Consider the following 68,848-nt stretch of genomic DNA (forward strand, 5'->3'; position numbering starts at 1 on the left):
AAAATATAAAGGAAATTCAACAAAAATTCACTTTTCTAGAATTATGAAAGAGCAATGGACCAACCTCTTTCAGAAAGCAGGGGGAATAATTGCTACCCCTAACATATGTCAATATCAAGTTGATGGAATTTGTAATTTTCATGAAAAATGGATTTTTGCAGAATTTTCTTTATATTTTCTTGGTATTGTTGTCCACTCATACGTCATAACCTCTAGTAGTCTCCTCGTCCAGCGGTTCCAACACCAAAACTTTAAAAATTCATAACTTTTGCATCGATTGTCCGATTTTCTTCAAACTTTCACTGATGTGTTCTACTAATGTTGCTGCTTTCACTCAATCCACATTGCTCTTGGGGTTTATCTTCCCTTTAATTCATCAACATTATGTTTCATGATAGAAACAGCACATTATATCATCTGGCTTTGCCTGTTAATGTTCATCATCAATTAATTATATCCACATTCCACAGATGTTGACAAACACAATACAGGTGTCAATAGAAGTGCACGACATGTCTCACAAAGGTACGTTCAACCAGTGTGGTGTCACCACTGAGATTTGGTGCATATTCCCAAAGAGAGTTGTCTTCCGCACACATCAGACGTACTACTATCCTTGGATGGTCCCAGTTTTCCTCTCAGAGGGATTGCCTGGTGATGACAACAAGCATTTCACCTCATTTCTTCCGCTTTCCCGTTTTCCTCCAGGGCTTTTTACCACCATCGTCATCGCCGTCGCTGTCCTGACTACCGAACTCCGTCCTGCTCCTGCGGCTGGCCTGTTTCCACTCAGCCTGCAGTTGTTCCAACATCTCCTCAGAAATCAGACCTTGCTTGACCAGCTCCTTACTCAGACGACCAGACAATCCACCCAGCTTTCTTGAGAGGTCCTCTGTGCTTGACCTTCGACCTCCCAATGAGCCTGATGATGCCCTCTTTGGTCGGCCCGTGCCATCCTCAGAGGAATCCTGAGAGCCTAACTCACCGTCACTGCCACTGCCTCCTGTCATTCCACTGGACTGTTGGTCCTCAGGCCTAGAAATAGTCACATCTGTTGTGGTGAAAAAGTTACAAAAGTTACAAAATCACATCACTGCCTTGCAAAATATGGCATTCACTGTTATAAAGCTGTGATTTGAACAGATAACAAAAACTCTGTTATCACTGTCAACACTTTTCCCCCTTCATTCAATCTCATTACAATGACAGTTACGTCTCTCTCAGACACATAGGCCCGAATTCACGAAGGTGGTACAATCGAAACCATGGTTTAAATCATGAACAACTTGTATGGAGTGCCAAGTGTCGCATGGCCTATTTCATTACGAAATCAGTAATTTTGTCGACGTAATATCAACATTTCATAATGAAATGAACACTTCGTTGACGAAATCAACACAATGACTGATTTCGTAACAAAATAGGCCATGCGACACTTGGCGCCCCATACAAAACTATGGTCTTTGGCCATGGTTTAAACCATGGTTTCAATTGTACCACCTTTGTGAATTTGGGCCAAAGTGTGCAGTCTCGGCAGGCAGTAACTATCTGTGTGTCAAAAGACTCAACAGGGCACAAGTAGAAGCACTTCAGGAGCTTTCCTGTGCCCAACTTTGTGTATAAATAGGAGTATTTGTCCAGACCTGAGATACAAAGGCAGCACCAGAGGCTGATGATGTTCTTCAAAATGTTCAGTGAAGAAGTAGATGTCCCATCCCACCCATGGCATTTACTGAATATAAACTATACAGAAGCAGATGCAATCATGACAAGCAGTTCTGCTTCTTTCAATGCTAATCAACATCTGCCATGCTCAGAAATTAACCTTTCAACTGGTGCATCTCTTAAACCTGGGGTGCATTTCATTAAGTCATCGCATAAGAGTCTTCATATAAATCTCAGACTGGCCAAAGTCGCTCATATGTAGCCATCAGAGACTTTCCAATCTGTTTCATGAAGTCTCTCAAATGTGTGTCTTACGAGCAAAAAGTCTTTGATAAGACTTTCATGAAACAGACCCATGCCCTCTAGTAAATCTGCTATACAAACCCATCTACTCCTGCTTGTGTTGTAACTGCTGGTCAGAGTCCCTAGTGGACCTTCAGGAAGGTATCAACACAAGGTTACCCAAGGTTTTCTGTCTCACCTCCTCTCTTGCCATGTCTCTTCCTCTCCTGAATGTCTGGGTCAGGGAGGGAGGTCATCCCGTTGGATCTCGTCTCGCTGGCCCGGATCAGCCTCGTGATGTTGACCACACCCATCTGGATGATGTCATCCAGCTCGCCTTGGATGTCTTGGATGAGGGCAATGTCTGGAAACATGTCCATGAAGCGGTAGCTGTGGTGAAGATGGCAATGAAGGATTTGTGGTCACTCTAGGTATATTGGTCACTAAATGGCCCTATAAATTCTTCCAAAGTCTCTCTGCTCAACAAGCATTCATTCTTTTTTTTTTATATCACAGCCCAAATTCTACTGTATGTCCTTTCTCCCTTATCTTCCCTTGCTTATCATGCATTACTCTGTTAAGGACATTTGGGTTCCAATATTTGTTCTTGATGTCACTTCTTAATATCATTATGGTCATCATCATTGTTATCCACCATATTTTTCATCACCTTTATTAACATCATTCTTCTCATCTTTATAATCAAAATAATCTTTATCATTACCATCATCATGATCATTGTTATCATCTCCTTTATTGTCATCACTATCACTTTTGTTACCATTATCATCACAATCACTGTCATCATCGTCATGACTACCTTAATCACCAATATGGTCACCATCATAACCATCATCAATATCATTGTTATCACCATAATTATCATCATCATCATCACCACCACCATTACCACCACCAACAACCACTACCACCACTACCATTACCAACATCACCACCACCACCACTACCACTATAAACACCAACACTATCACCACCATCAGGCACCATAATCAACATCAAAGCTACCACTATCACAATCATTGTTATCATCCTCTCTATTGTAATCATCATAACTTTTGTTACCATTATCATCATCACCGTCACCATCATCATTGTAATGACTACATGTACCTTAATCACCCATATGGTCAACATCATAACCATCATCAATATCATTGTTATCACCATAATTATCATCATCATCACCAGGCACCAAAATCAACCTCACAGTTACGACTACTACCACCACCACCACCACCATACCCATATCACCACCATTACCACCACTATCACCACCACCACTATGATGATTACCTCAGCCAAAGGTAGAGATCCATCACATCGTGTACCGCCTCTAGGTGCATCAAGTCCCGGATGTTCTTTGGCACCCTGAGAGGCCAGCCGATGGAGCGACAGAACCAGTCAAAGGTGATGGGGATGTTGCGGCTGTACTGCCTGGCAAACTGTGGAAAGTGAAAGTTAAGTCACATGAGTCTAAAGTAAACATTTTCCTGAGTCTATTGCAGAATTACCCTGGGGCAGTACCTTTTTGTTGTTGTCGTTGTGTGTGGGGATGCGATATATAATAACAAGAGTACATACAAATGTAACTCCCTTGGATGGAATACTGCAAGCTGTTTCTCAGGCATTCAGCAAAAGCCAAACACAGCTACACGCACTGGTGCAATGTAAACCAAGTGTCATCCATGATTGCATCATACACTCTTTTTATGGTTTCAAACTCAATTACATAATTTCAATTGTGCAACAGCAAACCCACAAAACATACCAGGACTTCAAAAAGAATCTGCTCGGTACATACTATTCATATTATAAAAATGATGCCACCTCAGATTCTAGGCCATTTGAAGAATTATTTTTTTGCTGCTACAGAAGGTCATATCGTGATGAAAATTGCATCTCTTGCATATCTCTTATAGTGCTATCATTCATTGCAGGAGATGCAACACACCAACTCCTGTGTCTTACCTCTGCTTGTGGGAATGAAATCATCTTGCTCTGGGACATATTCAATTTCAATTGCCTTGTATAAAATAAGTGTGAGGCAAAGTCCTATTTTTTTCTTATTTTATGCTATATTTTCATCTGGACAAGGACTGCAGCCATTGATATCAAAAATAAGTTATAGATTGCATGATTTTATCATATAATTGATTTCATGTATATTTCATATCTGCAAGTTTGGAAAAATAGTATACACCACTGAATACCCCGACATGTCAAACATACATTACTCCCCAAAACTATTCTTTACCAATACCTTTAAGACAGAATACCTATCTCTAATCCCAGAATTTCAACCATTTTTTTTTTCCTGAAAAAAAAACAAAACACCAAAACAAACTTTCTTGCATGAAAAAACAATCAACCGACCAAACAAAAAATAAGATCTTTCCTGAATATGAAATATATAAAAAATGAAATATTTCAAGATCAAATTAACAGGAGTACATGTTCAGCTACACACAGTGCTTTTTGGGATAGATTATCAATTTCAGACAATAATCAAAAGAGAATGAATTGGGGTATGAACATTACTAGTGCTTTCTCTGCAGAGGAAATCCACTTTCACACCATGTAAACCTACTATTGAGACACCATTACCTTGAGGAACATGGTACAGATGAAGGGTAGTTTGCGGTTGATGGGAGCGCAGCAGAAGACGTAGCGGGCACGAAGGTGGAGGGGAACATGCTGGATCATATCAGCTAGGAACTTGAAATCATCCACGTTGCACACAAAGTAGTTCTTCTCCACTTGGGACAAGGTGATGAAAATATCCTGGATTGTGCAGAACAAGAAGTCATCAACCAAACTTTTATCATTCATGGAAATAGGCCAGTAGCTTGTATACGAGCTGGGATTTTTAAATTCTGCCTAAAATAATGAATAGTTAAAACTATTGTTAATCTCACGATAAACATAAACTGTATATCATGATGATAACAATCATAAACTGAAATCTACCAGTGTCGGGGAAGCTGATATCAAACCTAATTCCATACTAGAAAAGCACTTGGAGAGTGCAGACCTCTGCCAAGCAGTTAATTTCCACCCATACGCACATGCTGAAAATCGCCCAATTTCCCAGTATAGAAGTCTTTTGTTTATGCCATCAGCTTCCAGCTATGCTGTGCCTCTCCAAGCAGAGCATGCGCTTTAGAGCTCGCATGCAAATATGCACAGCCTGAACTCCCAAGTTCATTGACTGTATCTATTCACTCAATTACTTATACTGCTCTCCAAAAAGAAAAAAAGCAAAAGATGTCTACAAAAACTCTACAAATTATAAGAAATTTTTTCACTCTCATAAAATCTCAAAAAATACAGGGATTTCCCTAAGTAAATGTTCACACTTCATTGCATTTTTCACTGTAGTGAAGGATGCAACATGAAGTGTTATTCTTCAATGTCTTAGTAACTCACAATTCAATGTGATATATTAACTCACAATCAAATTGGAGAGCGTGGCATCTGGCAAGTGGTAGGCAAAGAGTTCAATCTGCTCTGCTGTGGGATGGAGTCCGCCAGCTTCTATTGTCTCCACGGGGTGTGCCAAGATCTCCTTCAGGAGAGGCAGGTCAGTGGCATGAAAAGTTGTCGCTTCGCCCTCCTCGAACTGAGTGCCATATCTTCCCGCCCTTCCAGCAATCTGCAAGGCCTGTGGATTTGGCATCAGGATTTAGATACAAGTTACAGAATAGAAAATATGTTCCTGCTGATGCAGAAATTTCACATCATGAGGAATTTTACAGACCAAAGAAACCCTTCTAGAATGAGTTTGTTTGTTTGTTGTTGCTATTTTCTCACAAAACATGACACATAACATGCCCTCAATTAGTTATTTTTTGAAGATAAAGATACTGTTAATCTTCCACGCATGATCTGTGTTTGTGCCTGTGTGTATTGTATGTTTTCCCTATGCAAATTCCAAGTTAGGTATGTTTCAGGTACAGTGTATTTGTTTTTACAGTTCTTTGTTTTTAAGCTATTGCATAAAAACAACATTTCTGTTACAAAAATATATTGTAGAAAATGCAACTGTAATGATTGGTTTTATGATTGTTTTGTTACTGAATTATTTGACAGAAATCAGAGTAAGATTTCAGAAGAAAAGAAAAGGATCAATATTTGTTGTATTATGGTTTGTTTAATATGGCTGCTAAGAAAGCAATGAATGCTTCTAAGCATGCAACCATTTGACTGATAGCTCCAAGTCTTCTCTGGAAGGGTTAAGCAATGAGGATGAAATGTCTTGCCTACGGACACAACTGTTCCAGCCAGAGAACTCAATCCAATGAACCACAACAAGTATTACTTAAAGATGTGTCACTGGTGACAAGAAACTTTGCTGTATTGCCCATTGGTATGCATGCATCATCTTCTAATGATTAATTAAATAGTACACTACTAATAAGTACAACTTGATAAACCAAAATTAAGCAAGAGCATTTTCATCAGGAATGATGCTCACAAGTTCATGTATCCTAATCCGCCCTCTAGGTTTTCAAGTTTTACAAAGCTAACTATTTATCTCTTACAGTTTAATCAAACCTAATTTGCATAGATGACTTACCTGTGAAGTTGTAAGTCTGTCCATTTCTTTTTCCCCTTTCTCATTAATCGTCGGACGGATAAGGGTGTTGAAAATCACCCTTTTGATGCTCCTACATCATGAAACAATGCAATCAAGGAAATAAATGACTGTCAATCTGCAAAAAGTTTCAGGCTGTATAACTGCTTTTTCATTTAACCTTTGCTTCAAAACAATATGTGTTGGGGTTTTTTTTTTCAGTATAATTACATGGTTCTCACACATCACCACCTTATCATACAGATAAAGAATAGACTTTTTTTTTTCATGTTTAACTATGTCCAATAAAATGTGATTCCTTGTAAGACAAATAGCCACTTGAGAAAAGTCTCACATTTGCCAAAATAAATCAAGATCTTGAACTTGAAGGTTTATTTCATTTTTTCATCTTTTTTATTTTTTTTTTTTTTACAAGGCAGCTATATTGAATATGAACATGGATGGAATTGTTCCCCTCTGGAAGGAAGAAGAAACAGGAACAGACGGAGACAAATAAGACTACTTCAGAATACACAAATGTCAACATTTATTGTGATTTTAAGAAGCAGTTAGCAAATCCGTCTGGTAACACTCACAGATTCAGCCCCATGCCAATGGCATCTGTAGCAATCAGAATCTTACAGGGATCCTCAGGGTCATTGAACTTTGCTGCCTGGCTGAGTTTGGCCCCTATTAAAAGAGAGAGAATAAATGACAAGGTATCCCATTATGCTTCACAACAATTAAAGATACCATCTGTCTTCTGGCATAAGTAGTTACGCTATTGGACCAGTGTTACTCATTCAAAGAAATTTAGGTCAACAAAAGTAGACATGATACCTAAACCACGGAGTTATCTGATAACTCCTTGCCTGAACTCACAATTCAGGATGAATTTAAAATCCATTGTAATGCATGTACACTACAGCCATATTTATATTCACTGGTAATACCTTAGGCTATTATTTACATAAATCTTGGAAATTTTATCAAAATCAAGTTAATGATGGCTACTAAATCCTCCAAGTGCCATTAAGTAAAAAGATTTTTTGCTGATAGATAGTATTACATCAGAAGGTGAACTTGGGAGTGCAGATATTCCCCATTTTCACATTGGGTCACACACTCCTATCAACTGTCCCTGAGCTGTGTGGAGAATTGCCGTTTGAGTAGTGCCATTCCATTAAACACCAGAATGTGCACGTGATGAATACAGCCAGGCGCTATCAATACAGAGCCCAGGGTCACTCTCCACTCTAAATTTTGTCCCCGGACTCTACTTGCTTCACGGGAACACCGGGAGAAGTCCTGGTGAGCATCCACACCCACACTGGTTTTCAAGGGGAAAGTCCTGCGTGGGACCCAGTGTGAATGAGTGGCAAGTAATATATTCCTATCCCGAGCATGCACTACCAGTATACTGAAATACAGTTGAACCTCTATTATCCGGCCTCCCTTTATCCGGACGCAATCTCGCCGTGATTTTTTTAAATAATTACGGGAAGAAAGGGGGATTCCCAACTCCTTGAGAACTCCTACCCAAACACACATGAATTACATATTACTTCCAATATGATTAACATACATTGCATCAAATTTCCTTCCAAATTGCTTACCTTCAGACATTTCAACATCCCGAAACATCCCCAAATGTAACAATGAAAAGGTTGCAGTATATACATTACTACATGTGGTACTACAATGGGCTACATCAGTACATGTGTATGTAAATGTACATGTATAAAGCATTGAGTCTCCCGTATCCGGCCAAATCCCTTATCCGGATGAGCCCCGGTCCCGACTTGTCCGGATACGAGAGGTTCAACTGTACTGTGATCACCCAAGCATGCACTATACTGAAATACTCTGAAAATCCAAGCATGTACTACAATGAAATACAGTGACCACCCACCTGGGGGCAGAGAGCCGTAGATGACAGCGCACTCTTTTCCCATTGCCTCAAGCTGTCTGCTGATGGAGTAGAGGTCATTCTTGCTGAAGGCCACGATACAGTCTCCTGGTCTTACATTCTCCAGATTACCTGGTGACACCAGGAACAACGAAACCAATCAATGACACATCATCATTATTGAATCTGTGGCATGATTAGCATCATAGGCTCGAATTCACAAAGGTGGTTTAAACTTAGACCATGGTACCAAATTTATACCATGGTCTAAAATTAGCATGAAATAGGCATACCTTTGACATGCATGTATCAATGCGTGCTTGCTACTAGACGTCTGTTGGCGTACGCAATCTGTCAATCGTATTTACGCAGAAGAAATTGTACCATCTTCATGAATTCGGGTCATAAAGTTCATACACTCATGGCGACATAGTCTACTGGTTAGTACACTATGCTTTCAGCAGGGAGGTCTTGGTTCAAGCCCTGCTTTCCACATCTGTGTCCTTAAGCGTTACACATAACTAACATGCTCCTCTACACCAAGGTGTATGAATGGGAACCCATTAGGAAGCAGAATGCTAATGTGGCTGGATTTAGCACCTGTGCATTTTAAAAGTGGCAGCCTAGCTGTCCAACTCCACATGGTAAGGAGTGAATACAGTGTAAACTCAAGTTTGATTCCAGTGACTAGGATAATTTATTATGCCGTGGAGGTATTTGAAAGCACTTCAATCACTTTGACCACACCACAATGTAAATGCCCTATGCAAAAATGCTGATATTTGCAGAACATTTGTCTTTGCGGATTTTGCTCTAATTTTGGTCTAGTGCAAATTATACCTTTATAATATCTTCATCATTTTCTAATCACATTTTGACCATGTGTGTGTATGCTAGCAGCTTCCCGTGCAGGCAAGGCACATTCAAACGGATTGTTTGTGTAATGCATAATTGTCTAGAGTCAAGTCTGATACACATACATCTGTATGTATATTGTGTAGTAAAGTGTACATCAATTTCCATGCCTGGGAATGTTATATCAAATTCTGTAATTTTTGTGAAATGGTAGAAAAGATATGAGTAAGCAATGCAAAATTAATAACCCAAAATGTTTTTGAGCCACTTAGTGCAAAAATCTAATTTCCCACAAATAAAAAATGTTCACAGTATCATTGTCAGCTAAGAGCTGACAACTCACTGATGCCCTAGACAGTGTTTATAGTATAGACTACCTGGTATATATCTTTGTAAAGGTTCGTAACTCAGATGACTGTGATAACTGGATAAGATCAGAACATTAAAACACAAGATCCTGACTTTTAAATCCTGCTTGGCTCTAGTACCCTTAAACAAATTCTATCCACATTTTCCCTCTTGATTTGGTTGGCAGACTTGGTGACAGGCAAAGCTGGGGTAATCAACATTCCAGAGTTTTCTGAAAGAGTAGCGTCACTTCAGAGAGGTTAGTGTAGTTAACTAAAGCTTTCTGTTATCACAAATTGAAGGGATAGTATGGTATTGGCTGAGGTGTAGATTTAGCCTTTAACTCTTTGCAAGCCAGGTACTTAGAAATCACATCATGAAATGTTAAAGAGCCTACAATTCTAAGAGGAATTCACAGTTCATTTGATGAAAATCCGTTTTGAAATGGCAGAGATATCCAAAAACAAAGTAAAACAAAATGATCCTAATAAAAGGTGGGTCCAAACCGTATAGGATTTTTTTGTTTTGGATATCTCAGCCATTTCAAAGCCAATTTTCATCAATCAAACTTTGAATACTTCTTAGAACTATATACTCTTTCATATTTCATAAAAAGTTTATCATTATCTCAAAAAATTATCATAAAAAAATGGTGGAAACCTGCAGCCCCATCTCAGCCAAAAGCCTAACATCCCTTTAAGATCTCCTTACCCAGCGGTTCATCCAAAATCTTCAGCGGAGTGAGTCTCTTGTAGTGCCTCACTTCCAGCTCCTCCCCTGTCGAGACAGTCAGCTGTTGAATGAGGTCGATCGCCGCTGGCTCCCCGCACAGGTGAATCTCCTTTGCGTTGACCCCTGGTGTTGGCATTCCATACACAGCAAACAAAATGACTTATCATATATTGTCATTATTTAACTTAATGCACATACTCGTCTCTTATCAGACCTAATAATCGTACCAAACATTTTATCCATGGATATGACTGACATCAAAACATCTGATGTGATATCACAGAAAAAGTATCATAAGTTACCATAGCAATGGCAGATGGAAAAATAGACAGGTCAGAGTATAATCTGAAATTCTCCACAACCATGCACATACAGAAAAAAAGGTAACAGATACTGTTTCAAACTTCCACAGAGAAGAAGGCTTTTATATCAAGTAATGGACATTTCATGTTTACTCATTATTCAACCAAACAAAGAGTTCACAGCTTTTCCGGTGATTCTATCACTGAGGGGATACATGAGGCTCTCTAAAAGGTGAGAAATGTGCCTCAAGTTTAGTGGGGGAAATTGTTACACATTACAGACGCATAGGATTAACATTGTAAAGTAAAAAGCTCTCAAATATTGTATTTTTTTTTTTTCAAATGAGATGACAGGATTTACCAAGCAGTGCTCTAGTCCATGCCCAGCCACGAGTAGGGTCTCTCAACATTTGAATCTCATCCACCACTGCAACCTCATCTGCATTGGAGGAAAATATCACAGGTAGTCATTCTAGAATGGTTGGTTCTGAGTAGGTAGGGTGATTGAAATAACAAACAAAGGACCACACTTTCATGGTGACAAATATTAAACATTTCTAGTTTGCAGAATCATATCAAATCATACATAATAGACTAACAGTGTGACTGAAAAAAATGATTAAGTGTCTTAATCATCCAATTAGGAATAAATGGATGATTCAATGCTCCACAGAATAAATGAAGGAGTCAAGCCATTAAGTCCAAGGAAAATCTGCTGCACATGTCATCTATTTTGCATTATTTTGGCACCTCTGAGTTTCACTGCAGATCTTACAATGGAGAAAGATCACACTTAACAGGTTAAATTCATTGAAATTGTTTTAGGTTTTTTTTTTTTTTTTTTTTCATTACTAATTAGATGGAGAAACAGAGACCTGAATTTTCAAAATTGTGTTGCTAAATTTCAGAATAAGTTGTTAAGTTAGCAATACAGAGGTTCGTAAAAGATTTTGCAGCCAAGAAAAATGCATCAATATACGAACGACAAAGGGCACATGTGAGGAGTGGTTTACTCTTCTTTATGAAACAGTAAAAAAAAATTAATATACAGCACCAGACTGAAATTATGTGGTCTTCAGGATTTTATGGTTTAAGGTATGACACAGCAATAGACGATGGTATCTCGGCTCACATGGTTGGGAGACACTCGTCATCTCTACAGTGCAGGCGACGTGAGAAGATGGGATACAGTCAGGATGGGCAAACTTCCTCTCCTCCCCCGTCACTAGGTCACACATAATACCCTGAAAAATAATGACCAAAGGTCACACATAACACCCCTGAAAATAAGAACCACAGGTCACACATAATACCCTGAAAAATAATTATCACAGGTCACACATAATACCCTGAAAAATGATGACCAAAGGTCACACATAATACCCTGAAAATAATGACCACATAATACCCTGCAAATAATGACCAGAAAGACTGAACAGTACATAGGTTCTTATTTCAACAGAAACAAAACTCTAATACTGATATACTTCGGAATGCAGACTTGTGCTTTTTATTAAATTGTGGCTCAAAAATGGATATCGCAAGGCTGACATCACCAATTTCCATTGACTTCCCTATTGAACTAACGATTGACTCAAAGTTTTTCTGGCATTGCACTTCTCTGATGTCACAATGAATTAACATCTGCCAAGGCTGCACACCGGCACTGGTACAACGTTCCCTGACCAGTAAAAATTGTTATTGGACCAGTAACTTTTTCAGGAATGGACAGGTAAAACATGGAAAAACTGGGTATCTACTGGTCTGACAGACAGGTCGGACCAGTAGAAAAAATGGGTTTGTATGCAGGCCTGAATTTGCCATGCGCACAACAATTACAAGTGCACTTACATGGGTGCATTTTGTCACTCAGTTCTGTAAACAATTTCAACCGATCGGTTTTGTGTACGTACGTGTACATGACTGACTGTGAATGTGCTACTCAGTCACCTTTCACGGAAATGGTTGCCGTTTCTGTGATAAATTCAATGATCTGTGTGGACCACATCCAACAAATAGTGTACGGTCTTTACTCATGTAATGGAACAAGATTTTGCACTCGGTGAAAGACGAGGTGCACTATTCAACATGGCTTCCCCTCATTGAATAGAGCGTCTCTATCTTTCACCTTGTGCAAATCTTGTAACACTGCACTCGTGACCATTCATTATTTGTTTACTAACAAATGATAAATTATGATGATGAATATTATTTTGTTCTTGTTAATTGAAAGGCAGTAGCATATGAGATGTTTGTAACTGTTGAGGCAGCCAAATGAACTATGAAACAATGCAACCCAAAGTTACAAGTAGCATGGCCTTTCTATGTCTTGAAACTAAATGTTGGCATGCAAAGATGAATTCAAAAGGCTAGTGTACAATGATAACAGGAACCAAAGGCAAAAATAAAAACCCCAGGGCCAGTGTTTGAAGTAAAAATTTACACAAAAAACGAAACAAGTTTGTAACACTGTAATTGGATTGGTAGAAACCACAGTTATGCATGATTTTCACGCTTCTTTTCACACACATTTTTTTTTCTACGCACCAGCACCTGGTTACCCAGTACTGTTTAAAGAAAAAGAGACAACTGATGCATGGTCAAAACATATTCTGAGGCCAAATGTACTTTTTTTGTGTATGAAATGGGAAATTGCTTTTATCAAGTAGGCTAAATTAAATTTATGAAAACGATACCCACATTATTAATTTAAAATCATAACTTCTTATTTTGGATGATGACAAATATGCTAAACATACAATGTACTGGTTAGTAGTTTGGCATACATCTAGATATATTTCTGGTAGCTCTTTGTCTACCACTACCTAGCATCGATAACAATTGCCTCATTTCTATGACAAATTTGCTCTCAGTCAATCAGATGCAAGGATTTCAGTAGCTTATAACAGCCATTGTAACTTGTCATTGATAACAACTTAAATGAAACAGAGCCATGGTTGAAAACTCACCCTCTCATTAGTCTTTTTGTGCACCTCATTGGCTAGGAGTTTCAGGGGTCCACAGTAGACACCCGACTTGGCAGTACTGAACCTCTCCAGGGCGTGGTACGTCTTCCCACTGTTGGTTGGCCCAGCATGGAATACAATCTTCCTCCGAATGGCCCTGGCTTCCGGATACCTAGGGTGGAGGGTGGCACAGAAGATGGAATCACTTCTAATTTTGAAATTTTATTATGTTGTAGAAAGTGAATTTCATAGCAGATCATAGTTCATAGAGACAAAATACTAACAGTCATTATCAGACATGAGTTCATACATTTAACGTACAGGTATATCATCAAGTGACAACAGGTCTGTATTTTTCTCATCCTCAACATATAATCAGAAACAGGTTGCAAAAATGAATAATAACCTTGATTCTATTCATGGACTCACCATAGGCTCCCTTGTTTTCTTTTTAAAATCTACATTAGCATAAACATCACCATCTGAATCATCATATCATGAGATTCATGATCAATATCATCGCTTCAGCAAAATATCTGAGAGAATACAATGTCATCATTTGTAAACAAACACAAAATATTTATCTTATTGTTTATTTATTTGTTTTTGAATATAAGAATCCAGATCACCTTTGATCTGTATGTCTGTCAGAAATTGAAGGGAACAATAATTGTGCCACTGTTAGTTAAAACTTGTCCTCTTTACCAATGAGCTGGGTCAGACAGGTCACTAATCTTCTTCAGGTCTTCCATGCAGTCCAGGGCGGGGAAGATCTGGCGAGCATGGCGCATGAAGTAAGGGAAGATGTCGTCAATGTGCCCCGCCCCTACAAGGATGTCGCTAAGGATGATATGCAAATCAGGTTCCAGGGCCTCAGCGTCCATCACATACTTCTGAAAGCTCACGAAACTCTGGTGGAACAAATTATCTGAAAGACAAAATTATGTATACATGTACTCTCCACTTTATAGATCTCAAAATTTCAAGTAATTTGAAAGAAGAGAAACTGACTTTGTTCTTTCAGAGTAATTTGCCTGGACAGTAAAATTGGGAGGGGAAGAATTGTGATTGTATGATTATTATCAATTTGATAAAACATAGAATCACTCAAGACATTGTGTCTTACAATGACCCAAAGTCTAGCCATTTTCTTTATGCAAATTTCACCTCACATTTACTGAAATCATTGGAAACCAAGTCCAAAAATTATGTAAATGCCATCAGGATGCTGTAGAATGACCAAAGTCTTTTGTGAATATGTTGTGCACTCACAGGACCAGCAAACTGAGTTTCTAACCTCATGAGAATGAGTTCCAAGAAAAGTCAGGCAGGCATCAAGATGGGAAATGTGTGTTACAGGTTAAAAGGTGCACTTTCTGATATACTACAGATGTACAATGTACATTGGCAAATCAACAAATTGTGCATGCATAATGCACTGTGCCTCATAGAATAATGTAACAGTTCTTTGAAGTACATTGTAGGTCCAGTCATGGATAGTGGAGTACCGTGTCAGCTTGTGTGTGTCAGAGCCGAGGCAAAGCTACATACATTTTCTACAACCTTATATACCGGTACACTGTAAATCATCATGTGTGTTTTAAGTGCAAGATTGAGTGATCATGGCTTTGATGAAAAAAAAAAAAAAAAATGGCATCAGATAGGGAGATAACTAACTTTATCATGTTATAGGCAGCAGAGTTCAGTATTAAGAATGGGATGATCTCACCACGTGTGTAGTCTTACCATCTAGACCCTGCTCAGCAGCCAGCTTCTGGATGGGCAGCCTCTTCGAGAACTTGTTCAGAATCTTCAGCAGTTCATCTAGTGGAGTTGATTTTCACGAAATAATGCAGACCTTGATATCAGTTTAGGTATCAACGACATACTGGAACAAGGATACTTTGCATCTGTGCCAGTATACTATAGTGCACAAACTTAAAGAATATAAATGCAATTCTACATGTTTCGTAGGTTTTTGTGCATCATCAATCTATAAATCTACATGTACATGCATTTAATATGATTTTTAAAAAGGACAGATTGATGTCAACCATCCAGACATTGTTTAAATTCAAGTAATGTGTTCAAACAAATAGTGTTTAGATGTGGGATCCATTAAAACCATATTTTTCTGTCAATTCTTAAATCAGAAGGAAATAATAGGCCTACAAAATGTAAAATTGAATGGTTTGCTGGCTACAAGAGAAGCAAATGCAGGCCTACCAACTACCAGGACAGTCTGCTCAGGAGTCATGGTGTGAAATTTCAGTTTCAAATGCGCTTATCTTTCTTAAGATAATAATGATGATAATTTTAACTGATGAGAAGTAATATGTGAAACATCACATACCATGTCAACTTACTTTGCATTTGTTTATATGGTCACTCAGATAAATATTTCGTGTGACACCTTATTCGCACCTTAAAACAAAACAAGGATGTTTATTCATGAGCTTAATACTAATGTTGTGTAATGGTACAAAGCATCCATTAAAAATAAAATTTCATTTAGTACTCGCATACTCTTAAATAATCTCAATTTCATATCATCTCATTTTTCCTAATTAGATTGATATTTTATTAAGGGTAAAAATGAGATGATATGAAAATGAATATGGAAACAATCTCATTTTTATACTTGGTCATCAATCATAATTTTACCTTCTATTTCACTCTGTATAATATAATTTATTATAATCATTCATATTCATAATCACGATAATCATGCAAAATAAAATGCTGCTAATTTGAAGAAATTGCTGAGGACGCCAGAGGTCAGTTTGTTCTCACAAGTCATGAATAATCATGCTGGATCTTTTTCTTAGAAGTAACATTAGAACCTTATGATCATGCGAGATAGAATGGAGACAGCACTGCGCCGCTGTCACATCATCATGACATGACGTGAACTCACCTTTCTTGTTCTTCAAATCGCCACCCAACTCCTCGCCAATGTTGATGTCATCTGGATTGTTTGCGGCTTTGACAGGAACAGGAATGAACAACGCGGTCACATTTTTGTCCCCATTTTTATCGGAGAGATTCCTGCGAATTTGCCAACATAAACATGCCTCTTTTGACGATTTCTGACGAGGATGAAGTTGCTTTGCGGAAAGTACGGCAGCTGAGAGAGTTCGAACGGGTTGCTCGCGACCCGCTGGCCCGCCAGTTGCGGGCCAATTGAGTCGTGATATCGCGCTAAAAGTTGGAGACACACGAATAGTTTCCCGGCTTGGTAGGTAAAGAGAGGAAAACCTCCTTGCCAGCATATGCGATTTTCCACACGTTGTTGACATGGTAATTGTCTAACTTCGTAAACTGTTTCAGGTAATGAGGTTCTTCATTCAATGATTTCCTTTTTTCGACCCATGCTCAGAGGCACAGTCACATGTACTTTCGCGAGAGCCACACCATGCATGCGAAGCGAGCGCTAGCAGCGTGCATAGCGCATGCATGCAATGCAATGTTAGATCGTGTGTGCTAATATGTATTACGTAATTCATAGAGGGCGACAAACTAACCCGTGATAGAGGGCGCTTTGGAGAAACGGTGGAGTTGGGCGGAGGTGGAAGAAGGAATGCGGTGTGAAATTCATTTTCCATCACTTGGACTCTTTGACAGAAATACACGTATATTCATTTTTGGTAGCCTTATCCAGTAAACTCTTTAAAGGGATTGTATACAAACATGTAGTTTTGTTTGAGACCTGGTTCCATGTTTCTGACATTTTTTGGTGAGATATTGTGAAATCTCTTATGAAATCTGAAAGAACATGTCATTCCAAGAATTCGACGTTTATTTCATAAAAATTGGTTTTCAAATGGCCGAGATATCCACAAAAAAACCGCAGCGATCCTGATTAAAAGGCTTTGTTTCACTTTGTTTTTGGATGTCCCAGCCATTCCAAAACCGATTTTAATCAAATGAATTTTGAATTCCTCTTAGAATAGTATGCTCTCTAAACTATTTTCTATCTCGCCCAATCCTCGACCTCGATCATCTCCACCAAACTACCATCCCTTTAAAATTTTGACATTCTTGTTTGAAAATGGAAAAATCAGGCAATGGAAAATGAGTTTTGCTCTAAAAGGTTCCAAATCCAGTAGTATCCAATCAGAAGCCTGTGAGCACGCTTGACTGCACTTTGATCCCAGAGGAGGGCAAGGATGTAGCTTTCCAAAATAATGCAGAAATTCTTTTGGAGGGATGGAGGAAACAGGAGGAGAATGTGAAGAGTTTTATAGCAAATTGAGCTAAGCACCATTTTTAAACATTTCAAAGTAAGTCAATCATCAGATAGAGCAAAATTAAACCTTTCAAGTAATACCTCACTTGCGACATAATAAGGACTATTCTAGAAGTTATGCTCTTACCTCTCTTTCCTTTTAAAACCCTCTTTTCTCTTTCTCTTCCTTCTCTCCCCCTTCTCACGTTAAAGTATATTGTTTTCTTTCACTCCTTGTTTATGTAGCATGAATGCAAGTTAAAGGGACTGTACAGTATTGGTTGAGGCGAGGATTCAGGTTTGTAACATTCTTTTTGGTGAGATAATGAGAAACCTCTTATGAAATATGAAAGAGCATGTAATTTCAGGAAGGATTTAATGTCTATTTGATGAAAATTGACCTTGAAATGGCCGAGATATCCAAAAAAGCGATCCTAATAAAATTGACAGGCCACGACTTTTAGTAGGGTCTCTTTGTTTTTCCTTGTTTTTAGATATCTCAGTCATTTAAAACCGATTTTCATCAAATAAACTTTGATTCCCCTAAGAATTGTATGCTCTTTAACATTTCATAGAGTGGCTTCTAAATATCTCGCAAAAAGTTACAAGCTGAATCCTCACCTCAACCAGTACTGTACAATCCCTTTAACAAATGTTCAGTGAAAACAATGACTGCATCAACCTTTTCTGTAGTAAGCATTTCTGGTAAATTGATCATGAATGCATTATGCTTAGCTCAATATCAACATATGCATCAAGTTTATGGGATTACACTTGTATAATTCAACACGAATACATGTAATACTTTCCCTTACTTTGCAGACACCCACACACACACACACCAACATTCGCACAAACAAGTCCTGCAAAGCATTATAAGTAATGTAACACTCTACACTTCACAATCAAAAACCTGCTGCATAATACTCTTGTTTCATGACATAAATGAAAATCAAATACATGCATACTTCATCTATCACATTTAACTTGTATCTTTTTGTTTGAACCTAGTTTTTATTCAAAAGGGAAAGGCCCACAATTGCTAAGTATGCAGAAGAAGTGATTGCATATAACTAAGTGATTCTGAGAATATAATCATCAATGCCATGACCCTCAACAAGATTGATTATAGTCATTGCATCCTGTAATAAGACTAACATGCCATCAAGACTACTAATAGAAATAACGTGTATGTGATATCAAATGGTTGGAGACAAGACCTTGGTTTTATTTTAATGAACACTTCAATGGCGTCCAATTACAGGAAAGAATGCTGACCTCTTTACATGCATTTATAGTGACAACAAAACAACAACAACCACACAGACATGAGTTGACATACAATCTGTTTGTAGAAATGATGATGTGGTTTTATGCCAAATGCTTATTTCACCCTCACTTCCTCCTACACACGATTGATACCACATCCTCTTAGAAGAGATAATTCTTAAGAAAAGCAAAATCAACTGAGTATGCCAAATTCTCACATTTCACCCAGAGGAAGGCTAGGCCAAGTAAATAAGCTTGCAGGCATGTCACTTAAAGGCCCCCCTGAGGACATCCAATTCTGCTTCTGGGTCCAAGATAAATTCTGCAGATGTCAATAAGTCTTCATATCACAAGGTCTGGAATTATTTGATTGATACATGCAGCAATTAATTTGTCATTTAGCTGCACCTGCTAAGCTCCACTCCTATTAAAAAAAAAAAAAATAATAATTCTTGCCTTTTGTGACATCATAAACAGTAAAGTCTGGTGAAATAAGTTTAACAATACCTTTATGGTAGGCAACTTGCTACAACCATGTGCACCAGCTCACAATAGCAAGACAAGTTTCATAAAATATATTTCCATTTCTTTTCTTCCTGTACTCTCAATCCTTGAACATTTTCCACGGAGCAATAACTGTTACAATAGTAAGATTCTGAGGTGTTGTTCTGTGAGACCTGTCTTGTCATAGTGAGTTTGTGCATTTGTACAGTTGTAGTTGAGTTGTACAACATTAGGTATTGTGATGCTTATTTCACCTGACTTTATTGTTGATGACACCACAAAAGATAAGATTATCATTGTTTTAGGGGCAGAACTTAGTGGGTGCTGAAGAAATAACATAGAATGATTGAACATTTGTGATACATACAATGTATTTTGATGAAGAAAAAAAATCAAGAAATTGCCATTTGTAGACTTATACAAGTAGCAGTCAACATGTAATGGCTGTCAAGGGACCTTCAAGGGATGGTATAGTATTGGTTAATATGGGGGAATAAGATGTTAACTTTTTGTGAGATAATAGGAAACCTCTTGTGAAACATGAAATAGCATACAATTCTAAGAGGAATACAAAGTTCATTTGATGAAAATCGGTTCAGAAATGGCTGAGATATCCAAAAACAAATTACTGTAAAACAAAGTGATCCTAATAAAAGGTGGGTCCCACCTTTCATTAGGACCTCTTTGTTTTTGGATATCTCAGCCATTTCAAAACCAATTATCAACAAACAAACTTTGAATTCCTCTTTGAATTGTACGCTATTTCATATTTCATAAGAGGTTTCCCATTATCTCACCAACAAGTTTTAAATACCAGAAGCCCCATCTCAACCACAACTATACCATCCCTTTAGAGGAAAGGTAAGGCCTCTTCATTACACTCATACAGCCACTCATCTATTCCATTCATCTTGCACAGAGAGACAACATAATTAATGAATAAATGGAAAATTGATATGCACTTATAATCTTACATTCTATTTACATTTACAATGTACTTAAATACAAAATATGAAACTCTGTATCAAGGTGAAGCATGTTCAAGTGGTAGATTTACAAAAATTTACAAGGTGAATTCTATTCTATGGAGAACAAAGAATACATGTATTCATCACGAGGTACTTCAGTTAATTGAAGTAGACTTTTCTTTACACATTATATAAGTACCATGCCCTACTGACCAATACAATGAATATGTACTACAGTCAACCTCCAATAAATAAGTCAACTATTGTACATTGACACGCCAGGTGAATGGTATCAACTTATATTTGGTTTACATGCAAGTTCAATATCATGTGAACAGTGGTCCCAATATCTTCATCCCCCCCCCCCCCCCTGCTTGCTGGGTATGTCCTCTTGAATTTCTAAATTGTACAACCCTACACTACACATACAGACTGTATGATATCAATGATTTTCCACATCAGAGGGATATCTAATAAATGCAGTGTAGTCTGTACATGATCATAATACATTCCTTCCTTGGGATAAAACTTATTTCCAGGTAATGGCTCTCCTAAACAGTCTTGGTAACATCACTTCCACCTTTATTATTTCCCTACAGGTTTACAACCTGTGTATCCAAAACAACTCAAATTCAACTTGCTTGTTAAAGACACTAACTGTTTCTCAGTTTACAAGTTAAAGGGATACAAACAATAAAGATATGTGGATAGAGTGCATGCAGCAATATTAGGCAAAAAAAAAAAATCGTTGTATTGGCATAACCCGCCCGACCCTAAAAAAAAAAAACCCGACCCTGAACTTTTCAACAACAAAAAAAAAAGGAAATACATTGTTTTTACCAAGAGAGGGCGCGATACGGGTTTGCGAATTATCAAAAACAACAACAACAACAACAGCTGGTGTCGGAAAATGGCCGCGTAAACGGGAACACGCATGCGGTCTCCTATGGGTTCGAGTGGGGGGCCAGGGTGTTTTTCCATATGTCCAAAATATGATTCTCTTTTAATATTTGATGCTTTTAAACCGGTGATATAACAAACTTTGGATGCAACAGACCCTCTCTATCAAATGGGTTTTGTTAGATATGAGTTTTACGCGTAAAATACAGGTAGCAAAAAAAAAAAAAAAAAAAAAAAAAATCCGCCCGCCCGACCCTATTTGAAAATCTCATGTTATGCCAATACAACATTTCTTTTTTCTTTTTTTTTTTGGGGGGGGGGGCCTTAGTACAATGTTCACACAGGTTGATTACAAGTGAATTTTGAGGAAAAGCAAACAATCCATTCAAAAAGTAGGAGTCTAGGTGTTTCTATTGCTGGATGAGAAGACTGCCGCAGTTTAAGATGTCACAATAGGACAGCAAGATCAGGAGAGAGAATTCAATATATAAAATTCATTTTTCTAGCACAATGAAAGAGCACTTGACTTACCTCTTTCAGAAAGCAGGGGGAATGATATTATCCTGAACATACAAGTATGCCAGTAACAGATCGAGGGAATGTGTATTTTTCATTAAAATGAAAATTTACTAGACAACTTAAAAGCCAATACAGTCCACTGTTTCCATGAAAAAAAAAAGAAGAAAACATTATCTCTTTGCTTTAGATTCGTGCTGATATTCAATCATCTCCATCAAATTAGTAAGTATTCAACGTTTTCCAAAAAGATTATTCAGGCCATTTGAACTTGATAGCATTAGTGCTTGCATATATGCCTATGAGTCAAACTTGATTTGAAACTTATTTTTGAAAAAAGAATTGCATTCATGTCTCACAAGAGTGTAATCTTGCACGTACAAGTGTATTGACAGGTTCCATCAAGAAAAATTATGAGGATTACAGTGACTTAAAAATGAACATTGTCAAATCAAATTATTGATATTACAGCTGTTTTGAACCTGACTACTCTTTTATTGCAGCATTGAACGTTGTTCAGAGCCCAATGTACAAGTCAAGAGTCAGTGCAATACATTCTTGGTCGACTGAGTGAGAGCTTCATTTGCATCAGGAAAAACAAAACACAAAACAGGAATTAATGAATTTTGTCGTGAAGATTGAAGTACAAATCAAGCCTGCATAGATTTTCTGCCCATAGCAATTTGCACTCAGTATAGATTTGGGGAAAAGCTACCATTTTATGTAAAGCAGTGACAGAACAGGTCCACATGTAGAAAAATAAAAACAGAATAAGCAATTATTTCAACAAACAATCAACTGCATCTACTATACTCACATAGTACTCTCTTCGCAGTGATTGGATTGAGGTTGTAGACTGTAAATGTAGACGATTGAACACATACGTGTAACATTCCACTAAACTGCAGAACTGATTGAGCCAAGAACTAAAATATTGAAATTATCATTGATGCCTTTTGTGTTATCTACACCTTTCAAGCATACCAATATCACTGAATATTGGATGTTCATACAATTTATCATCCACTGAAGAACGAAACACATAGAGTGGCTCTCAGAATCCTATTCCTTGGGACTCTTCCATTATTCTTTCAGCCATCTCCTGCTCTCGGACCTTGTCCTGTGCCTCCTTCTGCATCTTCTCCATCTTCTCCAGGGTCACCGACTTCAGCGGCAGTAGTTTGGGCTTGCACAGGACCATTGCCGGCTGCTCCTCCTGATATACAAGGCCCTGCTTCGGAAGGACCTCCTTGAACACACCCTTGTTATCAGGCATGGTTCAATCTCTTGTGCATGCACCTCCTAGGAAGACACTACCACTGCCACAAGTTTACCTGTAGGTAATGTGATATCTGGTGGGCTACAAGTAGGTCTGGTGTGTCAAGTCTTGTGCTTGTCTTTAATCCAGTGAAGTGCTCTGGTAGCCTGTTTTGCGGCAGCTCAGGAGTAATTCAGGATTAACCCTTCAGTTCTCAGTCAGCTTATTGCATAGACATGCTTCATCAGGCATGTACGTACCGGTAATCTGTTAGAGCTTTGATCATTCTTCATGCACTGTTGAGCCTAATGGGAAAAATACAGAAAAGAAAAGAAATCGAAAAAACTTAAAGGGATACCTACAGTACAATTACCCCACTAAATTTGGACCTTGAAAAATGGAAACACTGTACTAATGGGACAATATCACAGAAATAATATTACTGTAGCACTCTATTTCTTACCACTTGAAGAGACATTGGGTGAAATTTATAAACTTATTCTTGATGGAAGTTTACCGGATAAAATAGATTTATGACACAAATATTTTCATGGTTTAATAGCAAATGACCACTGTGGCATTAGCAGTTATGGAAGCTACAAATGTACTAAGTGTCTGTATATGAAGAACTATTCAACAAATGGCCTCGATTTATTGCTGAACAAAACAATTAATAATGTAGTAGTCAGCCCGGTATGCATGCTACATCCACCAAGTCCAGCCTCTTGATGAAAGTTGTTGTCACATTTATGCACATCAATGATGATCCTTTTTGTAAGATTCTTTTTTAAGAAAAAGAAATGCTGTCAGAAGTACATGTAATCTTAACATTGAGGAATGCATTATCGGTATACATGTGATACGAGGATACGGAGTCGGGATAGAATCTATGTTACATATTACATTCGCAGTCAACACTACACTGTCTACAGTTTAGTTGTAAAACTGTAATAATGTTATCAACACCCACACCAAGGTTCGACCATGCGCAAAAATCCGCTAAAATAGGAGAATTATTCATACTTCTACATGTATACAGCAGGTGGTCCAATTTTGGGCAGCGTTGTCGTCAATAGGGCGGCTTGCATTACCATCATCAGTGCATGTTTAGACTTGGCAGATAGAATCTACACTAGATTAGAGATAGAGATTAAGACTTGAAATACAAGTCCACCTTCATACATGCGGATTGAGTGAATGCAGTGACTTAACATTAGTAGAACACGTCAGTGAAAGTTTGGGGAAAATCGGACGATCTGTTCAAAAGTTATTAATTTTTACAGTTTCTGCGCAGTCACTGCTGGATGAGAAGACTACTAACATGTATGATGTCGGTTAACAGTCACATGCGTACAATGATATAAGAAAAATATATAAAGAGAATTTTACCAAATTTTACTTTTTGAAAAAAGTGCACATTTCCCCGACTTTATTCCCCCTTGCCTTCTGAAAGAGGTAGTCCAGTGTTCTTTTATTATGCAAGAAAAGTGAAAATATCTTGAATTTGCTTTAAATTTTCTTTATAATATATTGTTGACATCACAAGCAAGCTGTAGTAGTCTTATCATTAGGGTTCTAAGCAGTGCAGTGACTACATTGTAATAAGCAGAAACTTCAAAAATTCATAGCTTTTAAATGGTTGTCTGACTTTCCTCAAACTCTTGCTGATGTGTTCTATTAATATTGCTGCATTCACTCAATCCACATGTCAATGGAGGTGAACTTGTCCTTTAACTTGTCTGTCTATACTATAGACATAAGCCGTTGTAGTGACTAGTTCTAGACCTAGTTGTTAATGTTAGATTATAAAATTTAATCTTATTCTTTATGAAGATGATCAAATGCACTTTTTTTAACTGATGTAAAGATGAGCTGAGCTGATTATACAGAGTGAAATAGCCTGCTGTCATAAGCATCTCACAATTCGATATGTCAAGTAATACTGCAGATTTCCATTCAGTAAGAATTATATGATAGGCGCTTTAGGGGTCTAGATTCTAACGTTAGTTGTCATACGTTTAGACAACAACAGTTTCTGCAACCATTCGATAGCCCATCTTCGAACACACAAATACATACTTATGGGACTACACAAAACATCGCCAATCCTGTTGATGGACAAAACGCAGAATGTGTTCTCAGACATTAAAATTTGAATAGGCCTACCTTGACGATTTAACCTCCTGTACGTGTAACTGCTTGTGGAAGTAAGATCGTACATTAGAACTGTTACGAATTCACGCTTTACAGCTGGGAATTCAACGTCTCTCTCCGCGTCTCATCAGCCTCCAGGAAAAACAACTGCATTAGTATTTTGTGTACGTAGGCGCGTATCTACCACATCACAGACCTATTTATATCTGTGGTATCTGTGGTATCTACTCTGTGCAAGCAAAGGTGCAGGTAAAGTATGGAAAGCCAATTTACGAACAGAAAAGACCGGCGGACCACTGATCTCCGATGCTAAGGTAGATATCAGTGACTCCATCATCAGCAGTGATTTCATGCGCAAAACGAGAATACATGTTTTCGCAACTGATTGAAAAATTATTCTTCATGGCGCTGATAGACAACTTATTCAACGATTAGGCCTACTAGTATTCAGTATTTAAAGGGATGATACAGTTTCGGTTGAGACGGGCCTTCAAGTGTCCAATGATTTTGATGAGAGATAATGAAATAACTCTTGTGATGATGACAGAGCATATAATTCTATAAGGAAATCAAAGTTTATTTGATGTAAATTGGTTGAAATGGCTGAGATAACTAAAAAAAAGCAATCTCAATAAAAGGTGGGACCCACCTTTTATCGGGATCGCCTTGTTTAACTTTGCTGTTTTTGTTATTCAGCCATTTCAAATCAATTTTCATCAAATAAACTTTGAATTCCTCTTAGAATAATTGTATGCTCTTTAACATTTCTTAAAGTGGTTTCTTGAAAGTATCTCTCAAAAAGTTAGAAGCTGAACCCTCACCTCAACCAATACTATAGCAGCCCTTTAATAGCAATGATTTGGAGAAAAAAATCATGGGCATCACACTCGCATTGGATTCTAACTTGCGATCTTCTGATTTAGACAACTTGAGACCTACTTGAACAAGCGACATCGATCGTTTGATGATTGAAGGGCAACATGTCAAACAGTTGCAAAAGTTTTTGCTTTTATATTTCGTGTAGTGTCCCATTGCCAATAATATCAGTTCAAAATGTTGAGCTACAAATGGCACTGAGATGCCATTTTAGTAGTAGAAGGGTGCAAGCATCTTTAAAAGAAACTGCTGTTTAAGTTTCCGAAAACTGATCAGTAAAGAGTCAAGATAATGATAATTTCTAAGTCGTATATGCACTTTCTCGACTAAGGTGACGACCAAAGCACATTAACACCTTCAAACTGATGCCCCCTTCCTTACTAGTATTACATGTATTGTCAAAATTATCTACATGTAGAAATCGCAATGTGCTTTTTGGGACCTTGCGATGCTGTAATCGATACTTCTCTACCAATTAAGATGTTACAATCTATAGGCCTAACATATACAATGTTCTCCACTGATACAATTTGGAACAACGGCAACTTGTCTCTATATCCACATAAAGTATTTGAGTGAGAAGCGATCACGAACAAAAGAACAACAACAAAAAAAAACCCCACTAAATATATCATAGATAAACCTTCAGAGCAAGTAGGCCTATACTGTATTTTCAATTCAAAATTCACTTCAAAATGATTTTATTTCCATATAAAGTAATGCAAAGTAATATACATAACGCTTACATGAGTACATAACATCAAAAGGAACTTTCAATCACGTGATTTTTAAACAAAACATAAATACAAGTATCATAATGATATCAACGCTGGTTTGGATAAATAAACAAGTAAGCAATATTATGGAAAAGAGGAATTCACAAGAAAAGTATAGCTTGTAAAATTTGTGAATTACTCTAGAAGGTGAGGGCTTCTCAAGATCCGTCAAGGACTCCATGTATCAAAGATTTTGATATCCTGATGTCAGGCGAAATAATCAGAAAAAAAAGACTATGACAAGGACAAGAACAAAAATGTGGACTGGATAGACAGAAAATAAAACTAAAGACAGGCATGACTATGAAAGGGAGGGAAACAAAACAAGACAATGTCTATTTAACATTGTATATATAATTTCTATGTATTTAACATTGTATATAGGTCAATTTTTTCATACAATCTATTTCATGTAGGTTAATTGCTGATAAAGGTGTAATGAACTTATCAAGATCTAATACGTGTAGTAATAAGGCAATGGAAGAGGGTAATAAGAAATCTCTCCATTATGTAGGTCACCTTGTATCATGCACATGGATATAAATGGATATAAAATTATTAAAGTTTTTATTTTTTAGTTAAGCCGTGTGGCGATTGTGATATGATTTGACAATGTCCCTTCTCTCTATCATAATAATCGGTGATTAATGTTCAGGGCCTATCTTATGCTGTCATCGTAACTCCGTACTGTTGTTTGTTTACTTTGTTAACCGTGAAATCACAGAATCATGATATGTTCAGTCCCATATATTGTAAAAGGACGGATTAGGCCTATCCTGCTCAGCCTTCTGCATTCACACTCCCAATACATGTGCCATAATTCAGTCAGATCATTTGATTCACTTTATCCCGAGTGGTTCCCAATTGATGTGTTCTCTTATTCTTTTCTTTAATCTGCGATTACACGTATGTTCGGATGTGTACACAGTGTATATTTTATTGTCTTGAAAATAAAAAGAAATGACTGTATTTCATTTGTAATATGATATTCAATGCAGAAAATTCCCATAAATTCATTTGAATTAAATTTGGAATTTAATACAGTAAAATCAACTAAACAACTCTAAATCAAAACGTAATGTTAATAGTACATGATTGTAATACATCTGTTGCAACAAATAAAACAACATCACAAGAAGCCACGTGCATGCATTGTATACAGAACTCTGCCCCCAGTGGACTATAGCCTTGTTAACAATGCTTGTCTGCATGTTACTACAACCTGCGATGAAACACAGCAACGCAACACTATTTACATTAATCACATGCATGTTCGTATTCCAGGAATTCTGCTTAATCTGTGGACCTGAACCACTCGAAGATGTCATCGTACATCCCATCGACTGTATTTAGGTTTGAATTGGGGTCTGACGCACAACTTGTAATGAAAGACCCTGCTGTTGCTTTAAGGATGAATCGTGAAATTTGTTGAATAGATACTCTTTGTAAAAATAAATGTGATACAGTATAATTTGTGATATACGATACAATGTAGGTCATACTGTGGTGTAGGGGGCCCATTAAATTTGAATGCATATTGGATATCATTAAGAAAAGGTCTCTTAATCTCTTTATTTCTAAGTGCCTCAACTCCCCAGGCACTCATTTTATGTATTGAATTCCTGGGGCCTATGGCATAAAACGTTCCGCTTTGGAAAAGTCGGGTTACATTTTGACATTTTCCTGTGTTAAAGTCAATGACAGAATCATGTTTTTAACCAGAGTTTTCAGTCTTTACAGAGTTCTTCTCAGGAAAAAGTTTAAATGCAACAGGCGTCTGATCATGTATGTATATATGCCGTGTTGCGTTCTTGTTCCAATTTTATGCATGGTCAGTGATGGTCGTTTTTAGTGACGAACCAGCTGAAGACTGATGTACGTCAGGAGCTCGATACCCACGAGTCATACAGCCCACGAGTCGTACAGTCCGTGCACGAGCAATATAGACACCAAGTAAACAAGGCCCATGTTTGAGCTGTACGGTCAACGAGCTAGACACTATAATAAGCGAAAAAGGCCCACGATCTCGACATCACAATGATACTATACACGGGGCTTACTCGACTAGTGTCGATTCACAATATTTTTTCTTTGTTACAACATTGTACTGATTTTGTGTATGTAAAATATTTTGTGTTGCTGAAAATGAATGAATGATAAATGAATGAGCTCGTGGACCTTTTTTGCTTAGTGTCGAGCTCGTGGGCCTTATTTGCTTATAGTAGGCCCTATCTAGCTCATGGGGCCTGTTTTACTTATAGTGCCTAGCTATCGACAAGAGGCTGTTTTAATTTGTGTTTATAGCTCATGGGCCGTCATAATAATGGCTCATGGGTTGTCCCCCTGAAAACAATAAGTTTTAACTTGAGGCTGAAGACCGTCCAGTACTTTTTTTTTCCATGGTCTTGAAATGAGGCATTACCCATCTAGAGTGAAAGCAGAAGGAGGAAAAGATTCTTGACAATTTCGGTTTTTTTTTTGTTTTGTTTTTTTTTTTGTTTTTTTTTAATAATTGGCTCCTTTCCCTATGGACCGTAATCATAGTCTTATGACTAGTCACCAATAGAAGACGTATTATGTAATAAAGAAAGGCCCTTATACGTGTTTATTTCATTCATGTGTGTGTGTGTGTGCTATTTTTGCTTTTGTCAATTTGACTACCCGACGAACTTCCCAGGATAAGTGGGATGGAACGTAGCTGAACACACTAAAACTCGGCGCTACTTTTATTATTATCATTTTTTTTTTTAAGTGAGGGGGGCCACTTTATGGGCACAGGAAAGTCGATTTATTTGGAGGAGGAGCCATTTTGGATGTCCCAAAATCGACTGACAAGCAAGAACAAAAAAAAAAAAAAAAGGAGGTTTAACATTTTGGGCGCCACTCTCGGGGTTAATCGGCTGACAAACAACCCCTCCCCCCCCCCCCCCTCCGAAAAAAGAGAGAAAAAGAAAAAGAAAAAAAAAGTCTTCACACTTTTTGATGCCACTCCTCTAACAGCATCGGCTGCTGACAAGCTGTATTTTCTGAAAAACAAAACAGGAAAAAAAAAAGAGGGGCCATGAGTGGTAAGAACCTATGTATAATGCACAAAAAAAAAGTATGAGGGGGGGGGATGGGAAGTCTGTTAAAGGGATAGTACAGTATTGGTGGAGATGAGAATTTGGCATTTAACTTTTTGCAACATACCAAGAAAACACTTGTCATATAGTACAGAGCATACCATTTTAAGAGGAATTCAAAGTTTATTTGATGAAAATCAGGTTTGGAATGACTGAAACATCCAAAAACAAACTAAAACAAAGCGATCGTGATAAAGTGTGGGTCCCACACTTTAGTAGAATCGCTCTTTTTTGATATCTCAGCCATTTCAAAACCAATTTTCATCAAATAAATGTTGAATTCCTCACAGAATTACATGCTCTTTCATATTTCTTAAGAGGCTTCTAATTATCTCACCAAAAAATGTTAGAAACCTGAAATTAGGTCTCAACCAAAACTGTACTATCCCTTTAACTACGAAAATGCAGAATAATGTACAAATAATTGAAAATAAAAAAAAAAACTCTTCTTTTCTTCTGACAGGGGTAACAGTGATATTGTATTAGTTGGAGAGAATTAGCTGAAATCAGTGATGTGGATGATCGCTGAGTAGCAATTATACTCGTGAGGGTCTAGGGGAAAAGAGAGCACGGTATGACAATGAAACTCCCCTTGTGCAATACCGACACATGACGAAGTATATAGGCATTCCCATCACTGTCATTGGAAAAGAAAAGCTGAAGGGTTTTAGAACCAATGCGAGAACGTTTTGCATAATTTCGTTTCTTTATCTTTTTTTTTTCTCAATCGTGTTGGATTTTTTCCCATTATCTCAGCTGGTTATTGGTTTACTCTTGATAAAGAAAGTAAAAAAAAAAAAATCGCGTATTTTAATCCTCATCGAAATAAAACATGTGACAGGTGCAATACTCCCATGGTGTGATAAGGATGACCTTGAAAAAAACAAACTCTTATTCATTATTGAAAATGGTTTGATAAAAACTGTTTTAGTCCATCAGGGGACAAAGGTCGAATGAGGACTGGCACACACACGCAGAACTCTAAAAAGGTGTCAATAGAATGGCTTGGAAACAGAAAGTGTTTTTAATGAATGACTTTATCACGTATATAAGGTGAAGGTTCCTATGGTTTCACTCTGTATGACTGCATGGGAGAAGCTGATCTTTGTCCAGACTGAAACTGACTGACGGGAATAGCGTGGACTTCCTTGTTTTGTTGGCGATCCACAGCGTAGAGCGGTTAGCAAACAAACAGACTGTGCATGCACGAGGTGTTTGATGTTTGCACCGTGCATGACATGTTACTCGGGGTTGAACGGAAGGGTTTTCCCCTTTCGGGACGGGCGAAATCTTCGGCACTTTGAATACCACCGGCGATATTTCGCAAAGTGTACTTAAAAAGATGTTGGCGCAAACTGGTCCAGTTGCCTACGGGATCGCGGCGGAAAACATGGCCCACTGCGACGTGAAAGTTTGTCTACTTGGGGTAAGTCGACTGCCGCTCTTCTCGCCAGCTGTTAGTTGCAAACGTGTCGCTTTCTCGTTTGAGTATAGCCTCTATATTGATACGTATGTCATTGCAAAGTTTCAGTTCCGATACGATCACGCGGCTGTCTCACCTCTCTGATCAGTAACGTAAATGGCAAAAAGTCATGGCTTCAATTACAAGTAGTTGTAGTTTTGCTATATATGCTGTATAACAATGTATAAGGCTCAAGTGAAAATGCCTGTGTTAAAATGTGCAGCAGTCGTATAATGTGTAGATGACGCACAGTCAGGTTTTGATAATCGAATTTAAACTTCACACCTCTATCAATTCGATGTGTTTTTCATACCTTATCTATAGATACGCTGTGTCTATATCTCAAGTAGTGACAGACACTTGCTGCTAGACTTATTTTCTCCAAGGACTTTGGGTTATAGCAAAGGTTAGAGTTGTAATAGGAGGCTTAGTTTGATGTGAGGATTATGATTAGGGTTAGGGTTAAGTCTCTGGGGGTAGAATTTATGTTTTGCAGATATTTCATGGGAAAATGTCGCAGGAGCAAATGTCATGCAATCTCAAGCACCCCTTGCTATAATAATATACTCCGTGTGGTAAACCCTCGTGGTCCCTCAAAATAATATGAGGTCCTGCAGTACAGGTGGCAGCAACATTTGAAATTATACATAGGGGAGGAACACGAAGTTTTGGTTGCTTGACTGTTGGTTTCCATACCATGCTGTGTTGGCGATAAGAATATTGTCTCAAACCCTATTTCTTTTCCTCCGATAGAGTATTGGCCATGACTACCATGTCGATGCGTGATATATATGTCGAAAGCTGAAGCTGCATGGAGGCATGTGACTTTGCGCACAGCTGTACGCCGTGTGTAAATATGCTGTGAAAGTATTGGGTTGCACTTAAGTATCCAGGGACATGCAGACCCATACTTGAAATGTGATCTGCCTATTATACATGATTGATGTTTGATGTCTAAAGGCATCTAGTGTTACGAATGTAGACAATCATGTTCCATTGTTTGGAAGAAAATAAACTTTGAGTCAGTTTCTAGTAAAGTCGACGAAAGTCAATTTCGAGTATGTAGACGATAATCAGAATCTTGATTTTAAGCCGATTTGGCGACATAGTTCTGATGGTCATTGATCTCATGTAGCACGAGTCTTCATGACTATGTCGCTATTGCGACAGTATAGGCCTTGTATAGGACCTTCTGACTGAGGTACTGTAATAGGCACGCCTAGCATCTCCTTGGTAGGACTGTACCTTATGAGAGTAAACCATTAATGATACAATCATTTGGAGCTATAAATGAAGAGTTTGTTTGCAAAAACCGATAAGTCCATATTTGTCAAATGGAGATATTTGCCATTAAAGGTCAAGAAAAATAAAGAGAATAATGAGAAAATTTTTGCTTCTTTTGACAATAACTTCAAAAATGTACCTTTATATGTAGTGACCAATATATCATTTGAAAGGTATTATTTTGTGCTTTATGACAGAGACCGTACTTCAAAATCTTTAAAAAAAATGGACTTATCGGTTTTTGCAAACAAACTCTTCAAATGTTGAAGGTCCATGGTACCCAGTGTACAGTATACTGTTAAGCCTGTACGGATTGTGATTGTCATGGTGTGTGCTCGCTTATTGTTGAATCCCTTGCCTAGAGTCTATTTATTTATAATGACAAGGAACAATACAATGAAATACGGGTTCAAAGTTCATCACTTCACCTTTACTAATATTATGTAGTTTTCCTAACAGCAGTTCGTGAAGCGATTTTGTAACAAATCTTTACTTGTTTACACACTGCCTATTATAGCATGAGAGGAACGTTATGATTACCGTTAGATTTCGATAGAGGACCGGTGTCTAGCGTCTATACATCGGTACGGCCAAAGAAGGGAAATATCCCTATGTATGACTCTCGAAAAGAGGGATGCTCTCCCCCCCCCACCCCCCCCCCACACACACACACAGACACTTCTTTGCATCTTGTCCCCATGAGAGAAGGGGAGTGAAAGTATAGAGGCGACGTGCACACGGAGTATTATATACATGTACCTCACTGTTGTGCGAATTATGTATCAAAACGGATTCAGCAATCTGTATGTCACCTTTTTATGGTTTTGATTTGTTTTGGGTTTGTTGTTGTTTGTTTGTTTGTTTTTTTTTTTTTGTGCCGCAGTTGTGCACGATTATAGAAATAAATCGTGTAAGTCTTTTCACATCGATTGCAAAAACAATTGATATCATTGTGAAAGTCTTCACGTACAACTATATCTATAACACAGTGACACATTAATGTGATCCGTCGATACTGACTTTTATTCTGGTTCCGTGTATTCTCTTGTCTGTTTTCCTTCCTCTGTTTCGTCACGCTTGCCACCAGAAACACTGTGTAGGAAAAACGAGCATAACGAACCGGTTCTTGAAGGGAACTTTTAATGAGAAGTACGAGACCACCATTGGGTAAGTTTGGGGATTTTTTTTCTTTTTTTGTTATCGTTTTAGGCCTATCATACACGAAAAAACAAGAGTACTCGCACTGTATGTGAATAGGGCAAGATTTCATTTAGTTCCTTAACAAAGTAACATGATGCATATTATTCACACACATACACACACACATTATTACACACGCACAAAGTGATATAAATGATAAGACACGTTCACATGTAGTGTGCTCAGAACTACGATTTGCTAAGATGTAAACGTCTTCCCATTTGAAGAGTTGTTGATGATTTTGTTTCATCTCCAACAAATTAGGGAAACAATGAAATAATGTTCGCGTATACAAATAATGTCATGAAATCAGCCATGAGTCACAGATTAAAACACAAAACAGACACTTTGATGTAATGAACAGCAAACTGCTAGTGAGTAACGTTAGACTTCAAAGGGAAAGTATAGTATTGATGGAAATGAGGATTGGGCTTTTAACTATTTGCGAGATACCAAAAAACACTTATGAAATAATACAGAGCATACCATTCTAAGAGGAATTCAAAGTTTATTAGATGAAAATCGGCTCTGGAGTGGCTGAGGCATCCAAAAACAATGGAAAACAAAGCGATCCTAATAAAAGGTGGGTCCCACCTCTTATTAGGATTGGTCTGTTTGGATATCTCAGCCATTTCATAACCAATTTTCATCAAATAAGCGTCGAATTCCTCGTGGAATGTTATGTTCTTTCATATTTCATAAGAGTAATCTCATTATCAAACCAAAAAAAAAAAAAAAAAAAAAATGTCAGAAACCTGAATTTAAGTCTCAACCAAAACCATACTATACCTTCAAGAAATGCTAAACGTTATACTCTCCCACATACATGATGCGCATAAATCGTGCTATGAGTCTACGGCGGAACTCGCTCGTATTGTTATAGGGTGAATTATTGTCTGCATGCTTTTTACTTTTAAATTGGGACGTTTGGTAGGCATTTCTGCTGACGCATGCAGGGTATAGCTATCAAAATTTATTTTTAAATCAAGGTGACTGCTAAAGCCACAAGGCTTGGCAGTACTTGCAGTACTACCCTTACCAGGTAAGAATTCATTTATCACAGGCCAAAGTCTAAACAAACAAACAAACAAACAAATAATATTGTTTCGCCTGTTATACCTGATCACTTCATGTCTTCTTGGGTTTTGTTTTTATGATAAAAATAATTGGGAAGAAAGAAGAAGAAAGAAGATAACCTCGTATCAATACGGAGTGTGGTTATGTATAATAATAGTGAACAGCAAAAACGTGACAGATGTTTGACAGGAAACTCTTTTACAAAATTTAATGTGATATTGCAGAGGCGTTGTGCACTTAAATCTGCCAGCTATGTTGGCCTATATCATTCTATGCCCCATTATAGTTTCATATCAATGTTTATGTGTGAACGTATTTGACCATGCAACTGGGCTTTGAGGTTTTAAACAAACGTGGTCGTTTGCTCGTTTCGTTGTTTATTTTACCTGTGCGGGTCTTTTCTTCCTCGAGAAACGTGAACAACACGTATATGAAATGAAATGACTAATCTTTCTTCCTTGTCCGCCTTGGACTCGTCGGAATTTCGGAGTTTGGGTATTTGATCCGTGTTCATCGTGTCACTGCCGGCAACTAGGGACTGGTTCGAGTCCCACTGGTTCCTTTTTTCCGACATGTTTGTTTGTTAATTTACAGACTAGCAGTTACTTTGTAGAGGGAGAAAGATTGAAGAAACTTACACCTGAACCTTCACCCCTCTGAACAATATTTTTCTTTCATGAAATGACTAAAATATTGTGAATAAACATTATGATAAACATTGATTATCAGAACTTATAAATCAGTCCTCATCGGAGTTCTCAGATGCTCCATGCAAGATCACGACCAATCTATCTTCCCAACGCAGAACAATAAGTAAGATACAGGTGATCCCCATTATAAGAAGGGAATCTTGAAAAAGAACAATCAGAGTATTAGGGCCTATGCATAAGAGAATCATATACTGACTGAGTGTAAGTCTGAAAGAGTTCCTGTTGAATGATTTGAGAGGTATCTATAAAGGTATATTTTGTGCGTATGCATGCATGTGTGATCGTGATTGTGATTGTGAGCGTGTATAATGTGCATGATAATTGTGTGTGTGAGTGCGTATTTGTGCATGTGTTTGTATTTACGTTGACTTTAAAGAATTACATGTATTCAATTTGACTTTAATGAAAGAAAATGAATGGTCGACAAGGACAGAAACAAGTGAATAACAAGATAAAGTCGTCATAATGGATGTTCGTTTATTTACCGTTCTTTCTCATGTCCCAGAGCTGCTTTTACGTGCAAGTGTCTGCTTTATCACAACGTAGAGTATCGCTTTTTGCTGTGGGACACGGCGGGGCAGGAAAGAGTAAGTGGATTATAATTTTTTTTTTGGTCATTCTATTTCTAAAGGACGAGAAATTACAGAATTTAATGAGCACACGTGATTAAATCTCATCCAACCCTAAAACGTCAGGATAATGAGAAACTAACTTACCTCACCAAGTATTGACATGAACATAATGAGGCTCACCTTCCGCTTGTTTGTTTGATTGATTGTTTTCGTTTGTTATGTTATATTTCGAGTGAAAATTCATTTTGATAAGTGAAAGTGCAGGATTTAAAGGGAAGGATACCCAATAGAGTGACTTTAAATACATCCACTGATGATAAAAAGTTTGATAGATTTTGATTATGAATGTCCTCCAATATTATATCACACAATTATGAACGATAGATATATTACTGATCAAAGATCACTTTTGTCGGAAGTTTACCTGTAATAATGATCACATGCCTATCACTCATAAAACGTGACTTCTATGAACTGATTTCCATTGCAGTTTATCTGCAAAAAAAAAGAAAAAAAGAAAAAGAGTCATTTATGACTAGGTTTAGCATAACTGAAATATTAAGTTCCTCTTACATTCTGCAACAGCCATCCGATAATGGCTATCTCTCCAAGGTGCAAAGATATAGAAACAATAACAGTGTCGATCGATTCATGTGCAAGAAAAATGAGCAGGGCCTATACTGACAAGGACGCTTCGGATATGGTCAAATTACCATGATTTCCTTTTATTTTCCTTGGATCGTCATTGATGCTTTAACCAATATTTTCAGGCCACATTATTAACTACATGTTTTTATCATGATCAAAGTATGATTTAATGATTGATTCATCATGGTCCAGTTGATTTGTTCTTTGGTAAGGAATTACACCGAGACAAAACCAAAACAAAACAAAACAAAACAAAACAAAACAAAACAAAACAAAACATAGATATCGAGTCTATCAGTTGCTCGAAATAAAAAAATTAGGGTGCCTACAACAAGCTGAAAGCTTTGTCTTCATTACAGATTCAAATCCATTAAATTTGTTGGCTGCATCTGCTCTCTGAGGAACACATTTGCTTTCATAAGAGAGAGAGAGAGAAAAAAAAAAGGAAAGAGAAGGCGGGAAAAGATACAGCGTGCGTTATGAAATGCGTGTGAGTGTGTGTGTTTCTATTGTATTGTATAGGCGAAACGGTTATCAAAATTAATTAGTTTACTGGTGTGGCATAGGTGACTAACCACCTGATGTATAGCTAGTATAGTGAAAACTTACTCCTGAACCTTCCAAAACAGAGGGAAACAATATTATTTTGTTGCAACTGATGACAAATTGCCCTGCATCGACGTAAATAAGCATTGAATTGATCAGTGTTTTAGTATTGTGCCATGATAAAAAATCATGGGCGTACATACTCGAGCGGGATTCGAACCTACGACTTCCTGATCACCGGACAGGCGTCATCTCCACTAGACCACCGAGCTTTCGCCCGACAGCAGGTGTTGGTTCTAATCCTTATAGCATGCAGGGGGTACTGCGTAATTATTCAAATTCATTAAAGTTCTTCCGTCCAGATGCATGTCGATGCAGGGCAATTTGTCATCAGTTGTCATCAGTTGCAACTGAAAGCATCTCGACGGAAGAATTTCATGAATTTGAATATTATTTTGTTATTATTATTGTTATTGTTGTTTATCAGGGGAGGGTCATCCCATAAAGTTGTTGTGAGATGAGGATAATGGAATTTTGTTTCGTTATTTTTTTTACGTTTTCTTTGACAGTTTCGCGCTCTGTCTGCACTCACGTATAAGAATGCTGCCGCTGCGGTTTTAGTATACGACATAACAGATCAGGTAAGAACCAAAATATCAATACGAAGGTTTTACTGTGACAACAGGGCTACAAGCAACATTACTAAACATTATTGTGTTGTATATTGACTTGTTAATACCTATAGAATACAAAACACAAGTATGATGCAATACAAAAATAAAGCCCTCTGTCCGCCTTATAAAGAAAACTGCAGGTTTGTGGATGTCCGTCATTCGGGACCGTAAAATGTGTATAAAGATAAAATATATCATGTGACGCTGTCTTTCAAACCTTGTAACATCTGTATCAGAAGTAAAGCTATTCCTCCTGTGAAAGATTAAATATGGTCAACACTATAGTTATAAGAGTTGCACCCTCCAAAGATTGGCGACGAAACTGGCATACACAATGTCAAAGTCAGTACTCGAGTTTCAGCAGCGTCTGATGATTGCGCAATACTGGAATAATTGTGATATTGAGATCTTGATGGCATTCATCAGAAAGGTGCACGCCTCTTTGCATTAGACGAGAAAGTGGGGATGATGATGATGAGGAGGAGGAGGAGGAAAAAGAAGAAAAGAAATACAGAAGGAGAGAAATGAAAGACGCCAAAGAACATGCATTTATTATGATTAGATATGATAGGTAAATGATACGGAAGAAAAATGGGAGATCGGAAAGGGGGACGGAATGAAGAGGAGAAGAAATAAAAATGAGGAGGAAATACATGAGGGAGAAAATCGCATAGAAAGCACAAAGGCAGAAAGAGAAAGAGGAGAAAGGGAAGGGAGAAGATAGTGAAAAGGAAAGATTGATGGAAGGAATAACATGATGCTAATATTCTGTGGACTTAACGTTGGGTTGACAGACGTCTTTTGATGACGTCAGCTACTGGTTGAAGGAGCTTCGGAGACAGGGACCAGAAGAGATTCTCGTTTATATCGTCGGAAACAAGATCGACCTGGAATCTAGCAGAGAAGTGGACCGAGACATGGCCGAGCAGTACGCCCAGCGGAACGGTGCCTTCCACCTCCAGTCCAGCGCTAAAACTGGCAGCGGCGTCATCGATATATTCTACGAAATTTGTGAGTATAAGATCAGTTTTGCCAAGTAGCCCTCGAATGATAAACTATACGGCGGTCTTGAGGAGAAAGACAAGTTCTGGCACACAATCGCAACTCTATCCTCTGATGCAGCACCCCGTGTAGCACCTCATAGTATTTGCTAGAACTCGATTTTTCCACTTTTCATGAGCTGCTAATTATTTTCGCACGTTAAAGACATCAGCATTTGCTCCATGCTCAGAAAATAACTTACATAAGAAAAAAAAACGTTTCAGTTTCAACGTGGAGGTGCTATTAATAGCGCTTACGACGAAAAACACTGCTTTGTTTGTGCATGATACTCTGATTATAAAAGGCGTGTATTGCAGATATTGTGCAAAGGTATTGATATTTGCTGCATATTTCAAGAAACAGCCAGAAATGTTTTCGGTCCCTTATGCCGAGCGAATTGTTATAAAAGTACTTCGTATATAATAATGTCATAATTGTATCTCTCCTGCATGTTCCTTCTAAATCATACCCAAGTGATTAACTGTTTTTAAACAACCATTTCTGTTTCGTGTTTATTTCGGACCATAATTTTTCACATTTGTCGACCTACCCCTGTTGTTCAACTCGATGTGCAATTTATCTGAATAAATTCGTGCTATTGGTATCATTCCATAATTCTCATAAGCAACCATAAATCACCTTACCATTATCATTACCATCACCATCATCACCATTATCATCTCAACCAAGTTTTTCACCACCACCATCATTTTCACAACCATAACATCACCAATATGACAACACCATCACCAACACCCGCGTCTTAATCGTCATCATCATTAATATCACTACCACTATTACCGTTAGCGTTACCAACACCATCACTCCACCATCTTCTCCGCATCACTACCATCAAAATCGCCATCATCATCATTACCGTCACAATCCCTTTTACCATCAATATTCCCATAATTATCTCCACCACCAATGACCGCCACCGTCATCATGATTAACCATCATCGCACTCACCATCACCATCAAAATTAAGCACAATTATCATGATTATTATCACTTCCAAAGTCAGCATCAAACCATCATTATAATCATCATTTACGGATTGATTTTTATATACTATAACTGGTACTCTTTGCTATCATTCTGAATACTGGATTCTTTATCTACTCTTACCTGACAACCTACTTTCTACATTTTCCGTCGAAGCATAACCCTTGTTACAATCGTATCTATATGGGACCAAAGAACTAACAACCCTGGTAGCATATACTATAGTAAAGAGTAGGTTCCATTACACTAGTGTGATTTAATCAGTATTCAAATCCCAAATAATGTTTTCCGTCTTTTACAATCTTCATTGTACCGTCATCTTTTTCATCTAGTTGAGTTGTGATGTTGCCAAAGAGGTAAGCCCTAAATGAGCAGCAAATGCACAAAACAACCTTATCTTTGGTATGGGGCGTTTAGTTACATCTCTTGATCACTCTTCTACATAATTTATGTTCTATGTACTTTCAAGTGGGAACTATTTTCTGATACACCTATCTGTACACCTGTGCTAATGTATTCCGTCTACTTCTCTTGTCTGAAATGTCTATACAGGTGCAATGCTGACAACCTTCTCACAGATGAAGAGAGATGAGTATTTAGTCAGTCGGACACGAGGCGCTGTGGTTCTCGATGCATCAACAATTGACAGTAGTCAAGACCAGCATGACATGACTCGTAGATGTTTGTGTAGGAACACGTAGTGGAGATAATTTCGCCATGTGACGGAGACATACATGCTCTCTGCGTATCGCGCTTTTGTGTGAAAACCCGGATTTAGCAGCCTACAGAGACAACACGAAGGATAGTCAAGATGTTGCGTGCTATCATCTTGCGTGAGTGCACATACAGTACTACAACGGCAATGAACAGCAGTCTGTTTTCATGGCTTTTTTTGACACGAATGTTGAGAGACAGTCAACTGTCATCCTTCTTTAGCTTTCTCAATTGGAGTGTGATTATTGTGGTCGTCAACGGGGAACCGTTGACCACGTTCGAAAGACCGTTTACACACATGGCGCTGAAGTTCGACGTGTCAGAGTCTGATGGACGTTTACAAACTTGAGGGTAGTGCACGACGTCGCTGATATAATAAAGGTATAAAGGAGAATGCTGTAACAACAGAGGCCGTGAAACGGGAATGGTATGGGGTCAGCCCCCCCCCCCCCCCACACACACACACACACGCACACGCACACACACACACACACACACACACACACACACACACACACACAGTAAAAAAGTTCCAGTGTCCGTATGTAATAAACACTGAGACCCCGTTTACAGTGCAGGGCCGGGCCCGGCCCTGCCTCAATTGCGGTATACTCGGCCCCGCAATTTTGTCCGTTTAGGCCTACGGTGCCGGGCTTGGCCCGGGCTTGGCCCGGGCTTTTAATTCAAACCTTTCAATATTTTGTCGTAGTGGCACTCTGCTTGTAAAGAAACTATTATAGGGAGCGCGCCGGTCGCAATTTAGTACCGCGTTTGGCCCAGTTTGCGTTTACAGTGAGAAAAGGCCGGGCTCGGCCGCGGCTCCAAGACTACCTCCAGAGCTTGGCCAAATGCGCGGCCGACTTTGGTACCGCATTTGGCCTTTTGTGCGTTTACAGTGAAATGTAGGCCGGCCATTCCACTCGCTGTAAACGGGGTCTATCATTCTACGGTATATTTCGCACTCTAAATTCGTCACTGCTAGATGTTTCACCTATTGAGCACCTGTTGGCTTACCGAAAATTTTAGACCTCGTCTTGGGACTAGTGTGATCATTGTTTTTTTTTTTTTTTCTTGAGTAATTTTCTTGTATTTTCACATGATTTCTCTTTGAGATGATTGTGAGAAAAGGTGGAACCTTTAGATTATAAGGGACCCTATTGTCCTGGAACTACGGTGATTCATGGAGAAATGTTATAGCTTCTCCAGTTACAATGGTATAATGATGATGATAATAATAATGATGTAAATAAAGATTTTGAGTGCAAAAATAGATAAACGCCATTTTCATTTTTTTTTAAAGTAAGATCATTATCAAACAGAGAATAATGAAACTTTTTCAATGATACCGCACTTGATCGTTACCTAACAAGAATTATTTTTTATGATATTAAAGTTTCACATGTATTTTGGTTGTTTTCTTGGTTTTTCAGTATTTTAAATCTCAAATAGGTCCTCTTTCAAAGTGAGTAAAATTTCGCATTTAAAGTCTTCAAGTATTCATTATGATAAAATAGATATGAAGTTGCAGCACTTGTGGATAGTAATATTTCTGTCTGCGTTTGGCACATCGGAACTATTCGTATTATCAATACATAATGCAAGCAACCGCTGAAGTCCTGTTAAAAGTGATGCATCATGAATTCTGTAAAGAAATATCTAGCTCTCGAATCATTGCGAACAGTAATGTCTGGTAAGCCTATATGGAAACAATATCCCTTCAGACCTATGAAAACGATACCCCATCAACGCCAGTACGGCCCAGAAAAAACTCTCCTGAACGCTATCTGAACGATACCCTCTGATCACTGCAGGGAAACGTTCATTTCTTTCAGTCACTTTATATTCTACTTCAAGCGTCGTAAATGAAAATATGATTCGGGTCAGCACTGAGCAGAAATTAACAGCACGGTGTCTTCATTTCAAATTCAGTTGAGCTACAAGATGTCACGGTTTTATACAACTCACGCGTCACCAAATGACTCCATTTATTTCAGGGTACTTCCGTAGATTAACTCTCTTATACATGACTACCGGGGGCATTCTTCTGCTATTTTTTCACGTTTGTTCGTTATTTTCTATCTGCCTTGTGTTCTATATTAAAAATCGTAAGAAGTTTCATCTTCAGTATTCATGTATCTCTGCAGCAATTAAACATCTAATGGAACGTTCTTCGCATAGTCTTGCTTTTGTCGATTTATCTGCTGAATAAAACTAGCTTCAATCTATTTGAGACATGAACTAGATAAACGAATGAATATTAATGAATGAAACATGTTTTTATTGAGTAACATCCATCACTGTCCATTGCAGTCCGCAGGCTGAATTGCAGACATACATGAATCGGTATGAGAACATTGAAATAGAAAATAAATAAACGGTGCATACAAAGAAAAAACACAAAAAAAATATCAGTCTTAAATATTACACAATGAAATTGACAATAAAAAAAAGAAACTTACTAGCCATGTATTGCCACACATCTACATATTCCAACAACGTCCAATGTATACATTACAATGCTTGATTATACTTCGAAAAGCATACAAAAAAACAAACAAATCAAATCAAACCAAATCAGATACATAACGCGTTTTGCTCATTGTAGTGCTCTTGCTTTGCTTTGTCTCTTTCCTTATTAGTTTGTTTGTCTTTCTGTTTGTCCTGATAGTCCCTCTTTGCAACATTTTACTGCTCCTCAAAATAACCAACACACGAGATCATCATGCGCATTTTTCATTATAAGACACCGTAATAAGTTGATGCATATCGTAACCACGATTCCAGTTAGATATCATTTATTTTATTCTTTTGTATTTGTGGTTTAAAGGAAACCAAAGCCTGAATATAAATGCGGATTGAGTTGAAAGCAGTAATATTAGTAGAACCCATCAGTGAAAGTGAGGAAATCGGACAATCGATTCAAAAATTATGATTTTTTTAAAGTTTCGGTGCCGTCAAGGAGACTACTACCCTTTATGACGTCATTTTTGACAACTATATAAAGACAATATAGGGAAAATTCCACAAAATTTAGTCATATAACGAAAAGTACACATTTCGTTCACTTTTTACGTGTACTGGCATTTTTTATGTAAAGGGTATTCCCGCTGCTTTCTGAAAGAGACAATTCTAGTGCACTTTCATTATGGTAGAAAAGTGAAAATGTGTTGAATTTGTATTATATTTTCTTGATATTGTTGTCCATGATAACGTCATAAAGTGAAATAATCTCCTTATCCAACGATGGCTTTAAAGGGATGGTATAGTTTTGGTGGAGATGGGACTTCAGGTTTCCAACTTTTCTTTGTGAGATAGTAAGAAACCCCTTATGAAATATGAAAAAGCATAAAATTCTAAGAGGAATTCGAAGTTTATTTGATGAAAACTCCAAACAAATTGATACTAATAAAAGGTGAGACCCATCTTTTATTTAGGATCGCTTTATTTCACTCTTTTTTCTTTTTGGATATCTCAGCCATTTCATCAAATAAACTAGGAATTCCTATTCGAATGGTATACTCTACAATATTTCATAAAGTGGTTTCTAAGTATCTCACAAAACGGTAAATGCTGAATTCTCATCTCAACAAAATATATACCGTCCTTTTAAGTCTCTCTGTTGTGGCAATGGTAAACTGGAACTTTTTTTTTCAAATCTCTTCCTCCTTGTGGGGACACTTTCAGTTTAATTTTTGGTCATCGTTAGTATTTTTTTTTTGTCAGCAGAATAAAAAGCAAGAAGAGATCACGGATGAGGACATGATAGGGGAAATCCAGACAAAGAAAATTCCTAAGTGTGCGGTCGCTGAGGTTTTTTGTTTTGTTTTTATCGGAGCAATGAAGTCCTCACACAATCATTTCAGTCTGACTTATACTACAGTGCATTATAGTAATACAGTATACAATGATACAAATATGAATATAATGTTATGTCCTGTTTGCCTTTTCTTCTCAACTATGTGTAAGGTTTGGGCTGTGAGGAAAAACCACACGTATACCACTCATTAAGATCGGTGCAGAATTAGTCTTTTCTTGTTGCAGCTATCAGGGTTTAATTTGACAACTACACTGCATCAAACAAATAGATAAACGATCGTAAATAGATCAATTTTTTCCATCAGACAATAATGATTTCCTTCATGAATTGGTGATCACTTTTTATATTTACTCGAAAGTAAGACGACTTAAAATCATCCCAATAAAAAGTCAAGTATACTGTTTAAACAATTTTTCAGCAAACGGTAACTAAACTCAGTTTTTCAACAGAACATACAAACCTCATAAAGTATAAAATATCACACGTGGTCTCAAATAAGAAGTTATCCTAATAAAATGGAAAATTCAAGATTAATTACTTAAAATGTACTCCACCACAACTGGATTAGAAGCACTTCATCAATGTGCAGCATTATGAGACAAACTTTAACGTTAAAAGCATATTTGAGTGTTCTTTTTTATTTCGATCACTAATGCCTCTCTATTATCTTTTCCACCTCCCTTCCTCCCCAGAAATACCTACATTTTCTGACACTATAATAAACCTCTCACGTTTTTGATAACCATTCTTTTTAGTGTCTTTAAAATCTCGCCAATTCACCATTCCACGGATATGGCCTTCATCCAGGACAATATTCTTCGGAAGAGGCATTTGTGACCCTTTTCACGGAATAACGAGCGTGAAGTCGTATCAATTCAGCAACTTTCGTTCCGCTCACTGGTTTCTGCAGCTTATTCATCATAATGTTAATGTACAAAACTTAATATAAAACGCTTTCCGAAATCAAGAAACGCTTGATGCACCGTGTCACGTACAGAGTAACTTAAACTTGTACAGTAATGTAACGATAGGTGGGATTACTTTAAATTTGCATTACAAGTTGAAAGGGTTGGAAAAAATACACGTGATGACGCAACACCCCTTAACTGTGTTATTCTTTTTAGCTAAATGGAGAACTATACTCAAAACTCTATGAAAGACAGTGAGTTGGTACTGGTGCGAGTGCAACGGCACCGTGGGGAGAGAATTAAGTGAGTTGAAGCTAGATTATTATGGTTTAGTTAATACAAGTTGTCATTGGAATGTTCCGTAGTCTGTGTTTGTGCTTTACCCACATGCTCAAATACGTATCTATCTATTCATCTATTCAGCATTATCTAAAACATGTAAAACTACGCAGGATAGTCTGGTTCAGAGCCGAGAGGCCTGATTTACAACAGAGCTCTGTGAGATCAAAAATGATAGTAATGATAATGATAATAATGATAACAATGACAATAATAATAATAATAATAATAATAATAATAATAATAATAATAATGATAATAATAACGCTTTCTCTAATCAGGGTAGCCTCTTCAGTGTTGCCACTGCTCTACCAGAGGGCTCTGCCATCATTATTACCCTAGCTTGGTACCATTTTTGTATACCTTGGTCGACGTGGTTGATAAAAACATCTTCTCCAAGGACGTAAGCACTGGACGGGAATCGAGCTCGCGTCCTCCGATTGGGAGTCGGGAGTCTTATCCACTATGGCACAGCGCATCAAAGAATAAGGCGAGGTACAACAGGAACTTGACACCCATGCTTTCATGTTTCTTATATAGTTTTCAATGAATTCTTCGTCTCGTCGTTTTTCTGTATACTAATGAGTACGACATCGACAACCACGAGCGGTGTCTCCTCCCACACCATGCTGATCGTTGAGGGACGAACCAAGATGAATAGTGGTACCTTTTTCCCGATGGTCGAGATAGCCGGAGTTCTTGTCTTGTGAAACTTTGGACAGCGTTGCACCTGTCACATTGGAAGGATATTCGTAACAGACAAAAAAAAAAAACCAAAAAAAACAAAAAAACAAAACAAAACAAAACAAAACAAAACCACTTGATTCTTAAGATCAAACATAGTTTTGTATATCGGTAATGACATCTGAAGCCGACGGTCTCGTGAGGGGTAAATAGGGGATTGTTATGTAAGAAGTAACATCAATCATCGCAGAAATATACAACAAATAAAGAGAATGTTCGAGTGTTTCGTTCAAAAGCAAACTCATTTTCTTCTATACCAGTACATAGGGCTGAAAATGGAAAATATCGCAGTAAACATTCATCATCAATGCCGAAAGAATGTTTTTTCCAGTATCGAAGTCAGTGTTGTTCGAAGATATCAGGAACTTCACAATTTTAACAAATTGAGCAAATACTGGGGTTCAGATTGACGAAAATATTGATCATATCATATCGTGATATTGCGCCTATAAGATCTAGTCAAATCGCTCTTTTCATCGCCTTAATTGAAACAGCAATGCTCAACAGAAATTTAATTCAAGAAGAATTATAGACATTGTTTAACAACACCTCCCGGACTTCCGTCTGTTTGCTTTGCTGAATAAAATCATTTCTTGTCCCAGACTGCTATTCCTATTTGAAACACCAATATTTCTCCCTTTTTGCGAATAAGTGAAGTGAGAAATCAGTCAATATCATTTATCGGCCACTATATGAAGAGCTTGCTTCCAAAAGGCGCTAAATCCATCATTTTTCAATGGATTTAGCGCCTTTTGGTTGCAAGCTCTTCATATACACAAAGTATGTACAGTGAAATAAAAGTAACGGACATAACAAGAACAACTTCATTTGTTGGAGAGAGTGGTTTTGTGTGCTTTTCCGGATAAATTGCATTTCAATTAAAGGCGATGTTTCTCACAGTGCAAAGAAATAAGTTGTAATCAACTCCATATCCCTATAACCTTCCTACTATAGAAACATGACAATGACGTTTTTGCATAAAAATGTGACAATGATGACCTATTATTACATTATCCTCACTGATTTTGATATAGTGTTTTATTCCATGAGTGTTACACAGCCGATGAACGCATGCGCCATTTGCCAAAGACAAATATATATTATCAATGTGGGTTTGCACCTTAATAAAGATGCAGTAATGAACTTAATTTTCCTGGCCAACTTCTTCATCTTTTCCTGGGGCCCGTTGCATAAAAGTAACTATTATGGTAACTTTGCCATCCAGTGGTAACTTCCATGGAATTCTTGATTTTGATTGGCTGTTGAGTATTGTTGTCATGGTAGTTACCATTGGATGGCAAAGTTACCACAATAGTAACGTTATGCAACAGGCCCCAGATTTACTTCAGTTGTCACCAGTTCATTTTTCATCAGTGTTATACGGTGTATCCTTCGTTTGAATAACAAACAAATAATTTGTATACACCTGATAGAACACGAACTCATGATCTTCGGTTCAAAGCTTTACGTTAAACACCACTATACTCCCATCAGATGCCCACTTCACTAAACAATGATTATGACGAACATGACAATTTTACGAATTTCATGAAATTAATACTCTTTTAAGTGTATAAACACAGAAATGAGAAACAACGTACATATTTCGTGGAAGATTTCTGAGATCCCCTCTCCAGTTTTGGCGCTTGCCTCGAGGTGTACAGCGTCGTTTTCTTTTGCGTACTGCTCGGCTGAGCTCCGGCTCACTGCCCGTTGAGATTCCAGGTCTAACTTGTTTCCGATTACAAAGATGAGAATATCTTCTGGAGCTTTCTTCCTTAGCTCGTTCATCCAGTATTCTACGTCATCAAATGATTTCTTCAAATACAATTAGATAGTCATGAAATTTAAGAGATGAGTGTTTACTGAAGTCATCTGGTGTAGCTTACTAGTACTATACTGAAACAAATGTATGGTCCTTTATTGGTTTGATTTTCAAGACACTTCTTGTGAAATTATGAGGTATGACATTAACTGAATTTCCTTTGTTTGTTACCCTGTGTAAAATTCAATCTTATGACAGAATATCTAAACTTTGCAGAGTGACACAATGGAGTGACTCCGATTACATGCTTAAAAATCTAATTAGCCATCAATAATAATACTGTATACCATTATGAGCTACTGATGATTGCATTTTACCTTCTCTGTTATGTCGTATACTACGAGTGCGGCAGCTGCCCTCCTGTATGTTAGCGCGGCCACTGCACGAAACTATAGGTTGGCAAAGTAAATGCAAATAAACAAAAAACAAAAAAGAAGAAGAGAGATTAGGTTAGGTAAGAAAAGATTAAGTACAATGAAGAAGTGGAATAATCTTTTAATGTGTTGTGAATTCGTCATATCATTTTATTTATTCAACTTCCAAACATCGTACTGCAAATCTGTAAACGAAAAAAAATCTTATCAGAAATTATCTTTATTCAACCAAGCTTTTAGCATAAAATGTTGTTCTGATATTATACACACTCGTAGCGAAGTACACATTTTCTCTTTTTTAATAATCTACACCAAAATCATTATTATCGTCACCTAACCTCTGACGGGATATTTCACAACCAGGAAACTTTCATACCAAAGCGAAAGTCATACTTCCATAAGGAATACCTTCAATAGTGCAAGGAAAAAAAAAAGGATAAAGAGAAACACTTTTCACGAGGCGGGGATCCTGTGTAAAACTGTCATGTAAAAGCATTTTACTTACTTTTTCATCCCCACTTGTATCCCATAATGCCATGCAATACTCTCTGTTCCCGTAGCAGATGATTTTAGTTAAGAAGGCGGCTCTGAACGGAGATTTAAAAAAAAAAAGAAAGATGTATTATGTAATAATGAATATGGGTGTGCAGGCTTCAATTCTACTTTCACAGACTTAAATATCGAGATATTCGTCAAAGACGGCAATACATTGACGACTGAAAAACAAACAACATCGGCATAGAAAATCACACTTGCAGCTAAAGTAAACTATTTGTCATTGCTCGGGATGGATAGGAGTTATATTCTAGTGTCAATTCGGTTTCTTTGAATATCTATTTTGATAGAAGTCATCAACTATCAAAAACTGTGGATAAGAATGGCTTGACCGGATTGGAATCCCATAAAGAGTTCGCGAAAGGTTGTAGTAAAAGTGTGAGGTTTCCCGCATCATAGTGACCGGGGGTGGGGGAGGGTGTTTCATAAAGCTGTTCTTAAAGTTACTTTCAACTTGAGAACGACGGGTGATCAGTTCTTATGCTGAATTAACGAAATTCTGACAAGTATAGCATATCAAAACTGATCAACAGTCGTTCTTAAGTCGTTAGTAACTTTAAGAGCAGCTTTGTAAAACCCCCTGGTGATCTTAATTGTCAAGACTAGATCAAGTTGACCTGTAACTCATTTTCGCCACAAAAGAAGGAGAAAAGATACAAACGGGTTATGCAATGAGTCAGGTGCACTAGGAGTGCATAGATTAATTGTTTCTAGATATATAAATATAGTGAAGCCCCCTGCGGGACAGGACTAAAAGAGAAATTATCATTAAAAAAAAAAAAAACAGCGCCCAAAACGAACAGGCTTATACATGTATTTCATTAACCCATTTCCTGTTTGCCTTTGGGAACAGTAATTTAAATTTTTTTTCAAGATATGACATTTAATGCATATGTGTAGGTCTGTTAATTGTAACACAAAACATCCTGTCATATAAAATGTTCGCGATAAAGCCTAAAATGTAAGGAGAGTCTGTATTTTTCTCATTAAACCGTAACTGTAGAAGGTTTAATCTGGAAACATTTTTATCATAACTATTGTGTAAACTTTGTATATTTAACAATACTTTGCATCGATTTTACCGATTCAAATTTTTACAGTGGTTGTTTCTATCCCTAACTCACATTTTAGAACTATTATAAAGCACTAATGGTGGGTTTTTGTTTCATCTGAAAATGGTAAATTATGCCTTTAATGTCACCTATTTTGTTAAAGAAAAAAAAGAGTTATTGCAACTTTTAGGGATCAAAACTGTAAAATTTTCATTGATGCGTCAGTGTATATGCTTTGATGAAAATCCTTTCTGCTGAGTGAATAAAAACAGTTTCAAGGCAAAAAACAAGGTATAGTGTGTCTATAAAAAGAAACAAACAAAAACATGAAATGAATCGCATGCGTAAGTCCTTGCAGTAAATTTGAGTTTCCGTATACAGGTCCACAAAATAATGGGTAAATTTGGTATATATTAATGAACAATTATGTGGACGAATGAATCACCATCATAACCGATCATATCACCATCCATACGATTATAGGAACACACAAACACACAAACAATGAGGTATGAAAAACAGCTTCACCCAACAGTGGCCTGACAGCTTTTCCGAAAAGTGCCCGAGATGAATCGAGTTGCTAAACTGGTTTTCCCTACGCCGTATTTCTGCAGGTGAAGAAAAAAAGAGAGAGAAAATTCTGTAAAGACAAGGAATGAGGTAAGACCTGCCATATAAATAAATAAATACAGAAAAACGGTTCAATGACATTTGCTCCTGCGACAATTGCTCCCATGAAACATCTGCACGATACGCCAGACATAAACAAACATTACCCTAACCCTAATCCTCACATCAAACTAAACATTAAACCTTATCAAAACCTTAAAGGGATCGTATAGTTTTGGTTGAGACCTAATTTCAGGTTTCTAACATTTTTTTTTTGTAACATAATGAAAAACCTCTAATGAAATATGAAAGAGCATGTAATTCTATGAGGAAAATTGGTTTTGAAATGGCTGAGATATCCAAAAAAGAGCGGTTCTAATGAAGTGTGGGACCCGCACTTTATTACGATCGCTTTGTTTTACTTTGTTTTTGGATGTTTCAGTCATTTCAAACCCGATTTTTATCAAATAAACTTTGAATTCCTCTTAAAATGGTATGTACTGTACTATATCATAAGTGTTTTCTTGGTATCTTAAAAGCCCAACTCTCATCTCCACCAATGCTGTACCATCCCTTTAACCCTGATTACATGGAGAAAAGTAAGACCGGAGCAACTTCTGCAAGAGCAAATATGTTTGTAATTACTGTATGTCAGACTGTCTGCAGCGTCTGTGAACGAAGTATATTTTAATGATCATATCAGAAACTATAGCCCAGATTCATGCCATGTCTACACGTTGTTTTGTTTTGTTTTTGTTTTGCTTTTTGCCTTCTTTTAATTCACGGTCCACTAATCTCAATAAGCGAACATTGCACAGACGGTGAAGAAAAGAAGATGAAGCAGTGACAGAAGATTCTAAGAGTATAATAACAAACTACACTAAAGGCAAAATGTTCAACTGTACTTGTGTTCCGATTTAGCTTTTCTGGTCGATGTTTTTTGGGTTGTTTTTGTTTTATTCATTCATCAAAGAATCATGACTGCTTCAATCGCATATCCGATGGGGGGGGGGGGGGGGCGAGACAAGCGGCCACATCGAAACTTATATATCAAACTCCTTTGACTTGATGATGTTACTCTTGATAATAAGGATTCTAGAATATGAAATGGTGGTTCGCGCACGTCTCGATTTGATATGATTTAATGTTTTTAGTGCACATACATAAATTACACACATAGTACATGGTGTGTATGTGAAATAGTCATTCATTATGTCATATACATTTAGGAGTGGATCATGTCATATACATTTACATTATGTCATATACATTTAGGAGTGGATCGTCATAAGTTGATATAGTACATCTGTTTGTATATATCGCGATTCTTTTCGCAATCACTTTATGGTTCTTTTTCTCGTAAATATATAAAAAGTAATTATTTAGATAATATTTGCTGTAATTACCCATTTTGGTACCCCTGGCAGACTGCCAAATACTGTTGTAGTTTTTTTTTCCCATTAATTCTTCCCGCATATTCCAGACATTGTATATTTTTTTCTATACAATGACTCTAGTTTCAAGTAAATAATTTAGACCCTGCACTCTTTATCACATACACTCAAGATGAATGCACACGCACGCATGCTCAGCGCACATGCACACACAGACACCTGCACTTGCACTCAAACCTCTTCCCACGACCCTTCAGTCTCTACACATACCCCCACACCGACAATGATCCCTCATGGTATGATCTTTGATGATCAAAGTTTGAATGACTCCGAAAGTGGTTATTACACAACTGCCGAGTTTAATGCACTGATAAAACAAAATAAATTTCAATCATTTTTTGATTTGTTTAGTCTTCTTCACATCAATGCCAGAAGTTTAAATAAGAATTTTGATTCTATAGAATCATTTCTTTCCTCTTTACAAAATTTTCAGTTTAGTATAATTGGTATATCAGAAACTTGGCTTAATACAAATTCACCACCAATATTTAATTTAGAGCATTATCGAATGTATCGTTCTGATCGTTACTTAGGTAAGGGAGGTGGGGTTGCTTTCTACATTAAAAATAACATTGATATAAAAGTCAGGTATGACTTACATATCGAGGGTACGGAAGATATTTTTGTCGAAATTTTGAACAGTAAAGCAAAAAATATAATAATAGGTAATCTATGTAGGTCACCAAGAAATAACATTGATTGTTTTTTAGAAAGTTTTGATCAAATTTTGAGTATTATTTCTCAGGAAAAGAAAGACAGTTTTATAATGGGAGATTTTAATATTGATCTTTTAAATAATTCTGATAATCATACAATGCAGTTGTTAAGTTTATTGGCAACTTATTTATTTCAACCACATATTAGCAACCCAACAAGAATTTCTAGTACATCAAAAACTCTTATTGATAACATATTTTCAAATGTAATAAACACAGAATTTACAAATGGTATATTTTATTATGATATATCTGATCATTTACCTGTTTTTACCATCAATAATAGTTTTTTTGCAAACAAAACAATATTTTGATAATAAAAAATCTCAAATGTATTATAAGGAAACAGAAAGTAACATTAACTCTTTGATATTTGATTTAGCGCAGGAAGAATGGGGCGATGTATTTGATGAAAGCAATGCTGATACTGCTTATGAAAAATTTATCAGCAGGTTATTGTATAATTATCAGAAAAATATTCCTTTGGTTAAACGGAAACCTTTAAAGAAAAATAGATAACCCTGGATTACCAAATGTATTATGCGGTCTATATCAACCCGTAATAAGTTATATAAGCAAGCAATAAAGAATCAAAGTAATAATTTATTTATGAAATACCGGAAATATAGAAATCAATTAACATCAGTAATAAGATTGTCCCGAAAATTGTATTATTCAAATAATATAGAAAAAAAAATAAGGATAATCTTTTTTCATTGTGGAAAACTGTCAATGCTCTCATGGGAAAGACGGTAAAAGAAACTACCAACTCTATCATCATTGACAATGAGGAAATTACTGATTTTACCACAATTGCTAACTCATTTAATGATTATTTTATAAACATAGGTCCTAGTGTAGCATCTAATATGAGTTCATGCAATACACATTTTACTGATTATTTACCCAATCCTTGTGAAAATTCATTATTTCTCACGCCTACCAATGATTATGAAATAATCAATGTTGTCCAGAATCTGAAAACAACTAAATCGAGTGGGCATGATGGTCTAAGTGTTCATTTATTGAAACAAATAATTTTTTACATTGCAAACCCCCTAACTCACGTATTCAATATGTCTCTTTCAACAGGCATTTTTCCGAACTCATTCAAACTTGCAAAAGTTATTCGTATTCATAAAAAAGATGACTCTAAATTAATGAGCAATTATAGACCAATTTCATTATTACCGAGTATATCCAAAGTTCTTGAAAAAATTGTGTATAAAAGGTTACATCAGTTTTTACAAACCAATAATTTATTGATACCCTATCAATTTGGATTTAGAAGTGGATATTCTACTGATTATGCAATCGCTCACATGTGTGATAAAATAACTGAAGTTTTTGCTGATAAGAAGCATGTTATAGGTATATACATGGATTTGTCGAAAGCATTCGACACCATCGACCATGAAGTATTGATATATAAACTTAATACGTATGGAGTCCGAGGTCACGCTCTGCTCTGGTTTGTAAATTATTTGCAAAACCGTCAACAGTATGTTAGTTTTCAGTCTTATGAATCACAGAAACTTGATATTAAATGTGGGGTGCCTCAAGGCTCCATTTTAGGGCCTCTGTTGTTTAACATTTATATAAATGATATTATAAGTTCTTCTCCATCTCTGGATTTTATACTTTTTGCCGATGATACATCTATTATTACATCAGATTATGATATAGGGACCCTTGTTAATCGTTTGAACACTGAATTATTGAATATATTGAATTGGTTTAAATCAAACAAGTTATCTTTGAATGTTAACAAGACAAATCTTGTTCATTTTAGAAAACCCTACTCACAGGATCTTAACGTCAATATATCAATTGATGGGTTTTCTCTTTGCGAAAAACAGGTTATTAGATTTTTAGGCATTACAATCGATTTTCATTTGACATGGAACGAACATATATCCTGTCTACAAAGGACCCTGTCAAGAAATATTTGCGTACTCTGGAAATTGAAAGATCTCTTATCAGAACGATCCCTGATTATTTTATATAATTCTTTAATTTTGCCTCATATATTGTATTCAAATATTGTATGGGGAAATTGTAGTATTACTAAACTGAATTTATTGTATTTACTCCAAAAGCGTGCTATTCGCATTATTACTAATTCCACATATCTATCTCATACAGATCCTTTATTTCATGGTTTGCATACTTTGAAGCTTCAGGACATCCACATTTTACAAACAGGTATGTTTATGTACAAGTACGCAACAAATCAACTTCCCTCTTTATTTCATAATATTTTTCACTTAAATTCGAATATACACACATATCCAACTCGCCGTTCGACAGACTTCCACCTTGTAAACCCCAAAACTGTCTTAGCTCAGAAATCAATTAGACATTACGGTCCCGATGTTTGGAATAATCTACCTGATCAATTAAAGCAGTGTACTTCACTTTTTTCATTTAAAGCTCATTTTAAAAAGTATTTATTATTGAAATATGTTTCCAGTTAGTAGTCTTTGATCAATGTATTTTTTCTTTTTTTTTTCCTTAAGTCTCAGTCAGCCCTGATCCATGCAAAATGGTTTTTTTTTTCGATTTTTTTCCATTCCCTCCCGTTCCCTTCTTTGATAATGTATTGCATACATTAAGTAAAGCCCATACCTTACCCACAGAATAGGCATGCTACAGCCTTTATTCTCTCTTGCACTGTCACCTGCACACACGATGCACTGTCACTCGCACACACCTACACTTTTATAGTCTACTATACCATGCAGTAGTCAATGGTGCAGCGTGCTGTTTTTTTTTTTTTTTTTCTTGTTTTAAAGCGCCAAGTCACTATTTTTCTTTTCTGTTTTTTTTTCTGTTTTTTTTTCTTTTTTCTCTAGCAAAATGTGTTTCGTATATTAAGATTAAGAGTTTTATGAGTACATATATAATTGGTGTTGTATTATATTGGTATCACATATTCAGATAGGGCCTCATCCACGTCAAGCTCTGCTTATGATGACGGTCCCCTGTATTGATTTCTCCTTTGTTAATAGATACAGTATGCCTTAATATGTTATTTTGATTCATATGTCACTTCAGACTAATGTTGTTACGCAAATGATATTTTTTCTTGTATTGATTTGTATGTTATCTGCATGTATCATTCTGTTTTCATTTGCAATTGTATATGGAGAAAGAAAATGCAAAAATAAACCAAACAAACAAACAAGTTATTCAAAGCGTGACTGGGACGTCCATGCGGTAGACATAGTTTACACATCTATCTACATAAACATTATACAGGGAATTGTAATATGCACTTTCAGCACCTATCGTAAGTTATTTTTGTAATTGAATTTGCCTCATTTGATTCAAATGCAGGTGCTGTATGATAAAACAACCGATTTTTGCTCTCCGTGCAGCATGGTTAGCGTTTTTTGTTGGCCAAATTCGAGGCGAAGTATTTTTTTTTCTTAGATGCTTGGTGTTGTTTATTGTTGTGACTTGTAATGAATGCCTGATGAAATATATTTGAATTGTCATTATTTATCTGCGTCTTGTTTGATAAAACGTGTGAGAGGTTAAAGAGGAGTAAAGCATGTTTCAAATTATATGTATTATCCTTTATCTGCGTTCTGTTAAAACTACTCGTTCCAGCTTCGTTAATCGGAATGAGAGGCAATGTAAAAATAAAAAAAGAAAAGGAAAAGAAAGTAACATAGATAGAAATGCCAAATAGAAGTACTTGTATATTAATTGAGGAATACAATATCAAGAAGGTGGCTGATGAGTTTGTAGCTTTTATTTCGGTTTGTTAATGGGAGAGCTAAATAAGTATACGGACACAGAATGAGAATTTTCTGAGATGCACTTATGGGATTAAGATCAAACATGGTCGTAAAATGTCATGATCATAAAATCATGAAGGTAGCTGCTTCACTATACTTCATATTGTTCGGTTCTTGCTTGTTTGTGTCAGACCTACGCCGATGTGAAAGCACTTGGGTAGAATGTAGCTCTCTTTTGCATGCCCGAGTCAAGAATTCATATATATATATATATATATATATATATATATATATATATATATATATATTTATAGTCACAAATAGGTTGCAGTTTAGATCAAAGGTTATAAAGATAAAGCAGCTTCGTCATGTTCGTGGTATTCAAGACTGCACTTCACTCTGTGGTGTTCATTGTTTTCGTGCTGGGCGCACGTTCCTGAATAAATACACAGTCTAAGCGATAGTGAGTGTAAGGAGTAGACGATTTATATTGATAAGCCATTCATTCCTCATTCTGTGACTTTTGAGAATGTTGCAAATACATATTTATTAGGGTTGTATAAATAACACAGCATAATTTTCAACACAAGGAAACCGTACTGACAAGGAGTATGATATAGTCCATATCACCATGGCACATTATCAAAACGTTATAGGACACCATCATTTCCTGTTTTGGTGACCCAATAGAGATTTGAGTGTGTATAATGTGTTATGTGGGTTGTTTGTTTTTTTTTCTTATGTGTTTTTTTCTCATTCAGAAAGGGGAAAAACTTGCGGCTCAGTATGTGATAACTGTAGGTGCATTTCAGCTATTAAAGGGATTGTATAGTATTGGTGGAGATGAGAATTGGGCTTATAACTTGTTTGCGAGATACCGAGAAACCACTTACGAAATAATACAGAGCATACTATTCTAAGAGGAATTAAATGTTTATCAAATGAAAATCAGTTCTGGAATGGCCGAGACATGAAAAAAAAAAAACAACAACAACAACAACAAAGAAAAATAAAGCGATCCTAATAAAACGTGGATCCCGCCTTTTATTTGGATTGCGATGTTTTGGATATCTCAGCCATTTCAAAACCAACTTTTTAAATGAAATAAAAATTAAATCCATCTTGGAATAACCTGCTCTTTCATGTTTTATAAGAGGGTTCTCATTAATCTTAGAAATCTGAAGTTAGGTCTAAACCAAAAATATATACTGTATACGAAAAAAGTGAAAATATGTTGAATTTTCTTTACATTTTCTTGATACTGTTGTACGCATATGACATCACAAGCTGTAGTAGTCTCCTCATCCAGCAGTTCCAACACAAAAATTTTAAAAATTCATAACTTTTGCATCGATTGTCTAATTTTCCTCAAACTTTCACTGATGTGTTCTACTAATACTGCTGCATTCTCTCAATCCTTATGTTTATGAAGGTGAACTTGTCCTTTAAGGTAAGTTGCCGGATCTCCGCTACTGACTATACACCGCCAAAACGCAGTTTGTTTTGTTACTAAATTATTGTGAAATAAGGTTTGTTAATCCCAAATGAAGAAGGAGACTTATTAAATGAAGAAGAAAAAGTGCGTACTATAATGAATCGTTACAATATTAGGAACCCAAACTCGTTTTCGGAATAACAACCTTAAGAATAAAGGGTTTTAGAATAAAGGAATTTTCGGAACAACAAATCTTTGGAACAACGAACCTTATTTTATTTTTGGAATTGCAAACCTTCCGAATAACGAATATAGGAGTGATTTACTGCTATGTAACCGATTATGAGGGGCGACCCCGGAGAAGATTGTAAAGAGAGGCAAACGGTACTTCCTTTTACACATTTACTGATGTATGACGGTGTACTGTCTAAGTGAACTGTTGTTTACTAATATGATAATTCACGCCTCCAATTAGTTTGAGAAAGACTGAATGACATCAAATCAAATCAAATCAAATCAAATCAAATCAAATCAATTATAGAGAAGGACAGATTTTGTGATCTGCATGCTTACCCCGAGAAGGCACACTTTAACGATGTCTTCTTTAGAGGTGGTCATGGTTGTCGTCCAAACACCAGCGAAACCCACGAGCATTGTGGTTTAGATATGACTGATGTCAAAGTCTAAATGATCGTCTTCTAAATGTTGGGCGGGGAAACCCCGACTTTCTTTCTGCCGATTTGGTTGTAAGGCAAATATGACGTAGGTCATCATTGAAAAACAGCAACGAGAGGCACTGCTGTCATAGTCACTGCTAATTTAGAGAGAACTGAACTTTGATCTTGAACGTGTTATCATTTTCAATCAAAATGAAAATCATTTCGTTCACAGTTCTCTTTCAGAGTTGATTTTTTTTTTGTGTGTGTGTTTGTGTATGTGTGTGTGTGTGTGTGTGTGTGTGTGTGTGTGTGTGGTGAGAGAGAGAGAGAGAGGAATAGAGAGAAGGAGAGAAATTTGTGAAAAAGATTGTTGAGGTTTGGGAGCATTAGACTTTCTCGTCGCTTATATTTTCAGCGTCCATGTAAAAATATTCGAAGGTCAAAGACTTTTGAATATTTTTGAATGTATGCTGGATGCATGGATTTTCTGCTTTTAACCTATAGCTTTTAATGATGATTCTTACAGTAAGCGTATTTTATCACCAGATTATACAATGCACTGATTTTTACTCAAATATCAAAACTGCCTAACAATCTGCCTAAGTACAATACAATGATATATACTAACTCTTCAGTGTGATCTTGTATTAGATGCATATAGTTCAAAATAAAAGAAAAATGTCATTTAGGGCCACAAGCGCGATATGTACAATACACAGTATTCACTTGTCACACTTTATTGTTTGCAACCGTTACCACTATTTTATACTTATATATTAACCATCGTGGGTCATAGCTGCATTTGATGAATCGTCGGGTTTGATTCATACTTTTTAAGATCAAGATCTCCAAGAAAACGTGCTGGGGTCAAAAGTCATCTAAGGTCACGTGTTAGAGTTACCTGCTCGGCTTTCATGAGACAAAAAAAAAATGCTGGCTTTACAACAAAGTGACTTTACATGGTTAATCATTGATCTCTCTTTGCTGTATATAATACAGGGCTAGACATTAGCGGTGACCCGGTGGCCCGGGGCATCAAATATCTGAAAAACTTATCTTTTGGTGCCCCAATCAGGCAGCTATAATTCAAAATTAAATTTTATATTTCCGTTTAACAGACCACCAGAGAAAAATGGTAGTGTCGAGCCCTAATATATATATATATATATATATATATATATATATATATGTATATATATATATATATATATATATCATATATATGTATATATATATATATATATCATATATGTATATATATATATGTATCATAAGTATATAATATATATATATATATATATATATATATATATATATATATATATACATACATACATATTTAATGCGACACAGCAGGTACACCTCCCAATGCCTTACACAAGGAAACCAGTGTGTTTTATTTAATACAGTTCGAGCAATATTTGATTTTGCTGGTATATATATATTTTTTGAATGATTTCATTGCAATTATAACCGCTGCTATTGTTTACTTATACTATACTGCTACTGCTGTCCTATTACTCTCACTGCCGTGCATGCCAATTTATGTCATAATATTGCTGTTCTGTTGTAGTGAATGTCACCTTATGTCATGTTTCTGTTTGTCTTTATTTTCCTTTTCCTTCTGGTTTTCTTTTGGCTTTCTTTTATTTTGCCTTGTTTTTTTTTTTTTTTTGGCCTTATTCTGTTCAAGTGTTTGCAGATTGGTTGCTTTTTTGTTTACGTCCCAAGCCCTTGAAGACCTGTAAAAGTGTCGAAAGCTTGGCAACAATGTATATATAGTGCATCTATAACACACTGTGGAACACTGTTCCATGTTATATAAAGGAAGCTTCCAGCGTTAAAGTTCAAAACTGTTCTCAAGACATTTCTGTTTAAAAAGTATTATGAATGAGTTTGGTACATTTTTTTTCCAATTTCATCCCTCTAGCATAGAGACACTACGGTATAGTGATATGCGCTATATAAGCACTGTATTATTATCATTATATATACACCGACATTATATTTGATACTTTCTTTAATTTCTCCTATAGATACTCTCATCTTTTATCAATGTTGTCATGGAAACTTTCACAGTTATGCATTTTGTCTTCAACGCTGAAATATAACTGATATCTCCTCACACGCTAATGCGTACCTCTAATAATTTTGTTCCATTCATCCATTTCACAGAACATGTGCATTCAAAATTATTTCCAAAGAATTAAACCGATACAGTATACTTGGCACAGGGTCCTCGGAACATTAATTTTTTTTTTCATGCCGTAGTGTGTGTGTGTGTGTGTGTTTTTTTTTTTTTTTTTTTTTTTTTTTTTTTTTTTTTTGGGGGGGGGGGGGTCCCGAGTGTCGATTGCTTTAGACAGGTAAGATAAGGAATCCGCTAAACTGAAACAAGTAAAAGCTCTCGTAAGTTAAACGCAATATGCTTTAATGTAGCATTTTGAGCGAAATTGATGTTCCTATTATTACTTATACGGTCACTAACAGGTGGACAATACTGCATAGATTCACACAACAGGAAACTCGGTATTCATATATATGTAATTTTTTTTTCCGATTCACAAAGAATGTGAATCAAAATTTACTTTAAAACATACGACTAGCATATAACAAGAAGGCTTCACTTACAATTTTTTGGTTTGTTATATATAGATATGTATATATATATATATATATATATATATATATAATAAAATATATCCAACACGCGGATAATAATACCATTATACATATGTATTATACTTATACATATATATATATATATATATATATATATATATATATATATATATATAATAAAATATATCCAACACGCGGATAATAATACCATTATACATATGTATTATACTTATACATATATATATATATATGTTTTATCATTACAACATAAAATGTATAATGACCTAAGTGCACCAAATGCATTCCAACACAAATGCACATTATGTTATAAGTCAACATGTGTTGCTACATTACCATTATTCAAATCTGTAATCGATCAAACTTGCTCATCGCTCTTGGTAATTTAATTTTTTTATGGATTGTAGAAAGTGCAGATAATGGCAAAAATATGGACCATTGAGACCTTACTGTTACTCTATTACACGTTTTCTAATGCTCGTGAGACGGATATGATATAGTTTAAAGTTGCTGCATTTTATGTCTGCGTTTTTTTCAGAAAATATAAACACATACATGTCTGGACAAAATATGCACAGCACATCGAATACATCTTAATAACCTTAATTATGGTTCAGTGGATAAGACAACGGACTATCAGTCATGATGTCTATGATTCAAGTCTCCCGGCTGCAGTGGGCCGTGCTGCTAGGCAAGGCACTTTATCCTCATCACACCCATTGCCGTCAGCCGTCAATTCAATTCAATTTATTCATTTCCTAAAATCACATTCAAAATATTTACAGAGAGATGTATGAGCTTTGGGAGGAAATCACATAAAAGCCTGGGGCTTGGAAATGGAGATTTTGTATAGTTTAAAATCACAGTTTTGAATAAGACATGTATGTGTCAAAATGAGCCTAAAAATTCGGAGGGACTTATCGGTACTGTGGTTACTTGCTTATAAGCATTCAATGTTTCCCTGTCACCTATTGTTTAGAACAAGGAAATTCAACCAATCAATCAAATTAATAAATAATATAGAACACAGATATAAAGTACATTGCATCGCGTTATGATATATTGTGGGCGCCTTATTATAATAATACATCAGAATCACACATGAGGAGAAGTAATAAGTTATTGAATAAGTGTGAAAAGAAAAAAAAAATTAAATGCAGAATAACGAGAATGTACATCATGATTGAAAAGCAGCCTCGAGTGAAAGGGTCTTTTGTATCTAACACCCATGAAGTCTTTTCTAGGAAAGCATTTGTGACCTTTAATTGAAAGGCATATAAATTTCAGTCATTCTATTTCAGTTATTTTAATTTCAGCCATTTTTTGTACTTTCCTCCTTCATGTTCAACATTGCGAAATGATTTGTCGCATATTTCCTGCCCTAAAATCGCTGAACGCATTTAGGCCTATATATGATATCATATATATATATATATATATATATATATAAGAGGAGCTTGCTTCCAAAAGGCGCTAAATCCATCATTTTCAATGGATTTAGCGCCTTTTGGAAGCAAGCTCTTCATAATATAGTTATCGTGGTTATATATTATGCGCTCTTTTCAACTCTCCATATATATACTCTGTTCATGTTTTCCCCAATTTACAATTTTGAATGAGAACAACCTCCACTGAAATCACAATAAATCAGTCTGAAACTATAAATTTTTCCTCAGATATTGTAAAGTTGGACCGTGAAATGAAAATAAATGATTACGAAGAAAGTTAAAACTCAATTCAGTTTTTGTTTTTGTAATCAGTGGCAATGGTATAGATTTTTCTAATACCTGCTCCTCCTTTGATAATTGCAACGTAGAGAATGCTATATTTTGAAGAACTTTCAGTTTTCTTATTCCATCGACAATAGATCAAAATCACCCTTTGGTGTCCTTCAAGACTTTTAGCGAAATACGTTGTGTGAGAGAGATTGTCAAAGAATGCCATAATAGAGTACATTATTTTTACTTACTTATTAAGCACTTATACTGCAATGTACAGATGGAGTTTCGACAGGCTGTGGAAGTTCCTTACGGTTGCGCTTCTTTTTCGACTCTTGACAACGATGCACCTGTCATGGGGGGGGGGGAGATTTTAAAAAGAGAGATGAAAATTTCACGAATCTCGTCACATTACAGTCTTATCACCATATAAATTCCTTAAAAAAAGAGTAACTTACACATATCCTGGAAGATTTCTGAGATCCCCTCTCCAGTTCTGGCGCTCCCTTGGAGGTGTACAGAGTCGTTTTCTTGTGCATACTTCTCGGCCGAGCTCCGGCTCACAGCCCGCTGAGATTCCAGGTCTAACTTGTTTCCGATTACAAAGATGAGAATATCTTTTGGAGCTTTCTCCTTGAGCTCATTCATCCAGTATTTTACGACTTCGAATGATTCCTGCAGATACAGAATAGATAAGGATAAGTTCTTTGAACTTCCAGAAATTTTCATATTCTTTGCTTGATTCTCTAGCCAAAATTTGATTACATGAGGAAACACAACAAAGTCGGTGAGCGGGTCAGTGAGTTGAATATTACGTTATTCGCAGCTTTTCTTTCTTTTGCCACAATTTAATGAAGAACGTTATGCAATACAATTTTCATCGCAATAATTCATGTAGTGTTGAGAAGGATACACTGAAACAGCGAAAAGTTACATCGCCTAGTAAAAGCACTTCGACGGTCAGTAAATGTCAACGGGATTCTATCAAGCGGAATAAAACAATATGACGCCATCATAAGAGACACATTTCGAAAAGCGGGAAGTCTTCGGAGTCAACGTGGTACTGCTTTACCTCCTGTGTTATGTCGTAAACCAACAGAGCGACGGCTGCATTCTCGTATGCCGTCGAGGCCAAGGAGTGAAACTGTGTTGGAAAAGAAAACAGATATATATATATATATATATATATATATATATATATAGGGAGAATAAAGAAGAGGCGGTAGACGTAGCTTTTGAATCCTCACAATTTGGTTTTACTTCTCGAGCTTTCGGGCCCTGCCCTTTATCAAGACTGAGTTCAAAATGTTCCGATTCCATTATTGCTGCCACTGTGTTTAGATGTCCGATAGCCCACCCCCGTTTTTATTTCCTTATATACCACCAGAATGTTTCGGTTCCCCGCAACCTGTTGCCAAATGATTGCCGCGTGGAACCAGCCCTAATGTGAACTGTGCATCTCACATCGTACGTATCTATAGATTTTGTTTTTCCCCTCCTTATACCTGTGAATTCTGTCAAACACACTATTATACATATGTTTTTGGTTAAGAATGTTACTCATGTGCTCTTTTTTTGTGTGCCTATTATGTTCAGTTTATTTATACATACACTCCTGAATTTAATTACCACTTTGATTTGTATTAATTGCCGTTATTGTTTAATATGGTTGCCTGTCTTCACAAGTGTGTGGAGACTTGCAAGTGTGTATGTGCGTACATATTTGTATCTATATGTACATGTATGTGCGCAGTTGTTTAGTTATACATGTTTGTACGTTTATATGCATGCTTGTTTGTGATTGTATGCATGTATGTTATATTATGTAAGATTGACGCATATATATATACACTCGTATGCAGTGTTGTTATTTTCTGCTATCTCTGCCTCCATCATTGTCGTTATTATTTTCACTATTGTCTTGATCATCATTATTATTATTTTTTTTGTATATGATATCCATGTTATGTATTTGTCCGATTTGTCCTCAGTCTTGATAAAGGGCAGGGCCCGACATGTGAGCTCGAGAAGTAAAACCAAATTGTGAGGATTCAAAAGCTACGTCTACCGCCTCTTCTTTATTCTCCCCATACACACTCCTAAGATGCGACGGCCCAGGGGTTTAGCAACTGAAAACACACCTTTCACACACACACACACACACACACACACTATATATATATATATATATATATATATATATATATATATATATATGCATATATATATATATATATATATATATGCATATATATATATATATATATATACACTGTATATATATATATATATATATATATATATAATACGTATGTATATATGTCTATGTATGTATATGTATAAGAGGAGTGGAAGAAAGGGCTAGAATCCAACATCTGGCTTGCACACAGGTCATTTCCCTTTATGACAAATTCGAGCAAGAAATATCCCTCGCAACAAATTTTGCTATACGGTTGTAGTAAACTAGCTACATGATGATTCATGGAGTTTTATCATCATGCGTGTAGAGTTGTGGACCTCAATGACCATTCTCACAATATTTTAACTCTTAAACTAATGGGAGGGATGATATCATTGGATATTGTTACCAATGTCACTGCTTAATGGGAGGGATGATATCATTGGATATTGTTACCAATGTCACTGCTTAATGGGAGGGATGATATCATTGGATATTGTTACCAATGTCACTGCTTCATAAAAGCATTTGAAGCCTCCATCTTTCCTAACTATTTGCAATCTTTATTCCGATTCCTATGAAATCTCCACTGTTCGGTTCGGTTGACTTACTGGACTATTTCTATTCATAAAAGTCAACTTCCTTTGGAGCATTTGTTTTGTCATACAACAATAGCCTCAGGAAATCTTCATCACATTTCCCTTTCATTAGTTACTATCAAGAAAATCTTCAGTATAGACTAAAGAAACTAAAACAGACTTTTGCGAGAAAAAGATTTTTAAAAGTTCAAATTTCGATCTTATATTTCACTTACACGGATTTGTCCAGTTGTATCATACATCATCATCTTATACTTTCTGCCTTGGAAATGCACTGTGATATCACGGGCATCAACTCTGAAAAACAACATTCAGGGTAATTTTCAGAATTACAGTCGTATCCTGTTCTAGAATAGGTAAAAGATGGACCACTGAAACACTGAAATGTAAAGCCTTCTTTGAATCACCATTTCATCTTTATTTTTCCTTCTTTCTTTGTTTTTTGCTGATGCACATGACCCTAGCTCTTTTGATACGAGACTATGTTCATCATATCGGTTCCGGTGTGGTTTAATTCTTTGTATGAGTCTACACAATCATGACTTGTGTGTTCCTTGTCATTTCGCATTTTGATGAACGGAGAAGGAGATGTTTAAGCATCATAATATATCTTGCCATATAAATCTTCATACACATATCAAATGGATGATTCTCTGTGTATGTGTGTGCGCGTGTGAGTGTGTGTAAAATTGTAGCATGTCTATATACATATATATATATATATATATATTATATATGTATATATATATATATGATATACATATATTATTATATATATATATATATATATATATATGATATACCCACTGTTATCCGAAGTAAAACTTCTTTGCTTTTAAAAGAAAATATAAAGAAGATGTATTCTCACAATTACTTTGTGATTTCCCCCTTTAAAGTACTTTTTGGATTTTTTAAAATGTTATATACTGAGGCTCATTTTCTGAGTTTATTACCAGCAAATCTTTGTCACTACTGCTTTTTTATTTACTTGATTCTTATTGCCATGTCAGTGTTGTCTTCCCACAGATGTCTTTAATCTTCATTTTGCCTGCTTATCTTTCTCCTTGTCTCCGTTCTTGTTCATTTAATGCAACCTTATAAGATGCGGTCCATCAAGGGTTTGACTTCTGATAAGCCAATGGCCTTTGTCATTCCCTCACATTTGCTGCATTTTTGTACCGTTTTATTTTTTTCTACTATATGGTAACAGTCCTTATACTTTTTGTGCTTTGAAATTTTTTGTGTATATTACCGTGTCACGTTCTATATATATATATATATATATATATATATATATATATATATATGTATGTATGTATACATATATGTCTATGTTTTTGAATGTCTATGTATGAATTGAATTGAATATATATATATATATATATATATATATGTATATATATATATATATATATATATTTGTATTTATAATACAGGCGCGAAGGTACAGGGAGCTATGTATAATTGTTTCCACTACATACCGATGTTTATTATTATCAAAAGGTATTTTTATTGCGTGAACTGCATCAGAACTACATTAGATAATAAGCCTGATAAGCTTTGGGCTGTTGATTTCGTTGTCTATTCCCCCTAGTGGGTATCATAAAAGTTATTTTAGTAATGAGGTTTTTCTGAAGCAGGTATTGAGATGGGTATCTGGCAATGTCTGTGTTATATTTTTTTTTAAAGGACCTGCAAAGGAAAAAGATTCCAATACTAAAGAGCCTACATAGTAAGTAAGATTATAAATATCAAGAACTGATGATGAACCGATATTGATATTGATATCATTGATTTTACCTCACGACTTTTAATATGTTAACTCAGTGTTGTCATTACTTTCATTATTTCTATCAGTATAAACATCGGGCACACATAAGAGATAATAATACTATATACTTTTGAACAAAGGCGTATGAATAGTCTCACCCAATAGTTGCATTTGTCAGTCCAAAATCTCCAGAAATGAATCGATTCAATATACTTGTTTTCCCCACAGCATTGTCCTGAGGACGAAGGGGAAAGAACAAGGTCTATGAACTATAATCAGAATGGAAATGAGAGAAAATACAATCACGAATAAACACTTCCTTCTATGTCTGCAGGACGGTTTGGAGAAGCTTTGCAAATATGAAGTGAGTGGTCGAGGTAAAACATGAATTGTATTCAGACATTGTGATACATACAACGAACAAACATGTGTTTTCATAGACGATGCATGAATACCCCAAATGAATTTTGTCCTAATATGATAACTTTATTTTTCCTTTTGCAAACTCCACTGGAATCGGACAGGCTATGTTTGAGGACGAAGAAGACGAA

At 36.4% G+C, this 68,848-nt stretch overlaps 4 protein-coding genes across 4 annotated transcripts; 1 reads left to right on the top strand and 3 right to left on the bottom strand.

The window, feature by feature from the left end:
• Positions 1-420: 420 nt before the first annotated feature.
• On the bottom strand, positions 421-17,053 carry LOC140241710 (ATP-dependent RNA helicase SUPV3L1, mitochondrial-like). Its single transcript, XM_072321460.1, has 15 exons — positions 16,571-17,053; positions 15,400-15,477; positions 14,359-14,581; positions 13,657-13,825; positions 11,820-11,931; positions 11,049-11,126; positions 10,365-10,508; positions 8,454-8,582; positions 7,138-7,231; positions 6,545-6,635; positions 5,420-5,629; positions 4,573-4,749; positions 3,262-3,410; positions 2,147-2,337; positions 421-1,051 (listed from the first exon to the last, which is right to left on the bottom strand). Exons 1-15 carry the CDS (start codon positions 16,950-16,952, stop codon positions 678-680), a joined length of 2,601 nt encoding a protein of 866 aa, XP_072177561.1. The 5' UTR covers positions 16,953-17,053; the 3' UTR covers positions 421-677.
• A 14,513-nt stretch (positions 17,054-31,566) lies between these two features.
• Positions 31,567-41,144, top strand: LOC140242074 (ras-related protein Rab-22A-like). Its single transcript, XM_072321834.1, has 6 exons — positions 31,567-31,650; positions 34,058-34,137; positions 36,463-36,544; positions 38,293-38,364; positions 39,192-39,408; positions 40,996-41,144. The coding sequence occupies exons 1-6, from the start codon at positions 31,567-31,569 to the stop codon at positions 41,142-41,144; spliced, it is 684 nt and encodes a 227-aa protein (XP_072177935.1).
• A 5,655-nt stretch (positions 41,145-46,799) lies between these two features.
• LOC140242145 (ras-related protein Rab-22A-like) lies at positions 46,800-59,349 on the bottom strand. The gene is made up of 6 exons (XM_072321910.1): positions 59,305-59,349; positions 51,300-51,379; positions 49,670-49,751; positions 49,108-49,179; positions 48,567-48,783; positions 46,800-46,951 (listed from the first exon to the last, which is right to left on the bottom strand). Exons 1-6 carry the CDS (start codon positions 59,347-59,349, stop codon positions 46,800-46,802), a joined length of 648 nt encoding a protein of 215 aa, XP_072178011.1.
• A 4,708-nt stretch (positions 59,350-64,057) lies between these two features.
• LOC140241922 (ras-related protein Rab-21-like) lies at positions 64,058-66,774 on the bottom strand. Its single transcript, XM_072321669.1, has 4 exons — positions 66,742-66,774; positions 64,821-64,892; positions 64,207-64,423; positions 64,058-64,098 (listed from the first exon to the last, which is right to left on the bottom strand). Exons 1-4 carry the CDS (start codon positions 66,772-66,774, stop codon positions 64,058-64,060), a joined length of 363 nt encoding a protein of 120 aa, XP_072177770.1.
• Between the last annotated feature and the right edge of the window lie 2,074 nt (positions 66,775-68,848).

This window comes from Diadema setosum, chromosome 18 (assembly GCF_964275005.1).
Source record: "Diadema setosum chromosome 18, eeDiaSeto1, whole genome shotgun sequence".
In the NCBI taxonomy this organism is placed as follows: domain Eukaryota; kingdom Metazoa; phylum Echinodermata; class Echinoidea; order Diadematoida; family Diadematidae; genus Diadema; species Diadema setosum.

Bases quoted from the DNA above. Each gene is read 5' to 3' on its own strand.
- LOC140241710 (XM_072321460.1), bottom strand. From the start codon at position 16,952: ATGTCAACAACGTGTGGAAAATCGCATATGCTGGCAAGGAGGTTTTCC. The intron at 11,127-11,819 runs GTGAGCCGAGAT...CCTCCAATGCAG, and splicing joins GACGAGTGTCTCCCAACCAT to ATGAGGTTGCAGTGGTGGAT. The intron at 10,509-11,048 runs GTAAATCCTGTC...TGCCAACACCAG, and splicing joins ATGGACTAGAGCACTGCTTG to GGGTCAACGCAAAGGAGATT.
- LOC140242074 (XM_072321834.1), top strand. From the start codon at position 31,567: ATGTTGGCGCAAACTGGTCCAGTTGCCTACGGGATCGCGGCGGAAAAC. The intron at 38,365-39,191 runs GTAAGAACCAAA...TTGGGTTGACAG, and splicing joins TATACGACATAACAGATCAG to ACGTCTTTTGATGACGTCAG. The intron at 39,409-40,995 runs GTGAGTATAAGA...ATGTCTATACAG, and splicing joins CGATATATTCTACGAAATTT to GTGCAATGCTGACAACCTTC.
- LOC140242145 (XM_072321910.1), bottom strand. From the start codon at position 59,349: ATGACCACCTCTAAAGAAGACATCGTTAAAGTGTGCCTTCTCGGG. The intron at 49,180-49,669 runs GTAAGTAAAATG...GCCAACCTATAG, and splicing joins ATACAAGTGGGGATGAAAAA to TTTCGTGCAGTGGCCGCGCT. The intron at 46,952-48,566 runs GTACGTTGTTTC...CCAATGTGACAG, and splicing joins AGAAATCTTCCACGAAATAT to GTGCAACGCTGTCCAAAGTT.
- LOC140241922 (XM_072321669.1), bottom strand. From the start codon at position 66,774: ATGATGATGTATGATACAACTGGACAAATCCGT. The intron at 64,893-66,741 runs GTAAGTGAAATA...TTTCCAACACAG, and splicing joins ATACAACTGGACAAATCCGT to TTTCACTCCTTGGCCTCGAC. The intron at 64,099-64,206 runs GTAAGTTACTCT...CCCCCATGACAG, and splicing joins AGAAATCTTCCAGGATATGT to GTGCATCGTTGTCAAGAGTC.